We start from the raw sequence: 72089 nt of genomic DNA on the forward strand, positions 1-72089 counted from the left end.
TAATGCCACGTCACCATAACAATAGGAAGTGATAACAGAATGTAGGAAAAAGCTTAGCTGGCCGTCCCACCAAGTTACACGATGGGATGGTCGAATATTTATGGTAAATAGTTTGCTGAAATTGGATCACTTGTTGATCCAGTTTCAATTCTTTTTTTTTTTTTTACTTTTATGTTTTCTTTTATTGTAAGTTAAAATTAGAAAACAAAGTATACAAGATAATTACGTTTCTATCTGCGTGAACGCACCACATATTCACGTGATATGCTTATCGCCCAAAAGTCTACGTCCGACATATACACACCACATATCCGCTTGATATGCTTATCATCCAACAGTCCACATCCGACATGACGCATCACATATTCGCGTGATGTGTTTGTAAACCAAAAGTCCACGTCTAACATATACGTAGCACACATCCGCGTGATATGGTTGCCGGTCTAAATTCTACATTTGACATGTACGCATAACATATCTAGGTAATATACTTGTCATTCAAAAGTTCACGTCTGACATAAACGTACCACATGTCCACGTGATATGCTTTTCAATCAAAAGTCCACGTCTAGCATGTACGGATCACATATCCGCGTGATATGCTTGTCAATTGGATATGTTTCATTAGAACCTTGATTGTGTGGGCCCTCTTATAATTTTGTCTTATAATTTTTAGCTAGCAATAAAAATACATAAAAGTAAAAAAAAAAAAAAAAGAATGTGAAGTGAAACCGGATCAATAAGTGATGATCTGATTTTAGCAAATAATATTTTTGGTAAAAAGTTGACCGTCCCACCGTCTGACTTGGTGGGACAGTAAGTTTAGCCGGTTCCTAAAATGTATATCCATTAACACGTGAAAACTATCTTCTGCCCACAATATTTAGAGAGAGAGACAGATTATTGAAAGTCAAATAAACTTAAAGATACAATTAAACTGCAGAAAGGCACGCAAAAACCAAAAAAACAAAATAAACAGAAAAGTGAAACGTATGCACGCGGAGAGTCGAATGTGGTTGAAGAACAACGAAGACCATGCAACACCGACATCGGATGGTGGTCATCAGTCAATGGCATCGAACAGTTCAAGCCACCCTCCCACCACCGCCATTCACTTACAGCCATCGAGAGGAGCGCCGCACAAGCACCGGTTATGGAAATACACCGAGTAATCGAAGTTCTGCATCCGCCCTCCCAGCGGAATCTCCCCGCACAACCCGTTGTAGCTCACGTTCCGGAGCTGCAGCTGCAGACCCGTCATCACCTCCAGCATTGCGCCGTAAATTTTGTTATGGCTAATGTCCAGCCACGTGATGCTGTGGGTCAGCTCCACCTTTGACAGGTTGAACTCGAACGGGCTCCTCGAGATGTCGATGTGGTTGTTTGTCTTGTTCGCCCCGAACAGCAGCGACCCGTCTCCCTGCAGCCTGTTCCGAGTCAGGTCGAGCTTCCCGAAGTCGACGCCAGCCTAGGTCGCCGGGACCTAGCCGGAAAGGTTGTTGTGGGAGAGGAGGTGGTACACGTTGTTCCCCTTGAGGTTGGCGAGAGAAGCGGGGATGTTCCCGGTGAGCTGGTTGCTGTCGAGGCGGATGTAGCTTAGGCCTGGGACGATGGACAGGGAGTCAAGGATCCCCGGTGAGCTTGTTGTAGGAGAGGTCGAGGTAGGTCAGGCACTTGATCTGGCTGAGGAAGGAGGGGATCGGGCCTGTGAGGTTCAACCAGCTGAGAGTCAAGTATTTGAGGTTATTTGAGCTTGGTCAAAGACTGGGGAATTGGGTCGGTGAGGTTGGTGAGCTTGTGGAAGATAAGCTCTTGGAGGTAAGTGACGTCGCCGACTTCGGAGGGGATCCTGGGGAGATCGGAGCACTGGAAGGCGAGGGCGACGACGCGGTGGGTCTGATCGTGGTGCTCCACGCCGTACCATTTGTGTATTAATGCGCCCTCATGTTCATGTTCATTTGAAAAATCATGTTCATTTTGCTTTTTATAGCGCTATTATGCTATGTCTCTTTTAATAGTGCAAATCTCTAATTGATTATCGTCATATGTCACGTGATCGATGATCGCGAAGATAATTTTTAATAAATATTTTTATACTTATTTGACTTATTTATTTTTATTTCTTTCTTTTTCTATCTTTCTTCTCGCCCTTGCCCGGTCGGGCCTCGCCTGTGGCGGCCGACGGTGACCCTAGTCCAGGTGAGGACAACCCGCACAGCCACCGGGAAAAGGATGAAGAAAGGGGAAAAAAAGAACAAATAAAGAAAAAAAATCCGAAAAATAATAAGATTTTAGTAAGACTTGTCCACGTTAGCGCAAAACATCCCACGTCAATGATTTTAGGTCAAAATTTCTAGGATGGACTCAATTAAAAAAGTATACAAATATTTAGGACCTAATTGCTAAAATTAAAAGATTTAGGACTGAATTGAAAATGTTCAATAATTTAGGTTTTTTTGGACAATTTTCTCAAGTGAAGCTTATCGTTCATCCTTTGCTTTTCTTAAACCTTTATATTTTGGCTCTCTTTTTTCAATCCTAAGCAACCGAAACTCTATCAATGCAACACGTAAACTCACGTATAATATTTCAATTTTTAAGTAGCATTTGTAGAGAAAAGTAAAATACCTGCCTTTGATTTATTTATTTTTTTAGAAGCCAAAAAGAAAATATATAGTCTCTTAGCTTCGAATCCAATTGGCCGGTTGAGCTAAAAAATTCAGTTCAACTATGGGGGCGCTGAGTTTCGAGTGAAATCCTGACTTGATCCTGACTTTCTTAATCTTTTCTTAATTTTTTGTTCTTAAAGACTTAAATTGGACTTTTAGCTTCTAATGTAGGAAGAGAAAGTTGTTTATTGAAAAGGAACGGCCTATTATTTTGGGTGGAAAGCTTGTTGTATTTGCACACAAAGTTGAGGGCAAAAAAAAAAAAAAAATGCAAATATGAGAGCTCACGTTCCAAATTGAGTCGTCTGAAACGAGAAGCTCACTTTTGACACGATGAAGTGGGAATATGCCAAACATCGTGTTGGAAATGATGCAGTTTTTCATTTGTTGGCAATTTTTTCCTGGGTCGGCCAATGGACGAGGCCATCGTAATCTGCTCCCAATTGGCGATGGCGTTGGGGGTGACCGCAATGGCTAACAGTCGGTGCTAGCCGCTCTCATAGTCACAGCTTAAGAAGCACCCACATTTTTCGAGGGCTTTTATGTCGTGTCCGACATTCTCCGATGCTCTCTTTGACACTTTCCGACGTGCAATGGATACTTGGTTAGCACTTCAAATACGCCATTAACACGCGAGTCTAACATTTCTATACGCTATTTTGACACACAATGTCAATTTTAAGTATTTTCAATAAATCCTACGTCAAAATATAAATTTATCACAAATATATATATACATACACACACACATACATACTTAAGTTATATATCCAGTCACTCCAAAATTAATATACACAGCCGGCGTAAAAAAAAAACCGTGAATCCCTAAAAGAAGAAGAAACTTACTGCTAATATTTTTATATATAAATGATAATTTATCATGTATGCGTATCGAAATTTTTATTTTTTAATACATAACGTATTGACATGTTATGTCGCGTGTAGATGTTGGTATCACTTAGTTTTTTTTTTAAGTTGATGTTACTTGGTTGACAGCCAATCAATCGGCGGTCACGGAGCCGCCCGATCGTTGCGCATGGGTTAAGGAGGAGAGAGGATGATCGGGTGAGGTCTCGCTCGTGCTTGTGGCGTGGACCCATGCACTGAAAGCCATTTACATCGAATAGCGCTTTTGTATTTAACTAGCTAAACTTTGAAAGTGGAAACAAAAGAAAACGAAAAGCGCATGGGTAAGGAATCTGAATCACCTAATATTAGAGTTTCTATGATATGCTTACCATTACTCAAATTAGACCATTCAAATAAAAATGGATGGTCAAGAATGAGCCGTGTCATTTGTTGAGAAGGAGGGAAAAAAATAGGGCGGGAATTTTTTTGAGGTTTGAAAATTTGTGAATCCCAACCCTCTTTCAAATTAGGCCGTCCATTTTCGTTTAGACGGCCTGATTTGAGTAATGATAAACATGTCACAGAAACCCCAATGTCAGGTGATCCAAATTTGAGGAGTGACCGAACCACCCATATTACTTGGATATGGATCCTCTGACATTGGAGTTACGTGACATGCTTACCAAAAACTCAAATTAGGTCATCTATTTTGATTTGGACAGCTAAGAATGGGCCACGTCATTTGTTGAGGGGGAGAGAAAAAAATTGGGCGGCAATTTTTTTGGGGTTTGAAAAATTTTGAATTCCAACCCTCTCTCAAATCGGGCCGTCCATTTTCATTTGAACGACCTAATTTGAATTTATGGTAAGCATGTCACGTAACCCCAATGTTAGAGGATCCGGATCCATATTACCTTTATTGCCACTAAGTGAATTTTCTCCTATGGCTAGGAAAACGACCGCGAAGTGTCCTCATTTTTTTTTTAAATAAGAGCATGATCAAGCATATTTTTGTCATTTTTTAATTTTTTTTTTTTCCTTTTTTCCTTCTTTCCTTCTTTCTTTGCTTTTCTTTCCTTTTTCTTCTTTCCCTTCTCGCCAGTGGCTAGCCAGCCCTTGACTTACTCAAGCGAGGCCACCGAGGGCTACAACACTTGTCGATGGCTACAACACTTGTCGATGGCCAACTTTTCGTCCGAGACCAGCCACCAGCTAGAAGGAAGGGAAAAAAGGAAAACACAAAAAAAGAAATGGGAATATAGAAAAGAAAAAAAAATAACAAAAATGCCCCTAGTCAAACCCTTTTTTTAAACATGGTCCACTTCAGGTCATTATATAGAATTTTTCCCCATAGCTATTTGTTTAATTTCTTTTCATTTTTTATTGTAAAAATGATAATTATATACATCACAAGAAAAATCAACATATTAAACTTCTCATTTTCAATTAAGATGTGGACCCAAAGCATCACGCATCCGGCAGTTTAATAACTATATATATATAGAGAGAGAGAGAGAGAGAGAGAGAGAGAGAGAGAGAGAGAGAGAGAGAGAGAGAGAGAGAGAGAGAGAGAAGTATGGCGATTATTGATACTTTTCAATTTTAAAAGCGAAACCGGCAAATATACTTGATATGAATGGGCGGGCATTGGTACTGTGTTTTGCTAATGGTATGATGAATAACCCGATAAGTCACTTTTCAATGTTTAGAGATTGAGAGCGAATTCCCAATATACTTTTAGCTAAGTGAGAATTGTGCACATCAAGACGAGTCGTGCGTGATCATATTGAATACCATCCAAATGTTAACCTTCCTCGAAAGTTACCGCAATGACTTTCACATTCTAAGAATCTTGCAGAAGGCATACAAATGGATATCTCTCTCTTTTACATAACAATCTGGCAAAAAATTTTTTACCGAATCAGAAAAATTCAAATATAATTTAGGTTAAGTTGTGGACTAACAGGATACGAACGAGAGACAGAGCAATATAGATAAGGTCAATTGCTCATGTACTTTAAAAGGGAAATAAACTACGCGATCATCTTCCATGATATGTTTGGAGAAGTTGGATGCCAATTTGTGTCAAACTAATGCATTCCTTGGTGACGAATGCATTCATGCTTGCTGGATTTATGAGCACATCAAAATACTTTGATATTCATTTTTATTGGCCCTTTTTTTATCAGCGGAAGATTTTATTTTTCAATTTGAAATTTCACAATTTGGAGGGGTTTACTTCGGATGGCACCGGCGAAGTACAAGATCCTCGGGGCTAGAAGCTACAGATGTGTTTGGCAACGATTGTGATCTGAAAAATCAATTTTGTTCAGGACTTTTTTTTATTCTATTCCAGGACAAGTTTTAGAAAATTAGAATGTGTTTGTTAACTCCATAAAGTTTCTATTCCCGAAACAAAAATGTGTTTAGTAACTACACAGAATTTTAGTTCTCATAAATAATTTCTCTTTTCAATTTTTAATTTAAGTCAAATAATTATGCCTTGCCAACACAACTTATATAGCATCATTACTAATAAAATGAATACAGATAATGCATTATCCATAATTAGTTTGTTTATTTCGTGAAGCATAAAGACATATGCAAAATTCTTATAAAAAGAACATAAGCTCAATAAGCAATTTGTACTTGAATTTTTGCCATGTATTTGCACTTAAACACTTATGTATTTAAACAAACCCATACCCAACCCAATCCGTATTACCTTAAAATTTCTATATTTAACAAATTCATGGCATATTTGTTTCTTGTAATTTGTTCAGAATACAATACAAATCTAGAGATTTTTTTAAAATTTTCAAAATAATTATTTTTATTTTTTAATATGAAGTTAAATTATTTAACTACTATCTAAAAATTATAGTTTTTACTACTAAAAACTTATTTCTTTTATTTTTTAAAAATATTTTTATTTTTATTTTTTTTTCTCCAGCAATCGACGGCGGTTAGCAACGAAGAGCGGTGGATGACAAAGGACGGAACAAAGTGATAGCTTTACCGGTCTTGTTTCTCAAAAGTGATTCTAAAACAAAGAATTGAATTTTTTTTTTTACTCTTGTTTTTGCACGACAAGTGTTTTCGGGAACAAAATTAGAAAATTTTAGGATCAAAATCATTTACTTTACCGAACATATTTCTCATCTTTTATGTTTCAGGGAATAGAATAAGAGAATTAGGATCATTGCCCAAAATGACCTAAATCCATCTAGAAAATTCGATGGAATGGAGGATTCATATGAACTTTTGTTTATTTAAATAGAAAGAAAATGAAAATCCAGACACACATGAAGCCAGTGGCATTTATCACCCCAATAACCTTCAACTCAATGACCTTTCGAAAAAAAAAAACTCAATAACATTCAACTCCATTGACCACGTGGAGATTATTTGTTCAAATCAACATATGCGAGGAAAGAGGAAGCCCCGATGCCCAGAAAAGAGCAGAAACGATGTTTACATGATTAAGGCTCCGTTTATTTCCTAGAAAATATTACGAGAAAAGGGCAATCCCCGGTGCCAGCCTTGGGTGAGGAGGGCTCGACCGATGCGTGCCTCGAGGCCGATTTCAAAAAACATAGAAGTAACTCTAATCGTAAAGTTTTAGGTTTTTGGATGAGATTCGACTCATATTAAAATCAATTGGTTGTACGAAAGGTACCGTTACATTTAAAATTTCTTTCTCATCCTTACTTAAAAAAATTCAATATATTTCCCAATTCTCCACCCAAAGTTTCGTATTTCCATTATCTCACCTTTTTCAAATGTAGCTTTAGTTGGCGAACCTTAAAATGAAGTCACACTAGTCATTCCTTAATTGGTTGAGGCTGTGATTCAAGCATTGAAACCTATCACATTAGGCGTAAATCATTCTTTGTCCGATGAATATATGTTCCTTCTCTAATTGAAAGACAATTTCGCAGCTGTAAAATTAAATTATGTTGCAGCTCTAAATTTTCTCACTCGAGCTACGTTGACCCCACTAAATGTGGATTCGTGATCACAACGCGCTAACTTCTGTTTTGGGCGAATGGCATTGAGTATTGATCCATCAATCCAAAGCCGAATCTAGCGAGCTCGCCAGCAACAAGGCTCTCCTCGCCTGATCCGGTGATGCATGGCCTTGCTTGAGGCCGGCAACAGGCCGGAGAAGAAGGGAAAAGGGGAAAAAAAAAAAACAAACACAAAAGAAGGAAAAATAAATAAATAAAATAAAATTTTCAAATTTAAAAATAAATAAAAAATAAAAAAGAAAGTGTAAAAATAATTAAAAGAAAAGAAATGTGAGAGAAAGGAGGAAGGAAAGATGAAAAAAAATATTTTCATCTTCTAAGAGGAAAACATTTTCACATTTTCCTCAGTAGGAATTAAAGGCTCGAGGACTACCCAACCAACAAATGGCATGGGAACTAGACAACACAATAAAGAAATAAGAGAACCAGAAAACTATTAAAGTCCTAGGAATGAGAAAGCATTAAAAGACCTAGGATCTTAGAAAACATTAAAGACATAGAAACTTGAAGCTTCTCTTCATCCTTGCAGTTCACCATGCAAAATTCGTACACCACATTGGACCAGCAAATAACCACCTTGGAACATTACCAAATAGTCGTGGCAATGACTCAAAATAGCCTCCCAAAGATATGTTGTCGATCCGCATCAAAATCAGCAGCTAATATGGTGAAATGGCACATAATCAGCAAGGAAGAATGGGCAACCCTTATTTGATAGTATAGTCTTCGCGTTGATAACTTTTTTCTTGAACCATCGAAGCAAGCCCTTATTTACCAAAATATGCCTTTGCTCAAATGAACATCGATTCTGCTGAATATATCCTTGGTAGCCTTTGACGCCAAGTGGTTGATTAGTGGACTGAGAATCCACAATAAACTTTCAATATCAATATCTCAGTAGCATATCAACGACTTGTCCATCGATTCATCCTTTGCTAGATCGACACCTTCAATCCACATTAGCAAGTTATAACCATAATCCGTCTTGGCCCAAACAAACGTAGTCGTTGTTGTAAGTGCCGGTGGGACCAACTGTGTATATGTCGATGAAGTTGTGTCGGAACTCAAGAAATGTTTCGATGATTTAGATGCTCCCGCATCATGAATCCCTCGACACAAGTTATAGTCAGAACCTAGTCCGGCTAGAACAGACATCGATGTTTCTTTTTCTAGTCATCGAAACCACGTTGGAACTTTGGATTGTTCCTTAGAATCGGCTCCTACTGCATCATTAGTGGGATTAATTGACGAGGACGGAGTTGAGTTTGCAAGTTGATGGATAGGGCTCGATGCTTTCGCATCACAACACTCACTTGGAGGAGGAGGAAGGGGAAAGAGGAAAGAGGAAAGAGGAGGAGGAGGAGGAGGAGGAGACTCTTTGGACGGGGTGATTTGGTATTTTCATTTTTTTGTCCCATTTTCCCGCTTCAGTTTGTGAATATATCAACTCAAGGAGACTCCTGATTTTATTGCATGGAGTGATATCGCAGTGCACACAGCACCAACTTATGTTTCTTCTTCCCTCGATCTCGCGCTTTCTTTGTACCTTCCTTTCTTTGGGAGATGAGGAGATCGGATGTGTTAAATTATATCTCGAGTTTAAATCGTTTACAGATATATATATATATATATATTGATTTGTTAAATTGATTTGGAAAAGAAAATCTTTACCGAATCAAAAAATTGGGATGCTTGGAAAACTTCTGCAGATTACCTTAGCGCTACAAGACAAAAGAAGGGACTATCATTATTTTATATCTATATTAGTTCTTGTGGTGGGCCCAAGTCAAAGAAAAAGAAGGAAAAAGTTGTTGACCCTATATTACAGATTGTACTAGGGCGTGGGTTTTAAAGGGGTGATGCACTGTAGCCACCAGACGTCTTTTTTTGGGCTTCTCGTCGCACAAAGAAGAAGAATAAAAGCGAAGCCGCGCAAATCAGAAAAAGGGACGCCGCACAGGGACGCCGCACAATAACCCTCGTACGAAGAAGAAAGAAAACCGAGAACTCTGCGACAGTCTTGGTTTTGGCTGTACGAAGGGTTTCAACCGCGAAGGGATTTGTGCTTCGTGAGTTTTCGTATATCCGATTGAGTTGTTTTATTTATAAACACTTAGGGTTTGGGTATAATCTAGGTGTGGGAAACACGAGCGTATTGAGTGATTGTAATTCCGATTCTCCGATTATAGTGGATTGTTCTTGATGGCTCTCCCGTGGATGTAGGTACCGATATTCGGACCGAACCACGTAATCTCTGGTGTCCTTTATCGTTCCTCGTTAATTTCATCTAGGCTTTTCGCATTGATTTATTTGCAAGATCTGGGTTAGCTTCCGCGTTATATTTCAACAGGATGTAGAAAGTTATGATGGACTGAATGCCATGGTGCGTTCGACTTAGACCCTTGATTAACTTTCGTGGTAATTTGGATCTTGGATCTAGCCGGCGTTGGTCCAGCCTCCATGGTTAATTTTCTTTTATTTAACATTTCTTCTTATCGAAAGCTAAAAAGATAAACATGAAGAAACGTGCCCTTAATAATTATGCGTGAGCAGCAGGAGCAGCGTCCATGGCTTCTGATGTGAATGGTCCACTCCAAGTTTGACATTCAGACAGTCGAAACATTCAAAATTTTTGAAAACATGTAAAGGTGATTTTCTAAGGTATTTTTACACGAACATTGATCTATATAGAACAGTAGGGGCCCGTCGGTTTGCGCTTTTGAAAAAGCAATTGCTTTACTTCCCTTCAAAATTGAATAAGACTACTTAAACTTTTAAAACAGAACATGAAGATGTATAGTATACCACTTTACTTGTCAATTCTAAAGGTTTAAGCGGATTCGAGCTTAAAAATACAAATCGAAGTTCATTTCAGGAATTTAGATTGAGTAAAAGTATATCCTGAATTAATATACAAAATCTTTTGGTTATTTTTCCATATCTAAACGTTATAATCCCTGTTTGTTCGGGATCAATCAAGTCAAAAGTGTGTGTTTTTTTTTTTTGGGCTCAATTTAAAATGAGTATGATCATCTACGTTTCAATGGGAAATCGCTTATTAGAAATTTTGTAAAAGATATAGAGTCGGGTGGGATGTTTGGGGATTTCGGCTAAAATCTAAAGACGCCGGATGTGATCGGGGAGGCTAAAATAAAAAAAAAAACAAAAGAGCGAACTGGAGGCGAACTAATGCCGGCGTCTATGGATTCTCAATCTGCAAAGGGGCTCTGCTCTGGTACTGAAGCCGAATCTGCCGACAAGGTAACGAATTTTGGTGCCTGTGGAACTAGTCGTAAGAATGTCCCATCGATCTTACTTTCAGATTTTTCCTAACTTCGTTCATTTTTCTTTTGGTGAAACTCATTCCAAAAGGATCGAATCAGCTATTTGCCCGAAGATGTCATAGGCCTTATATTGTCTCTTTTGACATCTAGAGAAGTGCAAGCGACTTGTCTGCTTTCCAACAGGTGGAGACATTTGTGTACTTGTCGGGTTACCAACCTTGATTTCGATTGGTGTGAATTATTAGCCAAGATGGAAGATAATCCCGGGTTGTTGGAAAAGGAGAGGGAGAGATATGTGGAGTGGGTAGACAATGTCTTGCGATCTCAAAGTAGAGGATACCATTTACGTAGATTTGCATTATTTTTTGACCTGAATATTTCACATCAATCTCACATTGATCGGTGGATTAAATTTGCGTTGGCGAAACGAGTTAAAGTTCTCCAGCTATATTTCGAGCCCCCATCTTTGAAGGATTTCTGGCCTCATGGTGATCCTAGTTGCTTGCCATATATATTAGGACGCGAGACACTTATGGATTCTGATATAGGGTATTCACAACGAGCTTCATGTCTAAGTAATTTTGGCTTGAGCCCTTCTAGTTCTTGGAATGCATCCTTTAGGTATCTCGAAGAGCTCTGCTTGAATGGAGTCACTGTGGAGGGAGAACTCATTGAGCAACTGCTTGCCATTTGTCCGGTTCTAGAGCGATTGATTTTGGGACTTGCTCCCACTTTGAATAGGGTTAGAGCTTATGGCCGATCATTGAAGCTGAAATACTTGAGCATAACATGTTGTTTCGATCTTAAATGCGTTGAGATTTATGACACGAATCTTGTGTCCTTCGCTATAGTGGGACCTCAAATTCCATTGTGTTTGGACAAGCTCCCGCAGCTGTCAGAGGTGTCTATTGAAGGATTTTCGTTGAGGCTTGTGCATGTGACCTTGTCTCAGCTTTCGAGCCTTTCTTGTTTGCAGATTCTGAAACTTCAATTTTATGATTCCCCGGATGTAAGAGCGATTTCCATACGGTTCCATAAGTTAATACATTTTTACAATCTGTGCTGCCTTTGACTCTCTCTCTCTCTCTCTCTCTCTCTCTCTCTCACATGCGGGAAAATCTGCTTATTCGTCAATTACCTAAATTAGTAAGTGTCAAGAAATTGGAGCTGAGAGTTCACGGACTTGGAGATGCGAGTCTACTTCCATTGACTCTCCCGATCGAGGCATGTCCACGCATGCAGAGCTTTGTGTTTGAGGTGGGTTTTCGTGCCTCCTTCAAGCCTTCATCTATTTAGGCATTAGACAGAAGCAATAGGATGGAACATGATACATCAAATCAATGTCGTTGAATCCTTTATGCTTATGGGTGAGTCATTGAGACGTCATGTGATTAGTATCTACTCGATATGAGCATCCACAAAGACATTCTTTATTTTGCGGGTCCTTTCTTCCATGGGCATTTTCCAATGCAATATCTCGTGCCGATTAACAATATACCTCATTCTTCTTTTGTCACGGTTGATGGACCCACGGGAGATGCTATGCAGGCAAAGGGAACTGAAAAGAGTTGTTCAAGCTCCCCATCGATACCTAAAGGAGGTTGAATTTTCTAATTATTATGGTCGACCTTGTGATCATGAACTAGTGAATTACCTTGTCGAGAATGCCTTTAACCTTGAGAAGCTAGTGGTGAATCCTTGTGAAGAAGAATGGTTCACGAGCGAGATGAAAAAAGTGAAGGAACCTAGAGAACGTGCTCTGCAACAGCTCAAGGGGAAGTTACCTTCTAGAATTGACCGGGTGATTAATTAACGAAGCTAAAGCGGCATCACAAGCTATCACGGATGGCTTTGATTCTGCAACCTAATCCTCTTTCCCTCTTTAAATTTATCTTTTTCGACCGCATGTTTATTAATTATTTGTTTCTCGTTAGTTTTTTTCTTGTTGTTGGATTTACAAGTTAGGTAACAGACTCTTTTGCATTTCTACCCAATATGGGAAGCGACAAGGGACATGAATAAGGGATGTTTCCCCTTTTTGTTAGTGATCAAATTGGCAGCATGAAAGAATGGATTTACTCAGTTATAGTCTATTTATGTAGGCAAAAGCAATTATTGTTGTGTGCCTAACAGATAGCGCGGGCAACTTGGTACAAATATTCGCCTGCTCAGGGTACAATGTTATGCATGGATTGACGTGAGAGTTCCCTTGGCCATTGTGATCGGCCATAGCCCGAACTGGACGAAGTGGAACCTCTTCCGGAGATGGAGAATCCACACGAGCCAAGGATATTCAGCTTCAAATTCAGCAAATTTTTCCTCCTGTTAACGTTTCCATTCCCAGCAAGGGACATAGTTCAGAGACCTCTCGAAACATATAGTGGACATGAAAATTCAGGCATAAGATGAGTTCTTAGGCACCATCAAATGCACAGGCAATGCAACGTCATTAGCCATGAGGTGGGTGACTGAAAACAGAAGAACTGAATAGAGTCTGAAACCCGATATCAGCTGATGCTTACCCATAGTGGACATGAAAATTCACAGCTTGAGAAACTGTAGACGAGAAAGGCAAGTCGGAACCCTAGACATGATCGACAAGAGCTTAAGGTAAGATTATCGAGGGCCGAATCCCACAACAAACCCTTTGCTTCAGCATCTCCAAGAACCCTTTGTATGAAGGAGATCAAGAGGACACCTAGGTATCGAATTTAGTTTGAGCTACTAGAATTATCCTAATGTGGTATATATTAATTGAAATTAATGTATAGGTCGGTCCATTAAAATATGATACATATTCTTAAATAGTTCTAATATGGCTGGCTTAGGGTGGCCCTAGTTAGGCCCGTCTCATGATGTAAATAGGCTCAAGTCTCTCCTCCAGCCCTCTAATGCAGAAATTCAAAACGTACTTTTTTCATTCTTAAGGATTGTCTCATTCCGCTAGCACTCCAAGAGGGATTAGAGGAGTAGCGCTTGAGTTCGTCATCGTTCCGCATCAAGTCTCGATTAATTATAATCAAGGTGCAACGCCACTATTCTCTCATACACATGTAATGTTTCTCGTTCTCGTTATGGCGATTCAGGGCATGCCACATTTCGTGGCCTATCACAAGCACCTTAGCTTGCTTCCACGGTGAAAAGTTAATTCGCCGATTGACTCAAGACTTACTTGGGTAGATCTGTCAAAATGGCATCGGACGGCACAACACGGCATGGGTAAATCTATCAAAATGGGTCATAAACTCACTTCTTAACCTTGATCCATTTTATGGATTAGTTTTATCCAATCAAGGATCATAAATAAGTTTAACCATATTAAATAAGTCCTAAATGGATCGTAAATGGATTTACAACCAAACCGGCCTATACGACTCTCTCTTCGTTATCTCTCGCTCTCACTCAACCTCGTGCTTACTCGGTTCGCACTTTCTCCTCAATTTGGGTACAATTTTAGTTACGTCGCTCCAGCCTAGATGCCCCTTCTTGAGGACAGATTCGCTGAGTATTTATTTCATTCTTTTGCCTTTGCTTCTTCTCATGGTACTGGTAGAATAAGATTCTATTTTGTAGATGTCAACAGAGTTCCTCAAGACCCTTGTGAATCGCACAAATGTCTCTGCATGTCAAGGTACTGTCGCGACCTAAAATTAGACTAACGGATTATCGGGTTAATTAAATAAACTAACCTAATTCGAACCCTCCCAAGTCCTACCGAATCGCAACTTAGGTTTATTCATGAGAAATTATTCAATCGGAGCCGCCACTAATCATTTACGGTAGGTTGATTAAAAACCTATATAAAATAGCGGGAGAACTATTTTATCTCTACGAACCGGAGAGAATGAGTCCGGGAACTTGGTTACGCTAATTGAAAAAATTAGCGCCCTTTCGGTACCAATTTCATGAAAAAGCCTTATCTGATTGATTAATGTGAATTGAACGATCTTGATTAATTTGAAAAAAATGTGACATGAAGACCATATATTAAGCGCCCAAAGGATGATTTTTTGGTATTTTCAGTAATAAAAGGAAACATTCAAAAGCAATCAAAAATCTGAACAAAAATAAACAAAAATGCCCATAATATACCTTTTAATTTTCGATTTTTCCGAAAATCCTCTCATTCCCAAAGATCTGGGTTAGAGCGAGATTTTATCCGCTACATCCTCGAGGATTCGAGACAGTATGCGGATATGTGTATAGAAAAAACAACGTCCCTTCTCGCCAAAGGGCGTAACACGAATTTCTGTACTAAATCACATCCCATTCCACGAGATCGTGGCTAAGGCGTGTGATTTAATTTTTCCGAAGGGTCTAGGCACATAGGGAGCATATATTATGGGCATGTTTGTTTAAAGATGTGCAAATTTTATAACAAATCAAAAACAAACAGCACGACAAAAATAAAATGAAAATGAGTCGATTGAGGTTGAAATTTCGAGAATTTAGAGGAGTGGCCGAAATTATGAAATTGGGGATCCACCTTTCCTCATCCAAAATCCAATTTTAATTTGAGAAAATTATCTTTGAGGTTTGAAAATTTAAGTTCAGATAATTCTTAAAATTTGGATAATGTCCAATCCAAATCAAATCTTATCTCTAAGTTGAATAAACTTAGACAATCCACAAGAGATAAAGACAAGATAGACATCGGATATGCAACTCAACCAACTTGCGTGCTAGAGATGAGCAATCAAAGCGAAGGATTATCCAAGATGAGTTAGATATCATCCAATTCAAATATTCTCAAAAACTAGATAAAGTTCAGTTCAATCAATTATCATCCATAACGTGAGATAATGCCAAATAACGAAAGATGATATCAGTCAACCAACCAAGACAAAGATCAAAGCAATGCTCATCCGCTAACATATTGAATTCGGCTAAGAGAGACACGTATGCCAAAATTTCAGACTTTTATTCACCAAGAATTCTCATCCTTCTTAATCAATTCAACTTGAACTTGAGAAAATTAACCAAATTTACTTTTGAGAAAAGATATCGTCCCAATTAAACATCAATTTCTCAAGAATAAGACCTAATTTGATCAATTTCAGGAACAAATTAAACTTGATTGAAAAAATCAGATTTTTAACCCACATTGTCCAATTTTCGGTTTTAGCAGAAAAAACTTGAGGTTTTCAGCATTGATTTAAAAAAATCCATGTGTTCAAATTTGCTTAGAACAACCATGCAAGTTACAAGCTAACTAGCTTGCTTTAGCAATAAAAAATTGAGAACTTTTACCTTTTCTCAGCAAAATTCTGCACTTGCGCACTTGCTGGAAATTTGCCCAGAACAGTCCCCTTTGAGCTGAATTTTGAGTTCGAATCAACCCAAGACTCTAACACCAAATATCAAGTATGTTAGAGATCGAAATAAGAGCAAAAATAAGACTGATCAGCCTTCGAACTAGGCTGATCAATAGCTCAAACTGGGGCTGGACAGAGGCTAGACAGTGAGGGACGGCGGACGATTCGGTGGCTAGCTCGTGTGGAGGGGTTCGTCAGATTTCTTTTAGATTCTTTGTGTCCACCTTCGTCGAGCCCGAGGAGAGAATCCCTAGTCAAAGTCTTCTCTTTTTTTACAAAATCTTCCATGCATCCATGCGTGACCTGCAGAGAAGATAACAATAACAAAAAACAAAGCTTTTTGTCCCTTGTGAATTTGTAACTATCTCCTCCTCTTTTCTCGTTTATTGTGGCTATGTATTATGTATGAACCTGTGAGGATGAGCGACAAAGCAGTGGTGAATAGTGGGGACTCAACAATTATCAAAATAAACCAACAGAGAGAAGAAGGAAAGAAGAAAAAGAATTTAAGAATGAAAACCCTCCCTTTTGATTGTGCCAGATCGGAAATCGTCTCCTTTGCTGATGCCTCACTCTGGATCACAGCCTTGCAACAACTACAAGAATCAACTTTGTGAAGCCTCCACGTTGACAAGCGATTCTAGATAGAAATCCAAAAGCGAACCACTCCACCACTAGGCCTGGAGGGAAGCAACATGTGGGGTCGAATGGCAAGGCAGTGATGCTCCGTCAGACTAAATCGCGGCCGTCGTTACGTTGGAGAGACCAAGGTAGCAACTTCGGTGAGAAAGCGAAGGGGACAAGATGCTGTAGATGAACACAAACGGCCGCCGCGAAGGGTGCTTTGCTTCTCTGGACGTTCTCTCCCTTTGTCTGTTCCCTGTTACCTTGAATCTTCTACCTTCTCCAAGATTCCTCCCTCTATATGACTTCTCTCTCAATTTTGCTTTTTCTGCAAGTGTAATCCGTGAGCAAAGCCTAAGGGAGAAATAAAACCAAAAGAAAAGATGAAGAGAGCAAACGTGTGATTCTAATAAAGAAAAAGCCTCCCCTTTTGTCTTCTTCTACTTGAGAACATGCATTCCCCTCTTCAATCTCTACGCTTCCTCTTCGGATCATGCAAGAAGAACCCTCGATTTTCTCTAACTTTTCGTGTACCTCCGAACACGAAGCTCTATGACTAATGCCGTGTACTACAATTGTGAGTGGCCTCCTCAACCCTAAACCATAACGAGGTATTTATAAACCAATGTGACTCGTTAATGACCGTAGGATTAAATTTCTGATCTTCAAGAGTCCGATCCCATTAAAATTCCTCACAAACTAGACTATCGTGGGCTATCCGAATTTCATCCTCTTGCGGGCTTGATCGCACACTCTCGGGCTCAAATTGGGCTTTAATTAATTAAATGAATAATTAATTAATAGTCTTTAACATTTAAATGAGCATAAATGGACTGAATTAAATATGAAAATAGGTTCAAGCCCTCTTGTAAAATTCGGCACACCTCCTCCTGCTTGATTGGAAACTTTCAATCGAGTCCGGTCCGATCGCATAGCAAAATAAGTTCAATTGCTTCGCCTATGGCCCGAATGAAAATGCATGATCGACGAAAAGTAAATATGCAATGCATGAGAAATTTATTTTTGGTGAGAACTATGACTAGTTCTCATTTTATGCTTGAAATGAATGATGTTTAGAAATCAAAATTTAGGTGTCAACAGGTACTCGCTTTCTTACGTCTTCAATTTCTCTCCTATAAGCATGCACTCCTCATCAATGAGTGTATATTCTTTCATTGTTCGCGCTTGTAGAAAATGCCAACTTTACAGTGCGCAAGTGTACCCGTAGTTCGTGGTATTTTTCTTCATGTTTCGGGTTATCAATAGGTTTGCAAATTGATTGGACCCTATATTTGCAGGTACGGAAAGATGGAGAGATGAAGTAATCGGAGGACACCAGGATTGGCTTGTCATTGAAGAAGTTACAGCAATGATCCAAAAGTACGTTTGAACATGCGATGGGGCCTCTCTCTCCCTCTTCCTCTCTCCTGCGCATCATTGAATGCAGTAAAAGCAACATTGTACAGTGAAATTGGCTGTAAAGTTAGCTCGTTTAAGGTTAAATTCTTCTTGTCGGACGAAAGAAAAAGGTTATTATTTTAAGGTGAATCTTCATCAGCACGAAACTTCTGAGTGGTAATCCCCGCTGCAAAGCCTTACACTTGCGCTGGACGATAATGTCTCAATTCCCGCACGGAACCGTAATCGGAGTCCGAGTGCAACTTCTCTCTTAGGTTAACAAGTCTTCTTTGGCTTAAGCCGCGAGCTGACCACGCACGTAAATGTGACCGAAGTCCGAGTGCAACCTCTCTATCACGTTAACAAGCACTCTTCAGATTTAAGCTTCGACTAGTCAACTTCCCCAAAGAGTGTCGGTACTTCCTAGCCGACGGCAAGCAAGGCCCTCCCCCATATAGGAGAGTACTGAAAAGCATGGATAGTGATCAAAGATATAGAATCCTGCTAAATGGATACTATAACATCATGGATAGTGATCCAAAGTACCTTAAGAAGCAAAGACAGGAGAGTATTGAAAAGCACAAGAATCTGAACAAAAAAGAGAACTACCTTAGAAAGAGAATTTCTTGCGTCACAATAGTAATATTTTGCTAACCACGACATCCAAGCCTGCTAATGAAGCGCCCATCATGGCCAATGGCTGAAGAAGCAAAAACGAGGAGTATTAAACGATAAATCCCCTTCGCTTGAACCATCGAAGATGGTAAATGATGTCGGAATACACCGACCGTCAACATATTTGGAATTGAAAGCACAACAATATCAGGTTATCTCGGTAAAATGAATACGCCATCCTCTAATTAACCAAACTCTAACCATGAATTACAATTGTGTGACTGTTCATGCACCTTAAGCTCGCACGGTTAAGAAATGAAACTCAATATGTAGTTCACAACAACTAGCCAATTGGCATACAGTAAAAGCATAATTAATCAGCCATTTGCATAACAAGTGATGACTATGGCATCATCAAGCATGCTCTGTCTGTAAAGGCACGTGGACAACATTTGTCGAAAACGTAGAGAAGCATATATGTTTCCCCTGTGAAAATTATGCTGTCATTGGCAAATCAAAGATTTTTGTGTAAACGTTGCTGCCTTTGGTATTTTTCATGACTCAAACATTATGCAGTAAGTAAACTAACACTGCACAAAACAAGCCTTGTCATTGCAACAGTCCAAGTCAAAGTCCTCATATTGCTCACAGGGCAAAACCAGCAGCCTTGATGGTTGACGGACAAGCATATTTGTCGAAAGGACATTTCACCAAGCTTCAACCTATGGTGCCGCATTCCGACTGCTACATCACCATCACCAGGCACTTGTGTCGGTGTTCTTGATATTAAAATGCGATGGAAGCTACCTCAAAAGTCCAGCTCCAGCATCTTTAATGGAATATCTAGAGGTGATATTACATGATATACACAAGATCGGCGATGGCGAAGCAAAGAGAGCGGAGTCATGCAAGGACTAGGCCGACTAGCATATTTCATATAACTTAAGCTTACTACTCGAAGAGCGGGGCTGGCATCGGGATGGAAAAACAGAAAAGGGGCACTCATTGCACTGACGAGAACACCCATGTGATGTGCATCATGTGGCATTGCGCGCATAATATTCTGCGCAATGAAACACAAAACGAGTCACAAGCAGCCGTAAATAAGACAGAGTGCACACCCTCTAAACATGATTGGCCGTGTAAGGACCACAGTCAAGTTGGCCTTCTCTACTTATGGTAAAAGCCGGAGTTTAATATCAAGAGTTGAGAAAGGGAAGGAGAAAAAACAAAAAAAGAGTGAAATATTTATGTAACGAAGGGAGGGGGCCACTAGCAACGCCAGGTGTAGTGGGCCGTACCGTAGAGGTAGAGTTTCATCCCGAATAAAGAAATGAACAAAGGAAAAGCAGATACATTCACCGGAGACGTTGTCGGTCTTGGAGATGTCGGGGCCGTTGATCCTGGGCGCCATCAGGACCTGCGACCCGACCATGCCGGTGGCAATGGGTTTGATGGACCAGGCGCCGCCGGGGAAGAGGGAGGAGTTGGAGGCGTTATAAGTGTAGTGGAGGTAGGCGCCGAGCTGAGGGAGGTCGGAGCAGTTGGCGTAGAGCTTGTTGGCGAAGTTCTGAGAGGTGCAGGTGAGGGAGAGGACCGGAGGGAGGAGCAGAGAGAGGGGCGAGAGGTAGAGGAGTAGAGACAGAGAGACGCCATTGTTGTTGCAGAGAGCGTGCTCAGAGATGGAGAGGGAGAGAAGCAGAGAAGGGCATTCGACGCCTTTAGATGGCTTTTGTTTTTTGGGGCCTTAGTGGTACCGACTCAGGTCTAAGGCTTTTATTTTTCGGGTCTTAGTGGTACCGGCCCTTATTCAAGAAGACCAAGACCTGATCTGTACTTTTCGGGCTGGGTCGGGTCAGCCCGGGCCTTTTTACGGCTATGCATACTCTCTGTTGAGATATTAACGCGGAAACACTAACGGATCTTACAAATAAATCAATACGAAATTACCAGAGAAATTACGATGAACGATAAAGGACACCGGAGATTACGTGGTTCGGTCCGAATGTCGGTTTTTACATCCACAGGGAGAGCCAGTAATATAATCCACTATAATCGGATAATCAAAGTTATAATCGCTCATATACTCAAGTGTTTCTTGCACCTTGTTCTAGCCCAAAGCAAATCCACAAATAATATCTCACAGTCTCTCATAAAGAATTCACTTAGAAAACTCACTGAGAAAAACTAATACTCATCTTGTTTGCTCTACGTACCTATAAACCAAGAACGTCTCGTATGTTCTTTCTACCTTCGTGCGGTGGCTCTTTTCTTGTGCATTTTCTCTACTCCAAAAACGCATTGTGCGCCACGTCCTCAAGAAACGTCTCTGTTCATTTCAATTTCTTCTCTGTGCAGTGAATACAGAGAAGGACCTTGCGGCAATAGTGTTCTCTCTTAAAAAAACTCACCTCCCAATTTTGTTTTCTTTTTATATGGGTCAACAACTTTTACATCTTTTTGACTTGAGCCCACCACATGAGAGCATATATATTATATAATATATGTGCCCATGATCTTTGTTATCTAGCAACAGAGGACTTCTCTCTCTTCCTACTGAAATAGAAACGAATCCCCAATATATGTATACATATTCTCTTCAAAAGCAATTCTAATCCCATTTGGTTAACAAAACCGATTTATATCCTTCAACCACATTGGATTCCGTAAACGGCTTAAACTCAAGACACTAATTTAACACTCTCGAAGCTCTAGTCTCACATGCTCTTTGAACTTGCATGACCAAGAGTAGGTGAGGCATGGCCGCTTCCGCCGGATGGAGGACGATCGCAGTTGTGTGACTAGGTTTAGGTGAGTAGTGACCAACCAATGCTGGAAATGTGACTTTCTTCTTCAAATACGCACCCACAACCGTCTTGCCTCGGAAGTAAACTATTCACCTCTCATGGAACAGCACGCCGCAGGTCGGCAACCGCAGCTCGCCCACTCCAAAACCAGCACGCCGCAAGTCAGCCGCCCGTAGCAGCTCAGCCGCCCGTAGCTCGACCACCCCAAGACCTTGCTCAACCGCTTGAGGAGAGGCACCAAATATATCTCTCTGCGGATCAAGCGCGGTCGCGAACCCACAATAGAAAGACTGCCAAGTGAGTATTATATCTCTTAATTTGGAAATCTTTATTTTATTAGACTCTAATTTATTTTCTTTTATGTTTTAGGGCAGTGGAACGCCCGGCCACTTCCACAAGACGCGATGAGGCCATGAATAGACTACTCGTGGTGATAAACCAAATCAAGGCGCATCCCATGCTGACAAGCACGGTGGGAGAAGCAAGCACGTATGTGGCGCCGTTGCATGAGCACTTCATTGATCGTGGGCAGCTCGAGACTGTGGCAATCGGGGCTGTGGCCGGCGACGGCACCACTAGGCAATAGATGCGGAGGATCCTCATCGAGGGAGAGCTCATGCCGAACGAAGATACCTTTCAATTCATCCCCTAGGAGTTGAGGGATTCACTTGTTGTACATGAGAGTATATTTTAACAGGCATATCATTAGCAATGCAAGTTAGTTAATCATTTATCTCGACTTTTTATGAAAGTCTAAATTCAACAAGCACGGTTGATGCACAACCTATCTAATTTCTAAGGGGTGGAATTAGGCTAGACCGATGGAATCGGTACAACGATGGGGATTGTGGAGTTCACTTGGTCAGCCTAACGATACTTTCCGATTCATTCCCTAGGAGCTAAGGGAGTTTTTTTTTTTTTTTCTTATTTAAGAGTACTCTGAAATAAATGCTTTGTGTTATTTGATTTGTTAATGTCAAATGAGAATGAGGACTCCCCATTTATATAGTAGGGAGCCTCGGATTACAACCGTAGATCTTTTTTAGATCCGATGGCTAAGATTACATCTCCCATTTTCCTAACCACCAACATTAATTGGGAATGTTCCAGAACACAGGGCAAATTACCATTTTGCCCGTCCCAGGCAACATTCTAGAAAGTAGTAGAAAACCCTAGATAAATCTTAGAATGTTAACGGTTATCCCCGAAAAAAAAATAGTAAAACAAACAAGGGAAGCATGCTTCTATTAAAATTATTATATGGATTATAACGGATGAAAGAAGCTCATTATACCTAATACCATGTTTGTGAATGTGCTTGCTTCTCCTAGAGTATTCAAAACAAGCACCGGATGCATCTTAATTTTATTGACCACCTGGTTCGGTTTATTCAATGCCACATCGCATCGCATCGCATCTTACTATTAATGAAATTGCAACCGGTACACATAATTTGCATTTCGATGCCCCGCCCTTAAGAGAAAGATAGAACTTTTGTCCGGTCACCCAATTAAATAAAAACTGAAACATAATGGAGAGAAATAAAAATTGATTAGCGATCTAACTATACCCGCCTTTTTTGTGGCCCTGTGGTTTGGTTATAAGATGACCAAACCTCAAAGTCAAAAGGTTCAAGTATGGGAAACAGGGAGAGACAAAAGTGGGCATAACCACACTGATGTGTCCTTCAACAGATGTTCACCATTTGCGAGGACGGTCGTCGCTGGAATTGCTTATGTTAATCACCGCAACCGAAAATTTTAGTCATTTTTCTAATAATTAGGAAATTTTGTAAGTAAAAAAATATTAGCAGAAAATTATTTAATAAAGTATATTAAAAAATTTGAAGCTTGTAGATAAAGAGAGAAGTGAGATTGGTTTTCACGAAAAATGATTTCCTTAAAAAGAAGAAATCACTGTCTCCACTTTTGAAGGTATTTTTTTTTCAAATATTTTTCTTGGCTCATTTATTTCAGTGAACCGAACGTCGGATAATTCGAAAATTATTTTCTTAAAAATTGTTCATTTTCAACAAAACAAACGAAGCCAAAGTTAAATAAAAATAAACTAACGACTTGGAGCACTTGCAGAGCACCTGCAGAGCACCGCAAGATTTGTGGTTCAACAAATTCCAACCCGAGTCCATGACACATCGTACGGATTTTTCATGAAAACAACATTCATGAAAAAAATATGATTTTCCTACTTCTGGTTTACAAAAAACAAAATAGTCAAATCGGGAAAATAATTTCCTCTATTGATTACCCTCATCTGTCTTCTCTGCACTCCTTCGCCTTCCTTTTCTTTTTTAATTATTTATTCACTTTTATTACTTTTTTTTCTTTTTGGCAAGCGCTAGAGGAAGAAAGGAAAGAAAAAAAGATATTAAAATTTCAAAAATAAAAAAGAACAGTAAAGTTTCAATTTTCTTAAATAAAAATTGCAAAAAGATTGTTCACGTTAGAGAGGACCGTTCCACGTACATCAAACCACAATGCAGAAAATCAAATGAGACTTTTCTTATCAAAGGACGAAAAATATTTTCCAGCTCATTTTCGGATCTCGACCAAACATCCAAAAATAGTCATTTATCTGGAAAAAAAAAACTTTCCCATAAAATATTTTCCAGAAACGTCGCATTATCCGCGAAACAATTTGAGCTAAGAATCATTAGCGGCACACGCGTCAAATATTTTTTTTTTTAAATTATTCGAAGGAAATCGGGTAACTATTTTAAAGGGTTTGTCACGTTCTCAAATTACGTTCCATCGCGTTTTGATTCTACATCCTAATCCTCTTTCCCTCTTTAAAGTTATCTTTTTCGACCGCGGACATATGTTTTTTTATTAGTTATTTGTTGCCCATGAAATTTATTTATTTTTCCTTCTTGTTGGATTTACAAGTTATTTGTGACAACTCTTCTGCATTTTTACCCAATACGGGAAGCGGCAAGGCCCTCAATAAGGGATGATTCTGGTTTTTGGTTTAATTTGGTCTTAAGTTTCCCCTTTTAGTTTAAAGTGGTAGCAGGAAAGAATGGATTTACCTAGTTATGGCGTAGTTAATGTGGGCAAAAGAAAATATTGTTGCGTGCCTAAATGAAAGCGCAAGCAACTTGGTACGAACATTCGCCTGGTCGTGGTACAATGTCATGCATGGATTGACGTGGATCAGCTATAGCCTGAACTAGACGAACTTCATCAATAGGCGGAAAAAGAAGAAAAGAAAAAAACACTCAATGCTTGCAGAATAACGGGAAAAAGAAAAATTACTGAGTATCATAGCGTCGATGTTAAAGATGATTTGCATTTCGATGCCCCCAAACTTAAGAGGAAGACGAACTTTTGCCCGGTCAGACAATCAAATAAAAACTAAAACCTCACAATTGTATCCTAATCTAAGACAATTTATAGCCAGGAGGAAAAAAGAAACGTGCATCCTTTGCTTAGCGAGCGCGCGAGCAAATGTCTTCTTCCGCGAAACACTAGCTCCCAGCTCAAAAATGGAACTTGTGCAGCAAAATTTGTTCCCTTGTCATTGAGAATCTGCTTGAGATTCAAAGTGGAACCTCTTCCGGAGATGGAGCATCCATACGTGATGGGGATATTCAGCTTCAAATTCATCAAATTTTTCCTCCTTGCAATACAATGAAAGTTCAGGCAGAAGAGGAGTTCTTAGGCAACCCAGCTTGCATCAAATGCACCGGCAATGCAGCGTCATTAGCCATGAGGTGGGTGACAGAAAACACAAGGATTCAATAGAGTCTAAAACCCGATATTAGCTTATTTTTACGTGAAAAACTCACAGTTTGAGAATCTGCAGTAGATGAGAAAGACAAGTCGGAACCCCGGACACGATCGATCGGAGCTTAAAGTAAGATCATTGAGAGCCGAATCCCACAACGAGCCCTTTGTATGAAGAGAGATCCGGGGGACACTTGGGAATCAAATTTAATTCGAGCACCTTAACTTGCTTCCACAGTGAAAACTTAATCCGCCGGTCGATTCGAGACTGAATTTTGACGTGGTGAAAGGACATGGTAAATCTTAGAAACGAGAAAGCATAAAAGACCTAGGATCTTAGAAAACATTAAAGACATACAAACTTGAAGCTTCTTTTCATCCTTGCAAGTCACCATCCAAAATTCGTACACCCCATTGGACCAGCAAATAACCACCTTGGAACATTACCAAATAGTCACGGCAATGATTCAGAATAGCCCCCCAAAGATATTTTGTCGGTCCGCATCGAAATTAGCAGCTAATATGGTGAAATGGCACACAATCAGCAAGGGAGAATCGGCAACCCTTATTTGATAGTATAGTCTTCGCGTTGATAAACTTTTTTCTTTTACCATCGAAGCAAGCCCTTATTTACCAAAATATGCCTTTGCTCAAATGAACATCAATTCTGCTGGGTAAATCCTTAGTAGCCTTTGACGCCGAGTGGTTGATTAGTGGACTGAGAAACCACAATAAACTTTCAATATCAATATCTTAGTAGCATATCAAGGGTCCATCGATTCATCCTTTGCTAGATCGACACCTTCAATCCACATTGGCAAGTTATAATCATAATCCGTCTTGGCCCGAACAAACGTAGTCGTTGTTGTAAGTGCCGGTGGGACCAAGTGCGTCTATGTCGATGAAGTTGTGTCGGAACTCAAGAAATGTTTCGATGATTTAGATGCTCCCACATCATGAACCCCTCGACACAAGTTATAGTCAGAATCTAGTCTGGCTAGAACAAACACCGATGTTGCTCTTTCTAGTCATCGAAATCACGTTGGAACTTTGGATTGTTCCTTAGAATCTGCTCCTTCTACATCATTAGTGGGATTAATTGACGAGGACGGAGTTGAGTTTGAAAGTTGATGGATAGGGCTCGATGCTTTCGCATCACAGCACTCACTTGGAGGAGGAGGAAGAGGAAAGAGGAAAGAGGAGGAGGAGGAGGAGGAGGAGCCTCTTTGGACAGGGTGATTTGGTATTTTCATTTTTTTGTCCCCTTTTCGAGCTTCAGTTTGTGAATATATCAACTCAAGGAGACTCTCCTGATTTTATTGCATGGAGTGATTTCGCAGTGCACACAGCACCAACTTATTCTTCTTCCCTCGATCTCACGCTTTCTTTTTACCTTCCTTTCTTTGGGAGATGAGGAGATCGGATGTAGAAAGTTACGATGGACTGAATGCCATGTTGCGTTCGACTTAGACCCTTGATTAACTTTCGTGGTAATTTGGATCTTGGATCTAGCTGGCAATGGTCCAGCCTCCATGGTTAATTTTCTTTTATTTAACATTTCTGCTTATCGAAAGCTAAAAAGATGAACATGAAGAAACGTGCCCTTAATAATTATGCGTGAGCAGCGTCCATGGCTTCTGATGTGAATGGTCCACTCCATGATTGACATTCAGACAGTCGAAACATTCAAAATTTTTGAAAACATGTAAAGGTGATTTTCTAAAGTATTTTTACACGAACATTGATCTATATAGAACAGTAGGGGCCTGTCGGTTTGCGCTTTTGAAAAAGCAATTGCTGTACTTCCCTTCAAAATTGAATAAGACTACTTAAACTTTTAAAAACAGAATATGAAGATGTATAGTATACCACTTTACTTGTCAATTCTAAAGGTTTAAGGGGATTCGAGCTTAAAAATACAAATCGAAGTTCATTTCAGGAATTTAGATTGAGTAAAAGTATATCCTGAATTAATATACAAAATCTTTTGGTTATTTTTCCATATCTAAACGTTATAATCCCTGTTTGTTCGGGATCAATCAAGTCAAAAGTGTGTGGTTTTTTTTTTTTTTTTTTGGGCTCAATTTAAAATGAGTATGATCATCTACGTTTCAATGGGAAATCGCTGATTAGAAATTTTGAAAAAGATATGGAGTCGGGTGGGATGTTTCGGGATTTCGGCTAAAATCTAAAGACGCAGGATGTGATCGGGGAGGCTAAAATAAAAAAAAAACAAAAGAGCGAACTGGAGGTGAACTAATGCCGGCGTCTATGGATTCTCAATCTGCAAAGGGGCTCTGCTCTGGTACTGAAGCCGAATCTGCCGACAAGGTAACGAATTTTGGTGCCCGTGGAACTAGTCGTAAGAATGTCCCATCGATCTTACTTTCAGATTTTTCCTAACTTCGTTCGTTTTCTTTTTGGTGAAACTCATTCCAAAAGGATCGAATCAGCTATTTGCCCGAAGATGTCATAGGCCTTATATTGTCTCTTTTGACATCTAGAGAAGCGCAAGCGACTTGTCTGCTTTCCAAAAGGTGGAGGCATTTGTGTACTTGTTGGGTTACCAACCTTGATTTCGATTGGTGTGAATTATTAGCCGAGATAGAAGATAATCACGAGTGGTTGGACAAGGAGAGGGAGAGATATGTGGAGTGGGTAGACAATGTCTTGCGATCTCAAAGTAGAGGATACCATTTACGTAGATTTGCATTATTTTTTGACCTGAATATTTCACATCAATCTCACATTGATCGGTGGATTAAATTTGCATTGGCGAAACGAGTTAAAGTTCTCCAGCTATATTTCGAGCCCCCATCTTTGAAGGATTTCTGGCCTCATGGTGATCCTAGTTGCTTGCCATATATATTAGGACGCGAGACACTTATGGATTCTGATATAGGGTATTCACAACGAGCTTCATGTCTAAGTAATTTTGGCTTGAGCCCTTCTAGTTCTTGGAATGCATCCTTTAGGTATCTCGAAGAGCTCTGCTTGAATGGAGTCACTGTGGAGGGAGAACTCATTGAGCAACCGCTTGCCATTTGTCCGGTTCTAGAGCGATTGATTTTGGGACTTGCTCCCACTTTGAATAGGGTTAGAGCTTCTGGCCGATCATTGAAGCTGAAATACTTGAGCATAACATGTTGTTTCGATCTTAAATGCGTTGAGATTTATGACACGAATCTTGTGTCCTTCGCTATAGTGGGACCTCAAATTCCATTGTGTTTGGACAAGCTCCCGCAGCTGTCTGAGGTGTCTATTGAAGGATTTTCGTTGAGGCTTGTGCATGTGACCTTGTCTCAGCTTTCGAGCCTTTCTTGTTTGCAGATTCTGAAACTTCAATTTTATGATTCCCCGGATGTAAGAGCGATTTCCATACGGTTCCATAAGTTAATACATTTTTACAATCTGTGCTGCCTTTGACTCTCTCTCTCTCTCACATGCAGGAAAATCTGCTTATTCGTCAATTGCCTAAATTAGTAAGTGTCAAGAAATTGGAGCTGAGAGTTCACGGACTTAGAGATGCGAGTCTACTTCCATTGACTCTGTTGATCGAGGCATGTCCATGCATGCAGAGCTTTGTGTTTGAGGTGGGTTTTCGCGCCTCCTTCAAGCCTTCATCTATTTAGGCATCAGACATAAGCAATAGGATGGAACATGATACATCAAATCAATGTCGAATACTATATGCTTATGGGTGAGTCGTTGAGACGTCACGTGATTAGTATCTACCCGATATGGGCATCCACAAAGACATTCTTTATTTTGCGGGTCCTTTCTTCCATGGGCATTTTCCAATGCAATAACTCGTGCCGATCAACAATATACCTCATTCTTCTTTTGTCACAGTTGATGGACCCACGGGAGATGCTATGCAGGCAAAGGGAACCGAAAAGAGTTGTTCAGGCTCCCCATCGATACCTAAAGGAGGTTGAATTTTCCAATTATTATGGTCGACCTTGTGATCATGAACTAGTGAATTACCTTGTCGAGAATGCCTTTAACCTTGAGAAGCTAGTGGTGAATCCCTGTGAAGAAGAATGGTTCACGAGCGAGATGAAAAAAGTGAAGGAACCTAGAGAACGTGCTCTGCAACAGCTCGAGGGGAAGTTACCTTCTAGAATTGACCTGGTGATTAATTAACGAAACCGAAGCGGCATCACAAAGCTATCACGGATGGCTTTGATTCTGCAACCTAATCCTCTTTCCCTCTTTAAAGTTATCTTTTTTGACCGCATGTTTATTAATTATTTGTTTCCCCTTTTTTTTTTTCTTCTTGTTGGATTTACGAGTTAGGTAACATGACTCTTTTGCATTTTTACCCAATATGGGAAGCGACAAGGGACATGAATGAGGGGTGTTTCCCCTTTTTGTTGGTGATCAAATTGGCAGCAGGAAAGAATGGATTTACTTAGTTATAGTCTATTTATGTAGGCAAAAGCAAATATTGTTGTGTACCTAACAGATAGCGCGGGCAACTTGGTACAAATATTCGCCTGCTCAGGGTACAATGTTATGCATGGATTGACGTGAGGGTTCCCTTGGCCATTGTGATCGGCCATAGCCCGAACTGGACGAAGTGGAACCTCTTCCGGAGATGGAGAATCCACACGAGCCAGGGATATTCAGCTTCAAATTCAGCAAATTTTTCCTCCTGTTAACGTTTCCATTCCCAGCAAGGGACATAGTTTAGAGACCTCTCGAAACATATAGTGGACATGAAAATTCGGGCATAAGATGAGTTCTTACGCGCCATCAAATGCACAGGCAACGCAACGTCATTAGACATGAGGTGGGTGACTGAAAACAGAAGAACTGAATAGAGTCTGAAACCCGATATCAGCTGATGCTTACCCATAGTGGACATGAAACTTCTGAAACCCGATATCAACTGATGCTTACCCATAGTGGACATGAAAATTCACAGCTTGAGAAACTGTAGACGAGAAAGGCAAGTCGAAACCCTAGACATGATCGACAAGAGCTTAAGGTAAGATTATCGAGGGCCGAATCCCACAACAAACCCTTTGCTTCAGCATCTCCAAGAACCCTTTGTATGAAGGAGATCAAAAGGACACCTAGGTATCGAATTTAGTTTGAGCTACTAGAATTATCCTAATGTGGTATATATTAATTGAAATTAATGTATAGGTCGGTCCATTAAAATATGATACATATTCTTAATTAGTTCTCATATGGCTGGCTTAGGGTGGCCCTAGTTAGGCCCGACTCATGATGTAAATAGGTTCAAGTCTCTCCTCTAGCCCTCCAATGCAGAAATTCAAAATGTACTTTTTTCATTCTTAAGGATTGTCTCATTCCGCTAGCACTCCAAGAGGGATTAGAGGAGTAGCGCTTGAGTTCGTCATCGTTCCGCATCAAGTCTCGATTAATTCTAATCAAGGTGCAACACCACTATTCTCTCATACACATGTAATGTTTCTCATTCTCGTTATGGCGATTCAGGGCGTGCCACATTTCGTGGCCTATCACAAGCACCTTAGCTTGCTTCCACGGTGAAAAGTTAATTTGCCGATCAACTCAAGACCGAATCGGGTAGATCTGTCAAAATGGCATCAAACGGCATAGCACGGCATGGGTAAATCTATCAAAATGGGTCATAAACTCACTTCTTAACCTTGATCCATTTTATGGATTAGTGTTATCCAATCAAGGATCATAAATAAGTTTAACCATATTAAATGAGTCATAAATGGATCGTAAATGGATTTACAACCAAACCGGCCTATACGACTCTCTCTTCGTTTTCTCTCGCTCTCACTCAACCTCGTGCTTACTCGGTTCGCACTTTCTCCTCAATTTGGGTACAATTTTAGTTACTTCGCTCCAGCCTAGATGCCCCTTCTTGCGGACGGATTCGCTGAGTATTTATTTCATTCTTTTGCCTTTGCTTCTTCTCGTGGTACTGGTAGAATTAGATTCTCTTTTGTAGATGTCAACGGAGTTCCTCGGACCCTTGTGAATCGCACAAATGTCTCTATATGTCAAGGTACTCGCTTTCTTACGTCTTCAATTTCTCTCCTATAAGCATGCACTCCTCATCAATGAGTGTATATTCTTTCATTGTTTGCGCTTGTAGAAAATGCCAACTTTACAGTAACGCAGTGTACCCGTAGTTCGTGGTATTTTTCTTCATGCTTCGGGTTATCAATAGGTTTGCAAATTGATTGGACCCTATATTTGCAGGTACGGAAAGATGGAGAGATGAAGTAATCGGAGGACACAAGGATTGGCTTGTCATTGAAGAAGTTACAGCAATGATCCAAAAGTACGTTTGAACATGCGATGGGGCCTCTCTCTCCCTCTCCCTCTCTCCTGCGCATCATTGAATGCAGTAAAAGCAACATTGTACAGTGAAATTGGCTGTAAAGTTAGCTCGTTTAAGGTTAAATTCTTCTTTTCGGACAAAAGGAAAAGGTTATTATTTTAAGGTGAATCTTCATCAGCACGAAACTTCTGAGTAGTAATCTCTGCTGCAAAGCCTTACACTTGCGCTGGACGATAATGTCTCAATTCCCGCACAGAACCGTAATCGGAGTCCGAGTGTAACTTCTCTCTTAGGTTAACAAGTTTTCTTTGGCTTAAGCTGCGAGCCGACCACGCACAGAAATGTGACCAAAGTCCGAGTGCAACCTCTCTATCACGTTAACATGCACTCTTCATATTTAAGCTTCGACTAGTCAACTTCCCCAAAGAGTGTCGGTACTTCCTAGCCGACGGCAAGCAAGGCCCTCCCCCATATAGGAGAGTACTGAAAAGCATGGATAGTGTGATAAAAGATATAGAATCCTGCTAAATGGATACTATAACATCTTGGATAGTGATCCAAAGTACCTTAAGCAGCAAAGACAGGAGAGTATTGAAAAGCACAAGAATCTAAACAAAAAAGAGAACTACCTTAGAAAGAGAATTTCTTGCGTCACAATAGTAATATTTTGCTAACCACGACATCCACGCCCGATAATGAAGCGCCCATCATGGCCAATGGCTGAAGAAGCAAAAACAAGGAGTATTAACTGATAAATCCCCTTCGCTTGAACCATCGAAGATGGTTAATGATGTTGGAATACACCAACCGTCAACATATTTGGAATTGAAAGCACAACAATATCATGTTATCTCGGTAAAATGAATACGTCATCCTCTAATTGACCAAACTCTAACCATGAATTACAATTGTGTGACTGTTCATGCACCTTATGCTCGCACGGTTAAGAAATGAAACTCAATATGTAGTTCACAACAACTAGCCAATGGGCATACAGTAAAAGCATAATTAATCAGCCATTTGCATAACAAGTGATGACTATGGCATCATCAAGCATGCTGTGTCTGTAAAGGCACGTGGACACCATTTGTGGAAAACGTAGAGAAGCATATATGTTTCCCCTGTGAAAATTATGCTTTCATTGGCAAATCAAATATTTTTGTGTAAACGTTGCTGCCTTTGGTATTTTTCATGACTCAAACATTATGCAGTAAGTAAACTAACACTGCACAAAACAAGCCTTGTCATTGCAACAGTCCAAGTCAAAGTCCTCATATTGCTCACAGGGCAAAACCAGCAGCCTTGATGGTTGACGGACAAGCATATTTGTCGAAAGGACATTTCGCCAAGCTTCAACCTATGGTGCCGCATTCCGACTGCTACATCACCATCACCAGGCACTTGTGTTGGTGTTCTTGATATTAAAATGCGATAGAAGCTACCTCAAAAGGCCAGCTCCAGCATCTTTAATGGAATATCTAGAGGTGCTATTACATGATATACACAAGATCGGCGATGGCGAAGCAAAGAGAGCGGAGTTATGCAAGGACTAGGCCGACTAGCATATTTCATATAACTTAAGCTTACTACTCGAAGAGCGGGACTGGCATCGGGATGGAAAAACAGAAAAGGGGCACTCATTGCACTGACGAGAACACCCACGTGATGTGCATCATGTGGCATTGCGCGTATAATATTCTGCATTAAGAAGATGGATTGGAGCAATTCTGTCAAACATAACAATCCCACAATGAAACACAAAACGAGTCACAAGCAGCCGTAAATAAGACAGAGTGCACACCCTCTAAACATGCTTAGTCGTGTAAGGACCACAGTCAAGTTGGCCTTCTCTACTTATGGTAAAAGCCAGAGTTTAATATCAAGAGTTGAGAAAGGGAAGGGGAAAAAACAAAAAAGAGTGAAATATTTATGTAACGAAGGGAGGGGGCCACAAGCAAGGCCAGGTGTAGTGGGCCGTACCGTAGAGGTAGAGTTTCATCCCGAATAAAGAAATGAACAAAGGAAAAGCAGATACATTCACGTGCCAAGTGCAGACCAGAGGGGCATGCATGCTCTGCTCTACTCTGCTCTGCCCTTGGATAGTACAGTACAACATTCCCTTCTTCTCCCCAGGTGACTACAGGACAAAGCCCATTTGATTCCCGCAGCTAACGATAGACCGACGCTCTGCTCAGACCTGGTTTACGCCGCCTTCTCCGGCACCTTCATCGCCACGAAGATCCGCATCGTCCCTTCGGCCTCGTCAGCGCTCAGGTCCCGCACGTCGAAACGAGAGCTTCGACTCGAAGATCGAGTGGTCGCCGGAGATGTTGTCGGTCTTGGAGATATCGGGGCGTTGATCCTGGGCGCCATCAGGACCTGCGACCCGACCATGCCGGTGGCGACGGGTTTGATGGACCAGGCGCCGCCGGGGGAGAGGGAGGAGTTGGAGGCGTTATAAGTGTAGTGGAGGTAGGCGCCGAGCTGAGGGAGGTCGGAGCAGTTGGCGTAGAGCTTGTTGGCGAAGTTCTGAGAGGTGCAGGTGAGGGAGAGGGCCGGAGGGAGGAGGAGCAGAGAGAGGGGCGAGAGGTAGAGGAGTATAGGCAGAGAGACGCCATTGTTGTTGCAGAGAGCGTGCTCTGAGATGGAGAGGGAGAGAAGCAGAGAAGGGCATTCGACGCCTTTAGATGGCTTTTGTTTTTTGGGGGCCTTAGTGGTACCGACTCAGGTCTAAGACCAAGACCTGATCTGTACTTTTCGGGCTGGGTCGGGTCAGCCCGGGCCTGTCACGACCTAAAAATTGGTTTTTTCAGGCTAACGGATTATTAGGTTAATTAGATTAACTAACCTAATTCGGACTCTCCCAAGTCCTACCGAATCGCAACTTAGGTTCAATTACACGCCAAGATTTTAAATTGGAGCCGCCACTAATCTTTTATGGTAGGTAGATTAGAAACCTAAATAAAGTATTCGGGAGAAAATACTTTATTTCATACGAACCAGAGATTAAATGGATTCGGGGACTTGGTTACATTAACTTTTCAATTAATGCCCTTTCGGTACCCGATTTTCATGAAAAATCCTTAGTTTGATGATTTGAATTAAAATTTTTTTGGGGTTTTCTTTTATTAAATGCAATGCTAATGCAATCTACCTATATGACAAATGAGATGTAATGACATGGCAAAACTACGTGACATGGCATAATGACGTGGCAAATATGCATGACAAAGAAAATATAATAATGCAAACTAAACTATAATGCTATGCAACGTGGATGGTATTTTTTGGTATATTTTGGTGTATTTTCGGATTCATGAAAAAAATAAAGGTAAAAACTACTCTAACGTGAAGTAACATCTAATTTAACTTAAGAAATTGATTTCTCAAAGTCCTAATTTTATTAGACATTATTTTCATGCAAGAAGTGAAGAGAAATGTGATTTAGCTTAAGAAAACGTGACATCTTTTTTGGGATTTTTTAAGAAATTATTTAAACCATGAAAACAGTGAAATTTGAACAAAAATAAACAATATTGCCCATAAAACACCTTTAAATCCTAAATTCCGATTTTTATTCACAACATCCCCCGAGATTAGGGTTAGCAAGTGAATATATTATAGAATTACCGTCGTCCCTATATACATAGGGCAAACCTTGAAATTCTATTTAGGAATTAGCGATCCGCTCCTCGAGATCGAGGATTTGATATCTAATTCACACGTACGGGCACGATCGTACTTCGAGATCGAAGTCATATGTTGCCTTTAATGTACGTTTTCCGAGGGACAAGGCACATAGGGGAGCATATATTATGGGAAGATTGTTTGATAATGTTCAATCCTTAAATAACAATTATAAAGATGAGCATAAAATAAACATGAGATAAAAAAGGATAAGATGGAAAAAAAAAAAAGTAAAAGAAATCAGCCAGATCGGGAGTTATTCGATGTTGTGGCAATTTATCTATAAGGGAATATTGCGCCATCTCTAACACAATATTGTCTTTTCTATAAAACTGCACTTTCCAAATACAAGCAACAATCTCTGCAAGATATATTAGAAATAACAACCTGCTCAAGATATGATTATATAAGAATAACTCAAAATAGGCAACAATGTATCTAAAATATATTCAGATTACGATTGTTACCTAATTCGCGGATAACTTTCCGAATTCGATTTCAGAACCAATCTCTTTGGGGAGTCCTCTTTGTGCGGACCTTCAGAACATGTGCGAAGAAACCCCTTAATTCTCTCTTTTCCTTTTGGCATGGACAATCTAAAAATAAAATAAAATAGGAAAGAATCAAGAAGGGAAAAACTTAAAAAAACAAGGCCTGAACCCCAAGTGATTCGTGAAATTATGGTGGCGACGGTCTCGAAGTGTGAGTTTCGTCATAGGAAAATCTATGCCGTAAACTTCTTCGATTGTTCCTTTTGATTCAACTTCTTTTCCTCCTCATGAGGCCGTGCATGAGAAATTGCGTGGCTTCAGTTGTCCACCCCACCTTCAAAATCTGCATGAAGCACAAGAAATTTCTCTTCCTTTTTTAACAACGGCCTTCACAGTGAACTGCATGAATTCCTCTTTTGACTCTGAGAGGACACACGCCAGATCCTGAATTTTATGTAATAACAATCCTGCATGGTCTTCACATGTAGGCAATTGATATTACAAAAGCAACAATAAGTTTGCATTTGCAAAATAAGCACCACAGACTCTGCCCGAAATTAAACATAATTATGACTTCAAAGCACGAAATTGTTAAAGGACGAGGGAGACCAATGGTGCATCCCAAACAGCAACAGCTTGTAGGCCAACGCGAGCGAATCAACACCGAGTTAGTCACAACGAGACTATTGATAGAGACTCGAAGGTTTGCTCCCCAGCGTCTGTGACGAGCGATCGGCGAGGCTGCTAGGCTCGTCAGGATCGTCGAGGATGACTAGGCTATTGTTGATACCAATGAGAGAGTCCCAGTGAAAGTCTGCTTTTCAAAATCTCCTAGTATTCGTGCGAGACCTGTATGTTGAAATTAGAGGAAACAAAAAGACAAAAAGTGATGATGGGGAGATCCCTTTTTGTCTTCTTCTTCTCGCGGTGGACGATTCATCCTCTAAACTTCTGGCCTTCTCATCTCAGTTGATCAGAACGTGTCCTCCAAGCGGTTTGTAGTGATATGACAGATTAGCGATAATCCATCCTTGAAGCTTGGCTGGCGTAGCAAGCAGAGGACTCGGCCGAAACAGTTTTTTCGTTCATGTCCTCTCCAATGTATCTCGTGGACCCCTCCAGATCAAAACCACCACTTCTTTTCCGTGGAGAACCTCAATCCTCCTTTTTGTCGCCATGAATCTACCATTGTCGATGAAGACCAGAGGGAGAGAGATGTGCGTCTTCCACTTCGTGGCCCTCCAATATGCCGTGTCTTTCAATTTTGTGTAATCAGCAAGAAAACAAAACAAGGAAGAGCCAAGATGGAGGAAAAAATTAACGTTACCAATAACCAATTAACCATGATAGAGGAAAAAAAGAAGTTGGCTTTCAAGACTCCATGATCTCCACTGGGAGCCCAATTGAGACTTCCCTTGTATGCTCAGAACAATGAACGACGCCTCCCCTTCTCTCTCCAAAATGTGCCGTGTGTGGAATTTTATTGGCCTCCCCTCTTTCACGTGACCTAGCCATGTTTAGATAGAGAAACCCTAGGTCAAAGTCTGATAATGCGGGCTCAAGTTTTGGCCTTATTTTGGTTAGTAAACTTTAATTAAAAAGCCTTTTTCGAAATCAAAATTTAGTGGACTGAAAATTAGACCCTAAGGTCTTGTGATTTTCGACACTTGCTCCCTTATGATGGCCGAATTATGGAATATGGGCTCCGGTCTTCCGCATGTCAATCCGAATCCAAATCCTGTCATCGGCGCGAAATAGCACAAATGCAATGCATGCTTAAGTTATATAGCAATACATGAAAACTAATTTTTTTGTGAGAATCAAGGCTAATTCTCATTTTTGTGAAAATAATTTAAGAAAAATCAAAATTTAGGTGTCAACAGTTGCCCCTCTTTGAGTGGAGGCTCGTAGAGGTTTTGCTCAAAGACAAAAAATGAAACCTAAATTTTGCAAATGCTGGTGATGATAATTTTTGGTGGGATTGAATCCCATTTTTTATGTGAAATAAATGATGCATGAAATGCGAGACGGTAAATAACATGTGAAATATGCACATGGATCGCATATGAGAATACATGTTGTACCAAATACCTCATAATGCTGACGATTCCCTCAATCTCCAAGCTTCTTGCAGAAGCGAGGATTTCAAGCTACGAGGCCTTATCCGTTACCGGAAGTTTCCTTCTGACGCGAGACAGCGTAAGATATGTGTGGTGTTGAAAATATGCTTTCTGAGATCACAAGAGCAAATCGAGATTATGAACTCGGAAAAATATTCGGATCACAAGAGCAAATCGAGATTATGAATTGAATAAAAATTAAAGCCACAAGAGCAAATCGAGATTATGACTTTAACAAAAATTTATCGAGACCACGAGAGCAAATCCATCCTAGTTCAATAAAATTATCTCATGAAGTTAATCATGAGTTGAATCCAGATCACAAGAGCAAATCGAGATTATGAACTGGAAAAAATATTCGGATCACAAGAGCAAATCGAGATTATGATCTAAAAAATATTAAAGCCACAAGAGCAAATCGAGATTATGACTTTAACAAAATTATCTCATGAAGTTAATCATGAGTTGAATCCAGATCACAAGAGCAAATCGAGATTATGATCTAAAAAATATTAAAGCCACAAGAGCAAATCGAGATTATGACTTTAACAAAATTATCTCATGAAGTTAATCATGAGTTGAATCCGAACCACAAGAGCAAATCGAGATTATGGACTGAAAAAATATTCGGATCACAAGAGCAAATCGAGATTATGATCTGAAAAATATTAAAGCCACAAGAGCAAATCGAGATTATGACTTTAATAAGGGAGATCAAGAACATGAGAGCATATGTCGTCATGATTTGATAAAAGAGCCGAGAATCATAAGAGCTATGTCATTATGAGCCGACTAACGGTCAAGATCACCAGTGCATATGTCTTTGTGATTTGAGACCGAAATCATAAGAGCTACGTCGTTATGATTTGATAAAATGTCAAGATCGCCAGTGCATATGTCTACACGTCCTGACGGGAGAGGCAAATTGCCTGATTTGAACAACATTTGAGAGGAGTACCACCGAATAGAATCGATAAGTACCAAATGGGCATATTGCTTGAATTGAATCATAACAACTATCATCGGAAGAGTTGTTAATTTGAAAATGGGTTCAGAAAACTTACCCGAGTTCTCCGAACGATTTATCAAGGAACGAAAGAGATTGCTCGTATCGTACCTGTTTAATCACTTGAGACGAACATGATCAATTGTTAACGCAAGATGGCACGTCCACAAATTCTTGAATTTTTTGTTTACATTGCAAAGCTCCATTGGGGATTTGTCAATAAGGAAATCGATCTGATCCTTTTGACGAGTTTGATCAAATCAAATGAGGAACCTGATGGGCATTTGCCAACAAAACTTGCTCATTCAATAATCTTCGGATGAATTTCGAGACCTCGGGAGCTGACTCGACATCGAGAATACATCTGTTCAGACAATGTCAAAAATAACATGTGCAAGCATACATGCTAAAATTTGTTTAATGGTTTCATGCCAAACTATCCTACCGAGTTTGCAAACGCAATAATAACTCATAATGTGGTTCATGCATAACTATTCTATCAAGTTTGCATCACCAATTTTGTTCAGGGAGGTTGTCTCATCATAAATACCTCAAATGTAAGCGGAAAGGGGGACTTCAGTTAGAAAGGGCTTTCTCTCACCCTCGAGAAAAACTTTTCATCCCGACTACGGGATTCAAGAGAATCACTCAATCTTACAATCATCACATTCGACAAGGATCCGAGTAATCTCGCAATTGATACGACCAAGTCGATCCGGAGGTCTTGATTAGGACCGTAATGAGGGCTAGGTCAAAGGTTTACAAAGGGGACTCTAGTTGAGTCAAGGCTGCTGAAATGAATTTCTTCGTCATCTGCTCCGGGTTTACAAGTCAAGAACCCCGCAAAAATGAGAGAGAAATAATCTTGCTCGAACTTCTTCGAGCGATGCTTAAAATCATTTAACCCTACGTTAACTCAAGTGCCCTAATCCGAAGAGACTTTAAAGGGTTGTAACGTGGGTTATGATAAAGGATCGAGGAACGAAAAGGCTAGTTTTTGGCTCGAGAAAATATATGAGAATGGCTTGATGTTGGTGATCATTGCAGATTTATCACCAATCTTGGCCTTCTGAAATGATCTTCAAAGGATATTACTTAAGGAACGGTACGAGCCCTTTCGGGGATCGCACTTTGCAAATCAATTTAACATACAGCCACGTATACTCAAGATTCAAATGTACTCCGCAAATGAATGGGCATTGGCCTTGCTTTTGTTAGGCACTTTGCTTTTTCGTGCCCGAGATTTTCTTGTGGGATCAGCCTTCACTTTTCTTGCTCCCGACTCCCATTTGCTATCTCCTTTTTTTTTTTTTTTTTTTTTGAGAAGTTGCCCCCTCTTTTTTTTTACAATCTCATAATCTTGAACTGAGAATTACAACAACATCGAGTTGATTCATAAGTTCTTTGTTGACTCAATCATCTCAAACTTCATCTTGGAATGAGCAAATGATCACCAACAAGGGTTGAAGAAGTGAATTTGCAGGCTCAAGTGGGCTATACAAGGGATGTAGTGTATAAGATAGAGAAATGAATGCTTTTCGTCATCTTAAGGCACTTGCATTAAAGTTCGAGCATAAATGCAAAGAAACACCCGAAGATTGATGTTAGTCCAAGCAAAAGAATTTCTAACCATTTACCCGATGCTGATGGAATTACCTCGTTTGTGCCCCATTGTGGGGTGGTTCTTGACAGGGTTGAGAAATGACATCGCCGCTGAAAGTGGTTTGCAATGGTAACCTGTAGTGTTTGGGATAGAAAAATAAATGCCTCTGTCATTTCGGCTATCGTACCTTTTGCGAGAAAACCCTTCAACTTGTGAATGCGGAACCTAGCTACCGCTCAACTCACTAGGGGTTAAAAATTTGGGGATGTATTGAAATGGCTTGCCTTTCATCATTCTGTCATGCCCCATTCTACACATTCAATGCATAACGTATATAGCTATGTTCCCCGCTCAGAATTGGTGAATTAAACATAAAGAATAGTCATGCATAAATCATGCAATGGGTGAGCATTTTCAGACACGCAAAATTTCAGTCGACTTCTCATACTTTATCAAAACAGCTTCGCTTGAAGAGTAGGATAATGTAAGCATGAGAAAAAATTATCAAGAATAATAGAACCTGAGTTGCCTTCGAACATGTGAGTGAATTAGACAAGTCAGGAAATCTACTTCTTGAGTTGAGAACTAGCTCAGTCCGATCTTTGCCCTGCATGTGTTCTGGTTGCCCCAATTCAATAACCACCATGTACGTGATCTTGTATTGAAAAATGTGCATGAATAGGATTTCTAAAAGATGAAATGAGCAGAATTTTGAGAAGCTCCTGATCGTCAATTTGTCTCATTGGTAGCAATCATAAACACCCCCTATCTTGGCACCTGCAAGAAGGAAGAAGAAATTCATTTTCAATCATGATTGGGCAAGGCGAGAGATACTCCCTTTGAAAATCAGTGGCCTTGGCTTTGTCCCTTTTTCGACTAATACGATCAAAGGATCGATCGAGGGTGAAGCATGAATCGCCCTTGACTGGTCGACAAACTGGTATATGGTTTAGTCGATGCATTAGACATGCCTCAATCCCTTCATTGAGTTAGATCCCAGCCGCGTATGAACCTTGATGGCCGTAGACGCTTAAATGAACTTTCTTGAATTGTCTAAAGAAAAAATATGGACTCTGTGGACGATTCTCCATTAGGCCATGTCATCGAGGGTTGTCCTTAGGACTTTCATTGGGCTGATCAATGTACCGCGTGAGGCAACGTCAGTCAAGGCAGGGATTAACGACGATTGTCATTGAGGTTTAATGTAACGATTACCGTGCATCTGATCGGTCTGAAGCTTTGGCAGGTAACTTGCTTCCAGCCAGATCTTTGGTATTCTGCCACGGCGTGATCAATGGATCGATCGAGGGTAGGCGTGAAGATCAGCCTTGACTTATGTTTACGATGCGATCAATGAGTCGATCAAGGGGTTCACTAAGGATGGCCCCAAGGATTTTCACTAGGTTGATCAGGGGAATGCTAGAAAGGAGCATCGGTCTATGCAGGATTTGCCGACGATTGGTTGTTACGACTCAATCGTCAGGGCTTGCTGCACATTTGATTAATCGAAAGTTCAGCTACCTTGGGAAAAGATTGTTAGCGAAGCATGGGTCGCCTCAAGTGGACGAGGAATTGGGATTCGCCAACGACTTTTAACTTGCTCCATTTTCTTCATTGCCATGAACAGAATCCTCTAAGAATTGATTGGGCTAATTAAGAATTTGCCCCCATGCCCCTTGAATAAATAGAAAGAAATGTCCCATGCTAGTAAACAGTCACTCGTGTGGACTGTTGCTTACTCGAGGGCTCGCTACATGATGGTGTTGGTGAACAGCTCAGACCGAATGCTTTAGAGGATAAACCTTATGAGGTCAGTCAGACCATTCATTCATTCATTCAGCTCTTGCTTGACAAGAGCTTCAAAAGTGATCAAAGTGATGAGCACAACAAGTGAAAGACATCGAATCGATCCATAGCTCTAGACTGGATTCATATACAAGACCCGACTTGACTGATGACCATGACCAGAAAGTTCCAGTTTTCGTCGGATTTTAGGGAAACATTCGTGAAAAATCACTCAATGGGTGAAATGATGTGAAAATTTACGAGGTTGTAACCAAGAGGCTTATGAACAACTTTCATGTTGGCTGATTGGGCCAGAAATGAATGGATCAATACATTTTAATGCGTCTTCTTGAAAAATCATGCTCAGAAAAATGTTCTGTCCTCCTGTTGTTAAAAGAACGAAGGGCCCACTTAAATTGAGAATTTAATTCCTAAATTTTTCAGGCTATCATTTAAGACACAATCTACAACTTTTATGTTTTGTGGTTTAGCAATGGAAGCCTTTTGTTGCGGGTAAATTGTGAAATGGTTGTGGAGTCTGAAAACGTACGAAATTCCAGCCTGCTCCACTCCGACCATTAATTCCATACAAAAATAGGAAACGCGTTGGATTGCGACGGGAATTTTTCACATGATAGATCAGGATCCTGTGAACATTTTTCATTTGAAGTGTGGAGATTGAATTAGACTCAAAAGAGGTGTAAAAATTCGTATACCTCAGCAAGGTTAGAATGAAAACAACGCTGAATTACTGACTGAAAATGTCACACCTAATAGCCATGGACTGACTTAGGGAAATGTAAGGAAAAAGGGATATAAAATGACGAGGGTGAATATAGAGACAAACAGAATGATGAATGCATGCTTTATTAACCAGGTTTTTAGAGCTCTCAAGGGCAAATCTGACTTAACGATTAAAGCCGTATCTAGCCCTTTTAAAGCTTAGGGGACGTTAAGAAAAACCCCTCGTGCCCGCAGATTCAGGCCTGAACGGGGAGATCTCAACATAATCGGGGTCGAGAGTAAGATCGTCCATTCCTCCATCCCGAGGCTAGGCAGATTCTTACTCAGACACCATCCTAGGTTCATCTAACATTTTAAGGTCCAATGCAATGCCATGAGTCACGCACAACAGGTTATAATTCACTCAATCATGACGTTTTGCAACAAAGATAGAGCAATTGAATTAAATGCTAAAAAAAAATCAAGTAAACCTGCAGAAAATCGTTAGAAAAATGAAGCACAATGGAGTATGATTATCCAAGATATAATCGAATGAAAATCAACCAAACCCCAAATCAATCGGCCCAAAAATAAAATCAATCACATTCAAGGCAAATCACAATCCATGAACTCAAAAATAGGGAAGAAATTCGCAATCAATCAATCAAGGCATAGATCATGAAAATCAACGGCTTAAGTCCACAAAATTTTAATTTTCCCAAAATTATAGGTGGCTACCAATTTCGAAAATTAATGTTAATTTTCGAAAAATTCATGAAAAGTTTGGTTCACCTTTTAATTTTCGAAAAATTTAAATTTAAATCCCAAGCTGAGTCGCCAAGCTGTCACGACCTAAAAATTGGTTTTTTCAGGCTAACGGATTATTAGGTTAATTAGATTAACTAACCTAATTCGGACTCTCCCAAGTCCTACCGAATCGCAACTTAGGTTCAATTACACGCCAAGATTTTAAATTGGAGCCGCCACTAATCTTTTATGGTAGGTAGATTAGAAACCTAAATAAAGTATTCGGGAGAAAATACTTTATTTCATACGAACCAGAGATTAAATGGATTCGGGGACTTGGTTACATTAACTTTTCAATTAATGCCCTTTCGGTACCCGATTTTCATGAAAAATCCTTAGTTTGATGATTTGAATTAAAATTTTTTTGGGGTTTTCTTTTATTAAATGCAATGCTAATGCAATCTACCTATATGACAAATGAGATGTAATGACATGGCAAAACTACGTGACATGGCATAATGACGTGGCAAATATGCATGACAAAGAAAATATAATAATGCAAACTAAACTATAATGCTATGCAACGTGGATGGTATTTTTTGGTATATTTTGGTGTATTTTCGGATTCATGAAAAAAATAAAGGTAAAAACTACTCTAACGTGAAGTAACATCTAATTTAACTTAAGAAATTGATTTCTCAAAGTCCTAATTTTATTAGACATTATTTTCATGCAAGAAGTGAAGAGAAATGTGATTTAGCTTAAGAAAACGTGACATCTTTTTTGGGATTTTTTTAAGAAATTATTTAAACCATGAAAACAGTGAAATTTGAACAAAAATAAACAATATTGCCCATAAAACACCTTTAAATCCTAAATTCCGATTTTTATTCACAACATCCCCCGAGATTAGGGTTAGCAAGTGAATATATTATAGAATTACCGTCGTCCCTATATACATAGGGCAAACCTTGAAATTCTATTTAGGAATTAGCGATCCGCTCCTCGAGATCGAGGATTTGATATCTAATTCACACGTACGGGCACGATCGTACTTCGAGATCGAAGTCATATGTTGCCTTTAATGTACGTTTTCCGAGGGACAAGGCACATAGGGGAGCATATATTATGGGAAGATTGTTTGATAATGTTCAATCCTTAAATAACAATTATAAAGATGAGCATAAAATAAACATGAGATAAAAAAGGATAAGATGGAAAAAAAAAAAGTAAAAGAAATCAGCCAGATCGGGAGTTATTCGATGTTGTGGCAATTTATCTATAAGGGAATATTGCGCCATCTCTAACACAATATTGTCTTTTCTATAAAACTGCACTTTCCAAATACAAGCAACAATCTCTGCAAGATATATTAGAAATAACAACCTGCTCAAGATATGATTATATAAGAATAACTCAAAATAGGCAACAATGTATCTAAAATATATTCAGATTACGATTGTTACCTAATTCGCGGATAACTTTCCGAATTCGATTTCAGAACCAATCTCTTTGGGGAGTCCTCTTTGTGCGGACCTTCAGAACATGTGCGAAGAAACCCCTTAATTCTCTCTTTTCCTTTTGGCATGGACAATCTAAAAATAAAATAAAATAGGAAAGAATCAAGAAGGGAAAAACTTAAAAAAACAAGGCCTGAACCCCAAGTGATTCGTGAAATTATGGTGGCGACGGTCTCGAAGTGTGAGTTTCGTCATAGGAAAATCTATGCCGTAAACTTCTTCGATTGTTCCTTTTGATTCAACTTCTTTTCCTCCTCATGAGGCCGTGCATGAGAAATTGCGTGGCTTCAGTTGTCCACCCCACCTTCAAAATCTGCATGAAGCACAAGAAATTTCTCTTCCTTTTTTAACAACGGCCTTCACAGTGAACTGCATGAATTCCTCTTTTGACTCTGAGAGGACACGCGCCAGATCCTGAATTTTATGTAATAACAATCCTGCATGGTCTTCACATGTAGGCAATTGATATTACAAAAGCAACAATAAGTTTGCATTTGCAAAATAAGCACCACAGACTCTGCCCGAAATTAAACATAATTATGACTTCAAAGCACGAAATTGTTAAAGGACGAGGGAGACCAATGGTGCATCCCAAACAGCAACAGCTTGTAGGCCAACGCGAGCGAATCAACACCGAGTTAGTCACAACGAGACTATTGATAGAGACTCGAAGGTTTGCTCCCCAGCGTCTGTGACGAGCGATCGGCGAGGCTGCTAGGCTCGTCAGGATCGTCGAGGATGACTAGGCTATTGTTGATACCAATGAGAGAGTCCCAGTGAAAGTCTGCTTTTCAAAATCTCCTAGTATTCGTGCGAGACCTGTATGTTGAAATTAGAGGAAACAAAAAGACAAAAAGTGATGATGGGGAGATCCCTTTTTGTCTTCTTCTTCTCGCGGTGGACGATTCATCCTCTAAACTTCTGGCCTTCTCATCTCAGTTGATCAGAACGTGTCCTCCAAGCGGTTTGTAGTGATATGACAGATTAGCGATAATCCATCCTTGAAGCTTGGCTGGCGTAGCAAGCAGAGGACTCGGCCGAAACAGTTTTTTCGTTCATGTCCTCTCCAATGTATCTCGTGGACCCCTCCAGATCAAAACCACCACTTCTTTTCCGTGGAGAACCTCAATCCTCCTTTTTGTCGCCATGAATCTACCATTGTCGATGAAGACCAGAGGGAGAGAGATGTGCGTCTTCCACTTCGTGGCCCTCCAATATGCCGTGTCTTTCAATTTTGTGTAATCAGCAAGAAAACAAAACAAGGAAGAGCCAAGATGGAGGAAAAAATTAACGTTACCAATAACCAATTAACCATGATAGAGGAAAAAAAGAAGTTGGCTTTCAAGACTCCATGATCTCCACTGGGAGCCCAATTGAGACTTCCCTTGTATGCTCAGAACAATGAACGACGCCTCCCCTTCTCTCTCCAAAATGTGCCGTGTGTGGAATTTTATTGGCCTCCCCTCTTTCACGTGACCTAGCCATGTTTAGATAGAGAAACCCTAGGTCAAAGTCTGATAATGCGGGCTCAAGTTTTGGCCTTATTTTGGTTAGTAAACTTTAATTAAAAAGCCTTTTTCGAAATCAAAATTTAGTGGACTGAAAATTAGACCCTAAGGTCTTGTGATTTTTCGACACTTGCTCCCTTATGATGGCCGAATTATGGAATATGGGCTCCGGTCTTCCGCATGTCAATCCGAATCCAAATCCTGTCATCGGCGCGAAATAGCACAAATGCAATGCATGCTTAAGTTATATAGCAATACATGAAAACTAATTTTTTTGTGAGAATCAAGGCTAATTCTCATTTTTGTGAAAATAATTTAAGAAAAATCAAAATTTAGGTGTCAACGGGGCCTTTTTGACGGCTCTGCATACTCTCTGTTGAGATATTAACGCGGAAACACTAACGGATCTTGCCAGAGATTACGTGGTTCGGTCTAAATGTCGATATTTACGTCCACGGGGAGAGCCAGCAATATAATCCACTATAATCGGAGAATCAAAATTATAATCGCTCATGTACTCGAGTGTTTCCCGCACCTTGTTTAAGCCCAAAGCAAATCCACGAATAATATCTCACAATCTCTCACAAAGAATTCATTTAGAAAACTCACCGAGAAAAACTGATACTCATCTTGTTTGCTCTACATATGAATAAACCAAGAACGGCTTGTACGTTCTTTCTACCTTCGTGCGGTGGCTCTTTTCTTGTGCGTTTTCTCTGCTCCAAGAACACACTGTGCGGCACGTCCTCAAGAAACGTCCCTGTTCGTTCAATTTCTTCTTTGTGCAGTGAATATAAAGAAGGACCCTGCGGCAGTAGTGTTCTCTCTTAAAAAAACTCACCTCCCAATTTTGTTTTCTTTTTATATGGGTCAACAACTTTTACATCTTTTTGACTTGAGCCCACCACATGAGAGCATATATATTATATAATATGTGTGCCAATGATCTTTGTTATCTAGCAACAGAGGACTTCTCCCTCTTCCTTCTGAAATAGAAACGAATCCCTAATATATGTATACCTATTCTCTTCAAAAGCAATTCTAATCCCATTAAGATTCTTTTAATCTCTTTCCTATTGGTTAACAAAACCGATTTATATCCTTCAACCACATTGGATTCCGTAAACAGCTTAAACTCAAGACACTAATTTAACACTCTCGAAGCTCTAGTCTCACATGCTCTCCGAACTTGCATGACCGGAGTAGGTGAGGCATGGTCGCTTCCGCCGGATGGAGGATGATCGCAGTTGTGTGACTAGGTTTAGGTGAGTAGTGACCAACCAATGTTGGAAATGTGACTTTCTTCTTCAAATATGCACCCACAACCGTCTTGCCTCGGAAGTAAACTATTCACCTCTCATGAAACAGCACGCTGCAAGTCGGCAACCAAAGCTCAGCCACTCCAAAACCAGCACACTGCAAGTCAGCCTCCCGTAGCAACTCAGCCACCCCAAGACCTTACTCAGCTACTTGAGGAGAGGCACCAGATATATCTCTCCGCGGATCAAGCGTGGTCGTGAACCCACAATAGAAAGATTGCCAAGTGAGTATTATATCTCTTAATTTGGAAATCTTTATTTTATTAGACTCTAACTTATTTTTTTTTTGTTTTGGGGGGGGGGAAGCCGGGTCCCCTCCCCAGAAGGCCCCAAAAGACAAAAAAAAAATAATACGCCTATTCATGGCCTCATCCCGTCTACGTGGGAGAAGCAAGGCGGCCCTATTGTAATCGTGGGTAGCTCGAGATTGTGGCAATTGGGGCTGTGGCCGGCAACGGCGCCACTAGGCAGCAGATGCGGAGGATCCTCATCGAGGCAAAGCTCACGCCGAATGAAGATACCTTTCGATTCATCCCCTAGGAGCTAAGGGATTCACTTGTTGTACATGAGAGTATATTTTAACAAGCATATCATTAGCAATGCAAGTTAGTTAATCATTTATCTACAATGCAAGTTAGTTAATCATTTATCTCGACTTTTTATGATAGTCTAAATTCAACAAGCTCGGTTGATGCACAACCTATCTAATTTCTAAGGGGCGGAATTAGGCCGGACCGATGGAATCGGTATAACGATGGGGATTGTGGAGTTCACTTGGTCAGCTCGAGACAGTGGCAATCGACCGCGTGGCCGGCGATGGCGCCACTAGACGGCAAATGGGTGGTGCTCACACCTAACAATGATACTTTCCGGTTCATTCCCTAGGAGCTAAGGGAGCTTTTTTTTTACAAAGTTTCATGTAGTTTTTTTTTTTTCCTTATTTAAGAGTACTCTGAAAGAAATGCTTTGTGTTATTTGATTTGTGGATGTCAAATGAGAATGAGGACTCCCCATTTATATAGTAGGGAGCCTCGGATTACAACCGTAGATCTTTTTTAGATCCGGTGGCTAAGATTACATCTCCCATTTTTCTAACCACCAACATTAATTGGGAATGTTCCAGAACACAGGCAAATTACTATTTTGCCCATCCCGGGCAACATTCTAGAAAGTAGTAGAAAACCCTAGATAAATCCTAGAACGTTAAAGGTTATCCAAAAAAAAAAAATAGTAAACCAAACAAGGGAAGCCTGCTTCTATCAAAATTATTATATGGATTATAACGGATGAAAGAAGCTCATTATACCTAATACCATATTTGTGAATGTGCTTGCTTCTCCCAAAGTATTCAAAACAAGCACCGGATGCATCTTAATTTCATTGACCACCTAGTTCGGTTTGTTCAACGCCACATCGCATCGCATCGCATATTACTATTAATGAAATTGCAGCTAGTACACATAATTTGCATTTCGATACCCCACCCTTAAGAGAAAGATAGAACTTTTGCCCGGTCACCCAATTAAATAAAAACTGAAACATAACGCAGAGAAATAAAAATTGATTAGCGATCTAACTATACCTGCCTTTTTTGTGGCCCTGTGGTTTGGTTATAAGATGACCAAACCTCAAAGTCAAAGGTTCAAGTATGGGAAACGGGGAGAGACAAAAGTGGGCATAACCACACTGATGTGTCCTTCTACAGATGTTCACCATTTGCGACGACGGTCGTCGCTGGAATTGCTTATGTTAATCACCTCAATCGAAAATTTTAGTCATTTTTCTAATAATTAGGAAATTTTGTAAGTAAAAAATTATTAGCAGAAAATTATTTAATAAAGAATATTAAAAAATTTGAAGCTTGTAGATAAAGAGAGAAGTGAGATTGGTTTTCACGGAAAATGATTTCCTTAAAAAGAAGAAATCACTGTCTCCACTTTTGAAGGTTTTTTTTTTTCAAATGTTTTTCTTGGCTCATTTATTTTAGTGAAACGAACGTCGGATAATTTGAAAATTATTTTCTTAAAAATTATTCATTTTTAACGAAACAAATGAAGCCAAAGTTAAATAAAAATAAACTAACGACATGGAGCACTTGCAGAGCACCGCAAGATTTGTGGTTCGACAAATTCCAACCCGAGTCCATGACACATCGTACCGATTTTTCATGAAAACAACATTCATGAAAAAAATAGGACTTTCCTACTTCTGGTTTACAAAAGACAAAATAGTCAAATCGGGAAAATAATTTCCTCTATTGATTACCCTCATCTGTCTTCTCTGCACTCCTTCGCCTTCCTTTTCTTTTTTAATTATTTATTCACTTTTATTACTTTTTTTCTTTTTGGCAAGCGCCAGAGGAAGAAAGAAAAGAAAAAAAGATATTAAAATTTCAAAAATAAAAAAGAACAATAAAGTTTCAATTTTCTTAAATAAAAATTGCAAAAAGATTGTTCACGTTAGAGACGACCATGCCACGTAGATCAAACCACAATGCAGAAAATCAAATGAGACTTTTCTTACCAAAGGACAAAAAATATTTTCCAGCTCATTTTCGGATCTCAGCCAAACATCCAAAAATAGTCATTTATCTGGAAAAAAAAAATTTCCCATAAAATATTTTCCAGAAACGTCGCATTATCCGCGAAACAATTTGAGCTTTGAATCTTTAAATTTTTTTTAAAATTAACAAGAATCATTCGAGGAAATGTAACTTTTTAGGCATGCGTTCTCAAATTATTTTTTTAAAATTATTCGAAGGAAATCGGGTAACTATTTTAAAGGGTTTGTCGCATTCTCAAATTACATTCCAACGCGTTTTGATTCTACAACCTAATCCTCTTTCCCTCTTTAAAGTTATGTTTTTCAACCGCCGACATATGTTTGTTTATTAGTTATTTGTTGCCCGTGAATTTTTTTTTTTTCCCTTCTTGTTGGATTTACAAGTTGTGTGACAACTCTTCTGCATTTTTACCCAATATGGGAAGCGGCAAGGCCCTCAATAAGGGATGTTTCTGGTTTTTGGTTTAATTTCGTCATGTGTTTCCCCTTTTAGTTTTAAAGTGGTAGCAGGAAAGAATGGATTTACCTAGTTATGGCGTAGTTAATGTGGGCAAAAGAAAATATTGTTGCGTGCCTAAATGAAAGCGCACGCAACTTGGTACAAACATTCACCTGGTCGTGGTACAATGTCATGCATGGATTGACGTGGATCAGCTGTAGCCTGAGCTAGACGAAGTTCGTCAATATGCGGAAAAAGAAAAAAAGGAAAAAAACACTCGATGCTTTGCAGAATAACGGGGAAAAGAAGAATTACGGAGTATCATGGCGTCGATGTTAAAGATGATTTGCATTTCGATGCCGCCACACTTAAGAGGAAGACGAACTTTTGCCCGGTCAAACAATCAAATAAAAACTAAAACCTCACAATTGTATCCTAATCTAAGACAATTTATAGCCAAGAGGAAAAAGAAACGTGCGTATCCTTTGCTTAGCGAGCGCGCGAGCAGACGTCTTCTACCGCGAAACACTAGCTCCCAACTCAAAAATGGAACTTGTGCAGCAAAATTTGTTCCCTTGTCATTGAGAATCTGCTTGAGATTCAAAGTGGAACCTCTTCCGGAGATGGAGCATCCATACGTGATGGGGATATTCAGCTTCAAATTCATCAAATTTTTCCTCCTTTTAAGACAACCAAAATTCAGGCAGAAGAGGAGTTCTTAGGCAACCCAGCTTGTATCAAATGCACAGGCAATGCAGCGTCATTAGCCATGAGGTGGGTGACAGAAAACACAAGGATTCAATAGAGTCTGAAACCCGATATTAGCTTATTTTTACGTGAAAAACTCATAGTTTGAGAATTTGTAGTAGGTGAGAAAGATAAGTTGGAACCCCAGACACGATCGATCGGAGCTTAAAGTAAGATTATCGAGAGTCGAATCCCACAACGAACCCTTTGTATGAAAAGAGATCAGGGGTACACTTGGGAATCAAATTTAGTTCGAGCACCTTAACTTGCTTCCACAATGAAAACTTAATCCGCCGGTCGATTCGAGACTGAATTTTGACACGGTGAAAGGACATGATAAATCTTAGAAACGAGAAAGCATTAAAAGACCTAGGATCTTAGAAAACATTAAAGACATAGAAACTTGAAGCTTCTCTTCATCCTTGCAAGTCACCATCCAAAATTCGTACACCCCATTGGACCAGCAAATAACCACCTTGGAACATTACCAAATAGTCGCGGCAATGATTCAGAATAGCCCCCCAAAGATATGTTGTCGGTCCGCATCGAAATTAGCAGCTAATATGGTGAAATGGCACACAATCAGCAAGGGAGAATCGGCAACCCTTATTTGATAGTTCGGCCAATAGTCTTCGCGTTGATAAACTTTTTTGTTTACCATCGAAGCAAGCCCTTATTTACCAAAATATGCCTTTGCTCAAATGAACATCAATTCTGCTGGGTAAATCCTTAGTAGCCTTTGACGCCGTGTGGTTGATTAGTGGACTGAGAAACCACAATAAACTTTCAATATCAATATCTTAGTAGCATATCAACAACTTGTCCATCGATTCATCCTTTGCAAGATCGACACCTTCAATCCACATTAGCAAGTTATAACCATAATCCGTCTTGGCCCAAACAAACGTAGTCGTTGTTGTAAGTGCCGGTGGGACCAAGTGCGTATATGTCGATGAAGTTGTGTCGGAACTCAAGAAATGTTTCGATGATTTAGATGTTCCCGCATAATGAACCCCTCGGCACAAGTTATCGTTAGAACCTAGTCTGGCTAGAATAGACATCGATGTTGCTCTTTCTAATCATCGAAATCACGTTGGAACTTTGGATTGTTCCTTAGAATCGGCTCCTACTGCATCATTAGTGGGATTAATTGACGAGGACGGAGTTGAGTTTGCAAGTTGATGGATAGGGCTCGATGCTCCCGCATCACAGCACCCACTTGGAAGAGGAAAGAGGAAAGAGGAGGAGGAGGAGACTCTTTGGACGGGGTGATTTGGTATTTTCATTTTTTGTCCCCTTTTCCCGCTTCAATTTGTGAATATATCAACTCAAGGAGACTCTCCTGATTTTATTGCATGGAGTGATTTAGCAATGCACACAGCACCAACTTATGTTTCTTCTTCCCTCGATCTCGCGCTTTCTTTTTACCTTCCTTTCTTTGGGAGATGAGGAGATCGGATGTAGAAAGTTATGATGGACTGAATGCCATGGTGCGTTCGACTTAGACCCTTGATTAACTTTCGTGGTAATTTGGATCTTAGATCTAGCCGGCGTTGGTCCAGCCGCCATGGTTAATTTTCTTTTATTTAACATTTCTGCTTATCGAAAGCTAAAAAGATAAACATGAAGAAACGTGCCCTTAATAATTATGCGTGAGCAGCAGGAGCAGCGTCCATGGCTTCTGATGTGAATGGTCCACTCCATGTTTGACATTCAGACAGTCGAAACATTCAAAATTTTTGAAAACATGTAAAGGTCATTTTCTAAAGTATTTTTACACGAACATTGATCTATATAGAACAGTAGGGGCCCGTCGGTTTGCGCTTTTGAAAAAGCAATTGCTTTACTTCCCTTCAAAATTGAATAAGACTACTTAAACTTTTAAAAACAGAATATGAAGATGTATAGTATACCACTTTACTTGTCAATTCCAAAGGTTTAAGGGGATTCTAGCTTAAAATACAAATTGAAGTTCATTTCAGAAATTTAGATTGAGTAAAAGTATATCCTGAATTAATATACAAAATCTTTTGGTTATTTTTCCATTTCTAAACGTTATAATCCCTGTTTGTTCGGGATCAATCAAGTCAAAAGTGTGTGTTTTTTTTTTTTTTTTTGGGCTCAATTTAAAATGAGTATGATCATCTACGTTTCAATGGGAAATCGCTGATCAGAAATTTTGTAAAAGATATGGAGTCGGGTGGGATGTTTCGGGATTTCGGCTAAAATCTAAAGACGCCGGATGTGATCGGGGAGGCTAAAATAAAAAAAAAAAACAAAAGAGCGAACTGGAGGTGAACTAATGCCGGCGACTATGGATTCTCAATCTGCAAAGGGGCTTTGCTCTGGTACTGAAGTCGAATCTGCCGACAAGGTAACGAATTTTGGTGCCTGTGGAACTAGCCGTAAGAATGTCCCACACCCACCCCCCCCCCCCCCAAAACAAAAAAAACCCCCCCCACCTCCCCCCCCCCCCCTCTCTTCGTTAAGTTTGAATTTTCGTGTTCCCTTTGTTTCACCGATCTTACTTTCAGATTTTTCCTAACTTCGTTCGTTTTTCTTTTGCTGAAACTCATTCCAAAAGGATCAAATCAGCTATTTGCCCGAAGATGTCATAGGCCTCATATTGTCTCTTTTGACATCTAGAGAAGCGCAAGCGACTTGTCTGCTTTCCAAAAGGTGGAGGCATTTGTGTACTTGTCGGGTTACCAACCTTGATTTCGATTGGTGTGAATTATTAGCTGAGATAGAAGACAATCACGGGTGGTTGGACAAGGAGAGGGAGAGATATGTGGAGTGGGTAGACAATGTCTTGCGATCTCAAAGTAGAGGATACCATTTACGTAGATTTGCATTATTTTTTGACCTGAATATTTCACATCAATCTCACATTGATTGGTGGATTAAATTTGCATTGGCAAAACGAGTTAAAGTTCTCCAGCTATATTTCGAGCCCCCATCTTTGAAGGATTTCTGGCCTCATGGTGATCCTAGTTGCTCGCCATATATATTAGGACGCGAGACACTTATGGATTCTGATATAGGGTATTCACAATGAGCTTCATGTCTAAGTAATTTTGGCTTGAGCCCTTCTAGTTCTTGGAATGTATCCTTTAGGTATCTCGAAGAGCTCTGCTTGAATGGAGTCGCTGTGGAGGGAGAACTCATTGAGCAACTGCTTGCCATTTGTCCGGTTCTAGAGCGATTGCTTTTGGGACTTGCTCCCACTTTGAATAGGGTTAGAGCTTCTGGCCGATCATTGAAGCTGAAATACTTGAGCATAACATGTTGTTTCGATCTTAAATGCGTTGAGATTTATGACACGAATCTTGTGTCCTTCGCTATAGTGGGACCTCAAATTCCATTGTGTTTGGACAAGCTCCCGCAACTGTGCGAGGTGTCTATTGAAGGATTTTCGTTGAGGCTTGTGCATGTGACCTTGTCTCAGCTTTCAAGCCTTTCTTGTTTGCAGATTCTGAAACTTCAATTTTATGATTCCCCACATGTAAGAGCAATTTCCATACGGTTCCATAAGTTAATACATTTTTACAATCCGTGCTGCCTTTGACTCTCTCTCTCTCTCTCTCTCACATGCAGGAAAATCTGCTTATCCGTCAATTGCCTAAATTAGTAAGTGTCAAGAAATTGGAGCTGAGAGTTCACGGACTTAGAGATGTGAGTCTACTTCCATTGACTCTGCTGATCGAGGCATGTCCATGCATGAAGAGCTTTGTGTTTGAGGTGGGTTTTCGCGCCTCCTTCAAGCCTTCATCTATTTAGGCATCAGACATAAGCAATAGGATGGAACATGATACATCAAATCAATGTCGAATCCTATATGCTTATGGGTGAGTCGTTGAGACGTCACGTGATTAGTATCTACTCGATATGAGCATCCACATAGGCATTCTTTATTTTGTGGGTCCTTTCTTCCATGGGCATTTTCCAATGCAATATCTCGTGCCGATTAACAATATACCTCATTCTTCTTTTGTCACAGTTGATGGACCCACGGGAGATGCTATGCAGGCAAAGGGAACCGAAAAGAGTTGTTCAAGCTCCCCATCGATACCTAAAGGAGGTTGAATTTTCCAATTATTATGGTCGACCTTGTGATCATGAACTAGTGAATTACCTTGTCGAGAATGCCTTTAACCTTGAGAAGTTAGTGGTGAATCCTTGTGAAGAAGAATGGTTCGTGGGCAAGATAAAAAAAGTGAAGGAACCTAGAGAACGTGCTCTGCAACAGCTCAAGGGGAAGTTACCTTCTAGAATTGACCTGGTGATTAATTAACGAAGCTAAAGCGGCATCACAAAGCTATCACGGATGGCTTTGATTCTACAACCTAATCCTCTTTCCCTCTTTAAAGTTATCTTTTTCGACCGCATGTTTATTAATTATTTGTTTCTCGTTATTTTTTTTCTTGTTGTTGGATTTACAAGTTAGGTAACAGACTCTTTTGCATTTTTACCCAATATGGGAAGCGACAAGGGACATGAATAAGGGATGTTTCCCCTTTTTGTTGGTGATCAAATTGGCAGCATGAAAGAATGGATTTACTTAGTTATAGTCTATTTTTTTTTTTTTTTTTGGTAAGGGTATAGTCTATTTATGTAGGCAAAAGCAAATATTGTTGTGTGCCTAACAGATAGCGCGGGCAACTTGGTACAAATATTCGCCTGCTCAGGGTACAATGTTATGCATGGATTGACGTGAGAGTTCCCTTGGCCATTGTGATTGGCCATAGCCCGAACTGGACGAAGTGGAACCTCTTCCGGAGATGGAGAATCCACACGAGCCAAGGATATTCAGCTTCAAATTCAGCAAATTTTTCCTCCTGTTAACCTTTCCATTCCCAGCAAGGGACATAGTTCAGAGACCTCTCGAAACATATAGTGGACATGAAAATTCAGGCGTAAGATGAGTTCTTAGGCACCATCAAATGCACAGGCAATGCAACGTCATTAGCCATGAGGTGGGTGACTGAAAACAGAAGAACTGAATAGAGTCTAAAACCCGATATCAGCTAATGCTTACCCATAGTGGACATGAAAATTCACAGCTTGAGAAATTGTAGACGAGAAAGGCAAGTCAAAACCCTAGACATGATCAACAAGAGCTTAAGGTAAGATTATCGAGGGCCGAATCCCACAACAAACCCTTTGCTTCAGCATCTCCAAGAACCCTTTGTATGAAGGAGATCAAGAGGACACCTAGGTATCGAATTTAGTTTGAGCTACTAGAATTATCCTAATGTGGTATATATTAATTGAAATTAATGTATAGGTCGGTCCATTAAAATATGATACATATTCTTAATTAGTTATAATATGGCTGGCTTAGGGTGGCCCTAGTTAGGCCCGACTCATGATGTAAATAGGCTCAAGTCTCTCCTCTAGCCCTCCAATATAGAAATTCAAAACGTACTTTTTTTCCTTCTTAAGGATTGTCTCATTCCGCTAGCACTCCAAGAGGGATTAGAGGAGTAGCGCTTGAGTTCGCCATCGTTCCGCATCAAGTCTCAATTAATTCTAATCAAGGTGCAACGCCACTATTCTCTCATACACATGTAATGTTTCTCATTCTCGTTATGGCGATTCAGGGCGTGCCACATTTCGTGGCCTATCACAAGCACCTTAGCTTGCTTCTACGGTGAAAAGTTAACTTGCCGATCGACTCAAGACTGAATCGGGTAGATATGTCAAAATGGCATCGGACGGCACAGCACGGCATGGGTAAATCTATCAAAATGGGTCATAAACTCACTTATTAACCTTGATCCATTTTATGGATTAGTTTTATCCAATCAAGGATCATAAATAAGTTTAACCATATTAAATGAGTCATAAATGGATCGTAAATGGATTTACAACCAAATTGGCCTATACGACTCTCTCTTCGTTATCTCTCGCTCTCACTCAACCTCGTGCTTACTCAGTTCGCACTTTCTCCTCAATTTGGGTACAATTTTAGTTACTTCGCTCCAGCCTAGATGCCCCTTCTTGCGGACAGATTCGCTGAGTATTTATTCCATTCTTTTGCCTTTGCTTCTTCTCATGGTACTGGTAGAATTAGATTCTATTTTGTAGATGTCAACGGAGTTCCTCGGACCCTTGTGAATCGCACAAATGTCTCTATATGTCAAGGTACTCGCTTTCTTACGTCTTCAATTTCTCTCCTATAAGCATGCACTCCTCATCAATGAGTGTATATTCTTTCATTGTTCGCGCTTGTAGAAAATGCCAACTTTACAGGAACGCAGTGTACCCGTAGTTCGTGGTATTTTTCTTCATGCTTCGGGTTATCAATAGGTTTGCAAATTGATTGGACCCTATATTTGCAGGTACGGAAAGATGGAGAGATGAAGTTATCGGAGGACACAAGGATTGGCTTGTCATTGAAGAAGTTACAGCAATGATCCAAAAGTACGTTTGAACATGCGATGGGGCCTCTCTCTCCCTCTTCCTCTCCCTCTTCCTCTCTCCTGCGCATCATTGAATGCAGTAAAAGCAACATTGTACAGTGAAATTGGCTGTAAAGTTAGCTCGTTTAAGGTTAAATTCTTCTTTTCGGACGAAAGAAAAAGGTTATTATTTTAAGGTGAATCTTCATCAGCACGAAACTTCTGAGTAGTAATCCCTGCTGCAAAGCCTTACACTTGCGTTGGACGATAATGTCTCAATTCCTACACAGAACTGTAATCGAAGTCCGAGTGCAACTTCTCTCTTAGGTTAACAAGTCTTCTTTGGCTTAAGCTGCGAGCCGACCACGCACAGAAATGGGACCGAAGTCTGAGTGCAACCTCTCTATCACGTTAACAAGCACTCTTCAGATTTAAGCTTCGACTAGTCAACTTCCCCAAAGAGTGTCGGTACTTCCTAGCCGACGGCAAGCAAGGCCCTCCCCCATATAGGAGAGTACTAAAAAGCATGGATAGTGATCAAAGATATAGAATCCTGCTAAATGGATTCTATAACATCATGGATAGTGATCCAAAGTACCTTAAGCAGCAAAGACAGGAGAGTATTCAAAAGCACAAGAATCTAAACAAAAAAGAGAACTACCTTAGAAAGAGAATTTCTTGCGTCACAATAGTAATATTTTGCTAACCACGACATCCAAGCCCGATAATGAAGCGCCCATCATGGCCAATGGCTGAAGAAGCAAAAACGGGGAGTATTAACTGATAAATCCCCTTCGCTTGAACCATCGAAGATGGTAAATGATGTCGGAATACACCGACCGTCGACATATTTGGACTTGAAAACACAACAATATCATGTTATCTCGGTAAAATGAATACGCCATCCTCTAATTAACCAAACTCTAACCATGAATTACAATTGTGTGACTGTTCATACACCTTATGCTCACACGGTTAAGAAATGAAACTCAATATGTAGTTCAAAACAACTAGCCAATTGGCATACAGTAAAAGCATAATTAATCAGCCATTTGCATAACAAGTGATGACTAAGGCATCATCAAGCATGCTCTGTCTGTAAAGGCACGTGGACACCATTTGTGGAAAACGTAGAGAAGCATATATGTTTCCCCTGTGAAAATTATGCTGTCATTGGCAAATCAAAGATTTTTGTGTAAACGTTGTTGCCTTTGGTATTTTTCATGACTCAAACCATCTGCAGCAAATAAACTAACACTGCACAAAACAAGTCAAAGTCCTCATATTGCTCACAGAGCAAAACCAACAGCCTTGATGGTTGACGGACAAGCATATTTGTCGAAAGGACATTTCCCCAAGCTTCAACCTATGGTGTCACATTCCGACTACTACATCACCATCACCAGGCACTTGTGTTGGTGTTCTTGATATTAAAATGCGATAGAAGCTACCTCAAAAGTCCAGCTCCAGCATCTAGAGGTGCTATTACATGATATACACAAGATCCGCGATGGCGAAGCAAAGAGAGCGGAGTCATGCAAGGACTAGGCCGACTAGCATATTTCATATAACTTAAGCTTACTACTCGAAGAGCGGGACTGGCATCGGGATGGGAAAACAGAAAAGGGGCACTCATTGTACTGACGAGAACACCCATGTGATGTGCATCATGTGGCATTGCGCGCATAATATTCTGCACTAAGAACATGGATTGGAGCAATTCTGTCAAACATAATAATCCCACAATGAAACACAAAACGAGTCACAAGCAGCCGTAAATAAGACACAGTGCACACCCTCTAAACATGATTGGCCGTGTAAGGACCACAGTCAAGTTGGCCTTCTCTACTTATGGTAAAAGCCAGAGTTTAATATCAAGAGTTGAGAAAGGGAAGGAGAAAAAACAAAAAAAGAGTGAAATATTTATGTAACGAAGGGAGGGGGCCACTAGCAAGGCCAGGTGTAGTGGGCCGTACCGTAGAGGTAGAGTTTCATCCCGAATAAAGAAATGAACAAAGGAAAAGCAGATACATTCACCGGAGATGTTGTCGGTCTTGGAGATGTCGGGGCCGTTGATCCTGGGCGCCATCAGGACCTGCGACCCAACCATGCCGGTGGCGACGGGTTTGATGGACCAGGCGCCGCCGGGGGGGAGGGAGGAGTTGGAGGCGTTATAAGTGTAGTGGAGGTAGGCGCCGAGCTGAGGGAGATCGGAGCAGTTGGGGTAGAGCTTGTTGGCGAAGTTCTGAGAGGTGCAGGTGAGGGAGAGGGCCGGAGGGAGGAGGAGCAGAGAGAGGGGCGAGAGGTAGAGGAGTAGAGACAGAGAGACGCCATTGTTGTTGCAGAGAGCGTGCTCAGAGATGGAGAGGGAGAGAAGCAAAGAAGGGCATTCGACGCCTTTAGATGGCTTTTGTTTTTTTTATTTTTCGAGTCTCAGTGTACCGGCCCTTATTCAAGAAGACCAAGACCTGATCTGTACTTTTCGGGCTGGGTCGGGTCAGCCCGGGCCTTTTTGTCGGCTCTGCATACTCTCTGTTGAGATATTAACGCGAAAACACCGACGGATCTTGCAAATAAATCAATACGAAATTACCAGAGAAATTACGATGAACGATAAAGAACACCAAAGATTACGTGGTTCGGTCCGAATGTCGATATTTACGTCCACGGGGAGAACTAGTAATATAATCCACTATAATCGGAGAATCAAAGTTATAATTGCTCATGTATTCGAGTGTTTCTCGCACCTTGTTTAAGCCCAAAGCAAATCCATGAATAATATCTCACAATTTCTCACAAAGAATTCATTTAGAAAACTCACCGAGAAAAACTGATACTCATCATGTTTGCTCTACATACGAATAAACCAAGAACGTCTCATACGTTCTTTCTACCTTCGTGCGGTGGCTCTTTTCTTGTGCGTTTTCTCTGCTCCAAGAACACACTGTGCGGCAAGTCCTCAAGAAACGTCCCTGTTCGTTTCAATTTCTTCTCTATGCAGTGAATACAAAGAAGGACCCTGCAGCAATAGTGTTCTCTTTTAAAAAAACTCACCTCCCAAATTTGTTTTCTTTTTATACGGGTCAACAACTTTTACATCTTTTTTTACTTGAGCCCACCACATGAGGGCATATATATTATATAATATGTGTGCCCATGATCTTTGTTATCTAGCAACAGAGGACTTCTCCCTCTTCCTTTTGAAATAGAAACGAATCCCTAATATATATACATGTTCTCTTCAAAAGCAATTCTAATCCCATTAAGATTCTTTTGATTTCTTTCCTATTGGTTAACAAAACCGATTTATATCCTTCAACCACATTGGATTTTGTAAACGGCTTAAACTCGAGACACTAATTTAACACTCTCGAAGCTCTAGTCTCACATTCTCTCCGAACTTGCTTGACCAGGAGTAGGTGAGGCATGGTCGCTTCCACCCGATGGAGGCCGATCGCAGTTGTGTGACTAGGTTTAGGTGAGTAGTGACCAACCAATGCTGGAAATGTGACTTTCTTCTTCAAATACGCACCCACAACCGTCTTGCCTCGGAAGTAAACTATTCACCTCTCATGGAACAGCAAGTTGCAGGTCGGCAACCAGAGCTCAGCCACTCCAAAACTAGCACGCTGCAAGTCAGCCGCCCGTAGCAGCTCAGCCGCCCAGAGCTCAGCCACCCCAAGACCTTGCTCAGCTGCTTGAGGAGAGGCACCAAATATATCTCTCCGCGGATCAAGCGCGGTCGCAAACCCACAGTAGAAAGAGCGCCAAGTGAGTATTATATCTCTTAATTTGGAAATCTTTATTTTATTAGACTCTAATTTATTTTCTTTTGTGTTTTAGGATAGTGGAACGCCAGACTGCTTCCACGAGATGCGATGAGGCCATGGATAGACTACTCGTGGTGATAAATCAAATCAAGGCGCGTCCCGTGCTGACCAGCATGGTGGGAGAAGCAAGCACGTATGTGGCCCTGTTGCATGAGCACTTCGCTGATCGTGGGCAGCTCGAGATTGTGACAATCGGGGCTGTGGCCGGCGACCACGCCACTAGGCAGCAGATGCGGAGGATCCTCATCGAGGCAAAGCTCACGCCGAATGACGATACCTTTCGATTCATCCCCTAGGAGCTAAGGGATTCACTTGTTGTACATGAGAGTATATTTTAACAGGCATATCATTAGCAATGCAAGTTAGTTAATCATTTATCTCGACTTTTTATGATAGTCTAAATTCAACAAGCCCGGTTGATGCACAACCTATCTAATTTCTAAGGGGCGGAATGAGGCCGGACCGATGGAATCGGTACAACGATGGGGATTGTGGAGTTCACTTGGTTAGCTCGAGACGGTGGTGCCATCGCCGGCCGCGTGGCGATGGCGATGGCGCCACTAGACGACAAATGGGTGGTGCTCACACCTAACAATGATACTTTCCGGTTCATTCCTAGGAGCTAAGGGAGTTTTTTTTTTTTTTTTTTTTTTTTTCCTTATTTTAGAGTACTCTGAAAGAAATGCTTTGTGTTATTTGATTTGTGGATGTCAAATGAGAATGAGGACTCCCCATTTATATAGTAGGGAGCCTCGGATTACAACCGTAGATCTTTTTTAGATCCAGTGGCTAAGATTACATCTTCCATTTTCCTAACCACCAACATTAATTGGGAATGTTCCATAACACAGGGCAAATTACTGTTTTGCCCATCCCGGGCAACATTCTAGAAAGTAGTAGAAAACCCTAGATGAATCCTAGAATGTTAACGGTTATCCCAAAAAAAAAAAAATAGTAAAACAAACAAGGGAAGCCTACTTCTATCAAAATTATTATATGGATTATAACGGATGAAAGAAGCTCATTATACCTAATACCATGTTTGTGAATGTGCTTGCTTCTCTTAGAGTATTCAAAACAAGCACCGGATGCATCTTAATTTCATTGACTACCTGGTTCGGTTTGTTCAACGTCACATCGCATCGCATCGCATCTTACTATTAATGAAATTGCAGCTAGTACACATAATTTGCATTTCGATACCCCACCCTTAAGAGAAAGATAGAACTTTTGCCCGGTCACCCAATTAAATAAAAACTGAAACATAATGGAGATAAATAAAAGTTGATTAGCGATCTAACTATACCTGCCTTTTTTGTGGCCCTGTGGTTTGGTTATAAGATGACCAAACCTCAAAGTCAAAGGCTCAAGTATGGGAAACGGGGAGAGACAAAAGTGGGCATAACCACACTGATGTGTCCTTCTACAGAGATGTTCACCATTTGCGAGGACGGTCGTCGCTGGAATTGCTTATGTTAATCACCGCAATCAAAAATTTTAGTCATTTTTCTAATAATTAGTAAATTTTGTAAGTAAAAAAATATTAGCAGAAAATTATTTAATAAAGAACATTAAAAAATTCGAAGCTTATAGATAAAGAGAGAAGTGAGATTGGTTTTCACGGAAAATGATTTCCTTAAAAAGAAGAAATCACTGTCTCCACTTTTGAAGGTATTTTTTTTTTTTTCCCTTGAAGGAAATATTTTTCTTGGCTCATTTATTTTAGTGAACCGAATGTCGGATAATTTGAAAAATATTTTCTTAAAAATTATTCATTTTCAACGAAACAAACGGAAGCCAAAGTTAAATAAAAATAAACTAACGACATGGAGCACTTGTAGAGCACCGCAAGATTTGTGGTTCGACAAATTCCAACCCAAGTCCATGACACATTGTACGGATTTGTGAAAATGTTAAATTAATTATGTTTCATAGAAAACAACATTCATGAAAAAATAAATGAAATTTTCCTACTTCTAGTTTACAAAAAACAAAATAGTTAAGCAAATTTTCCCGATGGAAAATAATTTCCTCTATTGATTACCCTCATCGTATCTTCTCTGCACTCCTTCGCCTTCCTTTTCTTTTTTAATTATTTATTTACTTTTATTTTTATTTTTTTTTCTTTTTGGCAAGCGCCAGAGGAAGAAAGGAGGAAAAAAATATATTAAAATTTCAAAAATAAAAAAGAACATTAAAGTTTCAATTTTCTTAAATAAAAATTGCAAAAAGATTGTTTACGTTAGAGTCGGCCATGCCACATAGATCAAACCAGCAATGCAGAAAATCAAATGAGACTTTTCTTACCAAAGGATGAAAAATATTTTCCAGCTTATTTTCGGATCTCAACCAAACATCCAAAAATAGTCATTTATCTGCAAAAAAAAAACTTTCCCATAAAATATTTTCCAGAAACGTCACATTATCCACGAAACAATTTGAGCTAAGAATCATTAGCGGCACACGCGTCAAATATTTTTTTTTAAATTTTTGAAGGAAATCGTAACTATTTTAAGGGTTTGTTGCGTTTCAAATTACATTCAAATAATATATATATTTATATATATATTTATTCGAAGGAAATCGGGTAACTATTTTAAAGGGTTTGTTGGGTTCTCAAATTACATTCCATCGTTTTGATTCTACAACCTAATCCTCTTTCCCTCTTTAAAGTTATCTTTTTCGACCGCCGACATATGTTTGTTTATTAGTTATTTGTTGCCCGTGAAATTTATTTATTTTCCTTGTTGTTGGATTTACAAGTTATGTGACAACTCTTCTGCATTTTTACCCAATATGGGAAGCGACAAGGCCCTCAATAAGGGATGTTCCTGGTTTTTGGTTTAATTTCGTCTTGCGTTTCCCCTTTTAGTTTAAAGTGGTAGCAGGAAAGAATGGATTTACCTAGTTATGTCGTAGTTAATGGGGGCAAAAGAAAATATTGTTGCGTGCCTAAATGAAAGCGCACGCAACTTGGTACAAACATTCGCATGGTCGTGGTACAATGTCATGCATGGATTGACGTGGATCAGCTATAGCCTGAACTAGACGAAGTTTATCAACATGCGGAAAAAGAAAAAAGGAAAAAAACACTCGATGCTTTGCAGAATAACGCGAAAAAGAAAAATTACTGAGTATCATAGCGTCGATGTTAAAGATGATTTGCATTTCGATGCCCCAAAATTTAAGAGGAAGACGAACTTTTGCCCGGTCAGTATCCTAATCTAAGACAATTTATAGCCAGAGGAAAAAAAAACGTGCATATCCTTTTGCTAGCAAAATGGAACTTGTGCAGCAAAATTTGTTCCCTTGTCATTGAGAATCTGCTTGAGATTCAAAGTGGAACTTCTTCCAGAGATGGAGCATCCATATGTGCTGGGGATATTCAGCTTGAAATTCATCAAATTTTTCCTCCTTTCAAGACAATGAAAATTCAGGCAGAAGAGGAGTTCTTAGGCAACCCAGCTTGTATCAAATGCACAGGCAATGCAGCGTCATTAGCCATGAGGTGGGTGACAGAAAACACAAGGATTCAATAGAGTCTGAAACCCGATATCAATTTATTCTTACGTGAAAAATTCACGGTTTGAGAATTTGCAGTAAACGAGAAAGACAAGTCGGAACCCCGGACACGATCAACCGGAGCTTAAAGTAAAATTATGGAGAGCCGAATCCCACAACGAACCCTTTGTATGAAGAGAGATTCGGAGGACACTTGAGAATCAAATTTAGTTTGAGCACCTTAACTTGCTTCCACAATGAAAACTTAATCTGCCGGTCGATTCGAGACTGAATTTCGACACTGTGAAAGGGCATGGTAAATCTTTGCAAATGGTAGGGTCCAGAATTAGTTGAATCCAACCCACCAGTTTTTTAAGGCAATATACATGGAAGTCTTTGGACTGAGTGGAAGAAGAGTAGTTCAATGATTTGGGCCTCGAACCCACATGTCGTTTTCCCCCTTTTTAACGTCGTTTTCTCTCTGAACAATAATTTCGCTTCTATCGTTCCAAAATCTATCTGACGACCAAAAAAAAAAAAAATGTACCGGGGGTGGATTCCCCCGGCAGTGTTCCATTCGCCGCGCGGCCCTAATGGGTAACCGGTTTAAGCCCTATCAGGATACGTAACTGGATGACACGACACAGCACAAGTAGATTGACAAAATGGGTCGTAAATTCGTTTATCAACCTATATATGATTGATTGAGTTGTTGAATGAATTGATTATATCAAATTATAAGCCATAAATGAGTTTAACCGTATTAAGTGAGTCGTAAATTGATTTACAACCAAACTCGCTTGTATGATCTTCTCTCCTTAATTTGGGTATAAGTTTTTTCTAAATTTAATTAAATAATAAAGCATTCTAGGAATATGGGCCAAGGTGAGTATGGATCAGCTGGATTTGCATTGCATAAAAACAAATCTATTTGGATCGGACTATTTTCGACTCGACTCGCACGCTTGACGGTACAGGCTCGTGTACCCAATGAGGCCATATCCTTAGCCATCCCAATTGGAAACTTCGTCGGTCACTTAGTTTGAGGGCCCGTTACTGACGTGAGAGTTTGTTGGGCAATTCAATTGACAGGCCGAACTAATACCAATCTTCAATTTAATTCCCAATAATGTCCTAACGATATCTCGCAAGGTATAAATCGGATCCCAGCAATTATTGTAGGCTTTTCCTCTCGCATTGCACTGATGCCGAAAGTGAAGTCTCCCTACCCATTTTTATTTGTCGAGGCACACGTCTTTTCGTGTCATTGGAGCTGGAGGTAGGTCCATCATTATGAACTTTTAGTGTCTGTTTCTCTGAAAAACACTACTTTGAAAAAAATCATTTTCCAGATTTCTAATATTTGAATAAAAAAAATTAATCGATTTACGACAAACGCCTTTCGTTACCGTAAAACAATACGTGATCGGAGGAAAACGACATCCTTACCTCACAAATAAAAACTATTCATTTTTTATTTAAATTATTTTTCGTGGAAAAAAATATTTATGATGAAATTTTTAGTGAAGCTAATACACCCTTAACATTTCATCACCCACTTAGTCGTTACGAGGAGGCTTGCTAGATGCTCGGGATAGTCGTAAAAGTAGGACATTTACCATACTTCGCCAACGTTAATGGCATGCTTTTGTTCTGCGCCTCTTTTTCTGCATTAATTCCGAAAACATATGTTGGCGGTCTTCATGTTTAACCCTAATCTTGCGTCTCAAATTGCATTGCACATCACAGCATGCTCGTCAGGAACCACAGGCAGTTTCCATTTCTGTACCAAATAGCGTTAAATAACTAAGCAACAAAGTCGCCGCGGAGTGGTCCGCCCCTCTACGGCCGCGCAAGCCATTGCACCACCGTGTCATATCCATTCCTCAGGGTTTTTGTCCATCTTTTTTTCCTTTTAGTAGCCCTAGCATTACTCAATTTCCATTATTTGAAAAAAAATGATAATAATAAACAGTAAAGATTGATCTCTTGATTTTAGCCAAAAAAATTCATAAGGGTATCTTAGCAAAAGCAAAGTCTCCTTGCATGATATGAATTCCAAGCATTCATGATCTAAATGTGAATGAGCCGAATTACTTACCTCTCGATCTATTAGTGAATTAATCTCTACAGGGATCGTTAAAGATGTTTCACTCAAATTATTATTGTTATTGCTTCTGGTTTGGCTTGAAAAGCCAAAAACCACCCACTAAACCATTTTAATTTGAAAATTGACTTATGTATGTAATGCATGTACATATACATACATACTAATTGGAGCAAAAGAAAAAAATACATACATACTTTGACAAAACAAAGGTGATAATTTGACAAACACAGGCCTAATACTAAAAAAAACTCAAATTTTAGTATTTGTGACAATTATATCCAATTTTTTTTTGTCTCATAAAAAACCCTCAACTTTTACTTTTGTCATAATTCTACCGATATAATGCCCAAAAAAACTCTCAACTTTAACATATGTCTCAATTATATCCAAAACTTATTTGTCTCATAAAAGACCCTCAAATTTTTACTTTTATCGCAATTCTACCATTATCGGTCTCCCGTCCATAATCATCGTTCGTTAATCCTAAATGGCTCGAGTTTTCTCGCCGAATTTACCAATGAATTTTCGAAATTTAGAAACGGTAGGTTTCATGGACGATGAGATTTTAGATCGTTAGTCCAAATATCTCTATGTTTAGCCATTTTTTTGGGCTGTTGAGTACTAAAGAGAATACGAAACGTGTCATCTTGAGTGATTCTATATCTCTCGACAATATGTAAGGGTAGCAAACTACGGAAGATAAGTTCATGAGTTTTTTCATGTCGGCTTTACTGAGATGTAATTCATTAACAACGTGGAAACGCACATAAGATTAACTAATGATGATTATGGACGAAGGGCTAATGATTGTAGAATTGAAACAAAAGTAACAGTTGGAGGTTTTTTATGAAACAAAAAAAAAAAAGAGTTTTGGATATAATTGGGACATACACTAAAGTCGAGGATTTTTTTGGTATTAGGCAGGCATAATTAGGACAAAAGTAAAAGTTTAGAATAAAATTGGGACAAATGTAAAATTTGAAGATTTTTTATGAGATAAAAAAAGAGTTTCTGATATAATTGGGATATATGCTAAAGTTAAGAATTTTTTTGATATTAGGCCGGTAGAATTGAGATAAAAATAAAAGTTTAGGGTAGAATTAAGATAAATGTAAAAATTGAAGGATTTTTATGAGATAAAAAAAGCCAAATAGAATTATCACAAATGTTAAAGTTTGAGTTTTTTCAGATATTGAACCGACGTAAGCCCGTAATTTTCCTCCTCCGTACAGCTCAACGGTTGGTCCAATGAGCTCGATGGTACCCTTGTGGCTGCACTGCATTGTCACAAGTCACGACCTTTCGTCGCGTCGGGGGCCCCATCAATTGCGAATCCATTTTTTGTTACATTAAATTTTAAAAAATAAATAAATCAATGAAATGGATCGCCGACAGACCAACGCCTAGATTTGTGTGGCTCGACACGTGTCCACGGCAAATCGTACGGATTTCCCGGAAAAAAGATGCTTGTTTGAAGATTGCGCAGATCAAGAATTATCAGATCGAGCGGTGCACTGCACGCGCTAACTTATGCCTCTTCTTTTTATAATTGTTCGAAATCCGACCCCCCAAAAAAAATGATGATAATAATAAAATAATTGTTCGGAGGGAATCAGGTAATGTATAAGATGGAGCGCGTATAATTGAGGGGCTTATCTCGCTTTCTCGAATTTACAATTCATCGCGTCAATTCCACTAAACGGTCAACGTCTCCAAATCATGAAATTCTATTACAAAACACCTTGTATAAAAATGCAGCTGTGTATCTACTCAGGTAGTATTCCAATTCATCCGGCGATTTTTGGTTGGCCAAGTAGGACTCCTACCGTAGGAGTTTTCGATTTTGTTTGAAATATTAGATTGTCTTTTTCTATAAAAAAAAAAAAAGAAGAAGAAGAAAAGGTCTGTCCTTTTATTTGAGAATAGCATTTGGACAATTTCACGTATACTATTTCATTTTTTTTTTCAAGAGAAAAGTAAAACGGCTGTCTTTGATTTTTTAGAAGCCAAAAATCAAATGTATGGTCTTAAATTTGAATCCCATTGGCTGGTTGAGCTAAATAATTCAATTCATCGATTTGGGGCTGAGTTTCGAGATGCATTTTTTTTAGTGTTTCGATTTCATTTGATCAATATCTCGGTTAAAAAATTATATTGGAAAGATTCCGCCTCGACAGGGCGGTGCTTTGACCTATTGAACTACAACCTCGAGAAAATGAGGTGTATAGCCTAAATATTCTTATTACTTTTTATCATCATGTTTCATTCGAACCGTTTCATTTCTCTGTGTTGTAATAAAGACTATATGTAAATGCGGTAAACTCATAGCGGGGCTAATTCACGAATCGAATCAAATGGGCCCTTTGAACTAAGTGGTAGAGTTAGACTCTTTAAATGTCATACTTTGGCCATATCGTCACCACATAAGAGAAAAAATATTTTAAAAAAATTGTTATGTTAGCATTTTTTATTGATCCTTTTTTTTTTGTCAGATTTATTTTCGTTGGTTTAAATAAACTAACTTAACAGAAGGATTTGATTGCATAAATTTGACAAGTTTTGGACTTGATTACATTTTTTGTATGTTTTCAGATGCAATTATACTTTCGTAATAAATTTTAGTGCTTTCAACGTAATTATCATCTTGCTTTTTGAAACAATATGGAAGTTTTGACCAAAAAAAAGAAAAAAGAAAGAAAGAAACAATATGGAAGACAAACTGTACTTTTTGCGCCTGATGTGAAATTCCCGTACTATTGCCGTGAATTATCGTACGGTGTCGGTGAGTGTCTTCTCTCCCCATTTCGTTCCATCAAAAAAAGAAAAAGAAAAATAAAGTTGTTTATTGAAAAACAACGACCCATTATTTTGGGTGGAAAGCATATTGTATTTGCACACAAAGTTGGAAAAACAAATACGAGAGCTCACATTCTAAATGATTGATTCATCTCGGCGATCTTTTGAAACAAGGAGGTTGGTTTTGACACATTGAAGTGCGAATATTCGAAAGAATGATTGGTATATTTCTAGTCATTTGCATATTGCACAGTATACTATTTATATTCAAAGAAATATGATATTCGAACAAGAAATTACGGCGAAAATATCAATCCATACATGTCACCAGCGCATAATAAGACAACGCCATGTTATGGAAGATTTCCGTTTGGGTTTAGGTCCAGTAGATGGACAACTGTGATCCATTGAGCTCATTGATTCCAAATCTAGACAAGAATGTCCTTGCATGCATTAAAAAGAGGACAAAAGCCACCAAAACCCACAAATTATATTACCGTGAGACACAAAGAATCGCAAATTTAAACCCGTAACACACATTGACCCTTCATCAAAATTCCGTTAATGAGCAACTTTAAAAGTCCGCAAATATGGATGGCAAAAAACAAACTTTGTCGACATGACGCTTACGTGACTTAAGTGAAATAAAAACTACATCATTTTAGCTTAAAAATCATCGAAATATTGACAGGGGTTAAATGTCTTATCTTGCTACAAGTTTGGAATTAAAAAATTTAAAGTAAATGTGTTATAGTTTGTGATTTTTTACGTTACAAAAAATGTCCAAGGTAAAAATATCACAGCAAAATGGGCATAATTTACTTTTGTCCCTCCCCCCTTTTTTTTGTCGCCGTTTTCCATCAGCTATAGGAAAGGACAGTTGACAGATTAAAATAGGAGATTAGCAGGTGGGTGCAATGCAATTAATGCAAGATGCATCCATCTTAAGGCAATCTTAGCATCATCGAACCTCGTGTAATAAGCATCTTTTTTTTCCTGTTAGTTGGCCTTCTGCTCTAGGATCTGCAGCATCTGCTTCGAACCTCTCACAAAATGGAAATATTTTTATTCGCTGGCGATTTTTCGCGAGACGGCCAAGCGACGGGGCCGTCGTAATCCGGCTCCAATTGGTGATGGCATAGGCGTTGGCCGTGCCGTCGCTTGTAATCGCCGCCCTCACAGCCTCAATCGGCGGTCACGGGGCCGCCGAATCGCAGCGCGCGGGAATGATCGGGTGAGGTCACGCCCATGCTTGCGGGGATGTTGTCTGGGATCGAAGCACAGCGACACGTGGACCCACGCGCTGAAAGCCATTTAACTGATTATGCGCTTTTTTAAATAACTTTGAAAGTCTTCGACCAAAGAAAAAAAAAAGAAAAAGAAGAAGAAGCGCGTGAGGGAGTGACCGACCCACCGAAATTACCATTTTTGCCACTCCCGGCGAATTTTCTCCTATAGCTATTTTGCTTGCGTTCTTTTTTACTTTTTGGCCTTTTCTGTTGAACTTTTAATTTGGGACCCAAAGCACTGCTCATATAATTTACCGCCAGCGGCCCTCGTTAAA

General features: G+C 39.8%; 1 protein-coding gene and 2 pseudogenes across 1 annotated transcript; 1 reads left to right on the forward strand and 2 right to left on the reverse strand.

The window, feature by feature from the left end:
- Positions 1-1071: 1071 nt before the first annotated feature.
- Positions 1072-18858, reverse strand: LOC115732545 (annotated as a pseudogene).
- A 9114-nt stretch (positions 18859-27972) lies between these two features.
- Positions 27973-29481, forward strand: LOC125312714. The gene is made up of 3 exons (XM_048271827.1): positions 27973-28698; positions 28785-28928; positions 29188-29481. The coding sequence occupies exons 1-3, from the start codon at positions 28222-28224 to the stop codon at positions 29479-29481; spliced, it is 915 nt and encodes a 304-aa protein (XP_048127784.1). The 5' UTR covers positions 27973-28221.
- A 4348-nt stretch (positions 29482-33829) lies between these two features.
- On the reverse strand, positions 33830-41180 carry LOC125312715 (annotated as a pseudogene).
- Positions 41181-72089: the final 30909 nt, after the last annotated feature.

This window comes from Rhodamnia argentea, chromosome 10, assembly GCF_020921035.1.
Source record: "Rhodamnia argentea isolate NSW1041297 chromosome 10, ASM2092103v1, whole genome shotgun sequence".
Classification (NCBI taxonomy): domain Eukaryota; kingdom Viridiplantae; phylum Streptophyta; class Magnoliopsida; order Myrtales; family Myrtaceae; genus Rhodamnia; species Rhodamnia argentea.

Bases quoted from the DNA above. Each gene is read 5' to 3' on its own strand.
- LOC125312714 (XM_048271827.1), top strand. From the start codon at position 28,222: ATGGATTCTGATATAGGGTATTCACAACGAGCTTCATGTCTAAGTAAT. The intron at 28,699-28,784 runs GTAAGAGCGATT...TCTCACATGCAG, and splicing joins AATTTTATGATTCCCCGGAT to GAAAATCTGCTTATTCGTCA. The intron at 28,929-29,187 runs GTGGGTTTTCGC...CTTTTGTCACAG, and splicing joins TGCAGAGCTTTGTGTTTGAG to TTGATGGACCCACGGGAGAT.